Source organism: Ceratotherium simum, chromosome 21 (genome assembly GCF_057802395.1).
Source record: "Ceratotherium simum simum isolate JZ-2026a chromosome 21, ASM5780239v1, whole genome shotgun sequence".
Taxonomy (NCBI): Eukaryota; Metazoa; Chordata; class Mammalia; order Perissodactyla; family Rhinocerotidae; genus Ceratotherium; species Ceratotherium simum.
Window position 1 is genome coordinate 49077238 of NC_141920.1, and position 70226 is coordinate 49147463.

The 70226-nt window shown below is 45.9% G+C and overlaps 4 protein-coding genes across 5 annotated transcripts; 3 read left to right on the forward strand and 1 right to left on the reverse strand.

The window, feature by feature from the left end:
• The first annotated feature begins 6617 nt into the window (after positions 1–6617).
• Positions 6618–10556, forward strand: CSTL1 (cystatin like 1). Its single transcript, XM_004441938.3, has 3 exons — positions 6618–6836; positions 9668–9781; positions 10473–10556. The coding sequence occupies exons 1-3, from the start codon at positions 6618–6620 to the stop codon at positions 10554–10556; spliced, it is 417 nt and encodes a 138-aa protein (XP_004441995.1).
• Positions 10557–19633: 9077 nt separating this feature from the next.
• Positions 19634–22904, reverse strand: CST11 (cystatin 11). The gene is made up of 3 exons (XM_004441937.2): positions 22677–22904; positions 21967–22071; positions 19634–19863 (listed from the first exon to the last, which is right to left on the reverse strand). The coding sequence occupies exons 1-3, from the start codon at positions 22902–22904 to the stop codon at positions 19780–19782; spliced, it is 417 nt and encodes a 138-aa protein (XP_004441994.1). The 3' UTR covers positions 19634–19779.
• A 16333-nt stretch (positions 22905–39237) lies between these two features.
• Positions 39238–42729, forward strand: LOC101397300 (putative cystatin-16). Its single transcript, XM_004441936.3, has 3 exons — positions 39238–39439; positions 40611–40721; positions 42533–42729. Exons 1-3 carry the CDS (start codon positions 39239–39241, stop codon positions 42605–42607), a joined length of 387 nt encoding a protein of 128 aa, XP_004441993.1. The 5' UTR covers position 39238; the 3' UTR covers positions 42608–42729.
• Positions 42730–46914: 4185 nt separating this feature from the next.
• LOC101397033 (putative cystatin-15) lies at positions 46915–50922 on the forward strand. 2 transcript variants are annotated; one of them, XM_004441935.3, is made up of 3 exons: positions 46915–47156; positions 49723–49833; positions 50726–50922. In XM_004441935.3, exons 1-3 carry the CDS (start codon positions 46950–46952, stop codon positions 50798–50800), a joined length of 393 nt encoding a protein of 130 aa, XP_004441992.2. In that variant the 5' UTR covers positions 46915–46949; the 3' UTR covers positions 50801–50922. The 2 variants fall into 2 exon arrangements, with proteins under 2 accessions (XP_004441992.2, XP_087301034.1); XM_087444908.1 differs by having other exon boundaries at positions 49726–49833.
• The last annotated feature ends 19304 nt before the right edge of the window (positions 50923–70226 follow it).

Below are 70226 nucleotides of genomic sequence, written 5' to 3' on the forward strand. Positions count from 1 at the left end.
GACAAGTCTCATCCACTTGCCACCGTGACTGGCCCAGCAATGCCCTGCTGCCAGGCCCAGCCCATGAGACAGGAGGCCAGGTTTGCTGGGCTCTTGGCAGAGATGCTTTCTCTTTCCTAAGAACCAACTGCCAGCAAGGCTGTCTTCCCCTGGGTGGTGTGGCAGCAGATGAGAAGGTGGCCTGGGTGCAGGCAGGTGGGAGGGCCCACGGTGCAGTCGTTACTCTTGTCAGATTTGCCCCCATGTGGCTCTGACCAAAGGCAACCGTTTCTCACTCAGTGCCCTGGGTACCAGTCACAAAAAGGGGCACAGCAGTGGCAGGAAGGGGACCCCAGGCTGAATATCTGTTCCATAGAAAGCACTGTGCTTATTCCCACACACCCTTTATCCACCCATCTGTCCATCCATCTGTCCATCCATTCATCTGTCCACTCACCCAATCATCTGTCTGTCCATCCTTCCATCCATCATCCAACTGCTTTATTGGAGTATAATTGACATAAAACAAACTGCACATATTTAAAGTGCACAATTTGATGAGTTTTGACATATGTATCACCCATGAAATCATCACTGTAATCCATAAAATGAACACATCTATCACCCAAAGTTTCCTCACGCCCTTTTGCATTCCTTTCTTATTCCATGGACACAGCAGGCCCCCTATTTCCTGTAATTTCACGCCACAATCAGGGCTCCTACTTCCCCTTTCTTTGATTGCCAAGAACAGGGCTCCTGTTTTTCACTTTTCCCATGAACATAACCAGCCTGCCTAATGTACCCTTATTCCATGGAAATAATCAGGCTCCCTATTTTCCTCTTACCCTATGACTGTAACCAGGCAACATATTTTCCTATTATTCCATGGAAATAAATAGGTGCTCTATTTTCCTATTGTTCTGTGGTCGTGACCAGGACATATGTAGAGCCAGGGCCTCTAGTTCCCTGTTATTTCATGGAGATGACCAAGTTCCCTATTTTTCCCTTTTCCATGGAAGTATCCAGAGATCCTACTTTCCCCTAATTCTTTGGACGTGACCAGGCTCCCTGTTTCCTCCTATTCAATGGATATAATCAGGCCCCCGATTTCTTCCTTATTCCATGGAGAGAACCAAGGCCCCTATTTTCTGCTTATTCCATGAACATGGCCGTGTCTCCATTTTTCTTCTTACTCCTGGACATCTTGGGCTTCTATTTTCCCTTTATTCCATGGAAACAATCAGACCTCATACTTTTCCCTATTCCATGAACATTGTTAGGCTTAATATTTTCCTCTTCGTGCATGGACACAGCCAGGTCCTTGATTTCCCCCTCTTTCATGTACATGACCAGGGCTTTTCTCATGTTCCATGGACATGGCTGGGGTCCCTATTTCCCCCTATTATGTGGACATAGTCATGGTCTCCATTTTTCTCCTTCTCCATGGATATAATGGGTCTCCTATTTTCCTTTATTTTATTTATTTATATTTTTGTGAGGAAGATCAGCCGTGTGCTAACATCTGCCAATCCTCCTCTTTTGTTGCTGGGCTAACATCCATGCCCATCTTCCTCCACTTTGTATGGGACGCCACCACAGCATGGCTTGCCAAGCGGTGCGTCAGTGCGTGCCCAGGATCCAAACCGGCGAACCCTGGGCCACCGCAGCAGAGTGCATGCGCTTAACCGCTTGTGCCACCGGGCCGGCCCCCTCCTATTTTCCTTTAATTCTGTAGACCTGGCCAGGGCCCTCTGCTCTGTCCCTTATTCCATGGTTATAACGAGGTCCCCCCCCCCACTTTCCCCTTATCATGTGGACACATCCAGCACGCTACCCTGTTTTCTCCTCATTGCATGGAAATAATCAGGCCTAAAATTTTCCCTTTCTGTGGATCTTAACAGGTTCCATATTTTTCTCTTAATTCATGGACATAGCTAGGCCCCTTATTTTCACCATGTTCCCTGGACATGACAGGGTCCTTATTTGACCCTTGTTGCACAGACATAATGAGGTGTTTATTTTCCACTTATCCATGGACTTGATAGGGGTCCCTGGTTGCTCCTTATTTTATGGACATTAAATTGCCACCTTCCCGCACAGCATAATCCAGATATAACCAGGCCCCTTATTTTCCCTTTATCCCGTGATCTTAACCAAGCTCCCTGTTTCCCCCTATACCATGGACATTACTAGAATCCTATTTTCTCTTCATTCCATGGACATGACCAGCCTCCTATTTTCCTGTTATAATATAGACATGACTAAAACTCCCATTTTCCCGTTAATCTATGGAAATAATCTGTCTTACCTTATTTTTCCTCTGACTCGTAGATATACCACTGCTCTCTGTTATCATCTGATCCCATGTGTTATCAGGTCTCCTATTTTTCCCTTATTCCATGGACATGACCAGGACTGCTGTTTTCCCCTTGGTGCACGATCATGCCCCCATTTTATCCTTACTCCTGAAGATAACCAGAGCCCTATTTTTTCTTATTCCATGGACATAACCAGGACACCTATTTTCCTCTTAAGCATAGAATTGGTGGGGCCTCCTATTTCCCTGAATGTGTCCATTTCCCTTTTTCACTTTTCCAGGGATGTGACCAGGGTCTTTGTTCTCCCCCTATTTCATGGAAATAATCAGCCCTCCTATTTTCCCCTAATCCATGGTGTGGTAGGCTGAATAATGGCCCTCCAAAAGATAGCCACATTCTAACCCCTGGAACCTGTGAAAATTACCTTATATGGCAAAGAAGGACTTTACGTAGGTGATTAAGTTCAAGATCTTGAGATAGGCAGATCATCCTGGAATTTCCAGGTGGGCACTAAATGCAGCCCATGTATTCCTATAAGAGGGATCCAGAGGGAGATTTGATGCAGAGGAGAAGGGGGCCATGTGACCATGGAAGCAGAGATTGGAGTGATGTGGCCACATGCCAAGGGATGCCGGCAGCCAGTGGAAGCTGTAAGAGGCGAGGAAAGTGTTCTCTCTAGAACCTCTGGAGGGAGTACAGCCCTGCCGACACACTGAAAATGACTTTGGACTTCTGGCCTCCAGAACTGTTAGAGAATAAATTCCTGTTGTTTTAAGACACCAAGTTTGTGGTAATTTGTTACAGTCGCCAGGGGAAACTATACACACGTGGACACGCTTGCCCTCCCAATTTTCTTCTTATTCTGTGGACTTTTTAGTGAGTTGAATTGTGTTCCCCTGAAATATATATCCAAGTCCTAATCCCTAGTACCTGTGAATGTGAGCTTATTTAAATACAGAGTCTTTACAGATTTAGACTGTAAATGGTGCTCAGGGCAAGCTACCCCATCTTAAGATGAGATCATAGTGGATTTAGAGTAGGCCCTAAATCCAAGGACTGGTGTTCTTACAAGAGAAAGGAAAGAGATTTGAGACAAAGAGACACAGGAGCCAGTCTGTGTGAAGACGGTGGCAGAGACTAGACTTATGCTGCCACAAGCCAACGAACTCCAGGAGTGACGTGATAAGTCCTCCTTTTGTTGTTTTATTGTAGGGACATAGCCAAAATCTATATTTCCTCTTATTCCGTGGAAATTACAGGGACCCATTTTTCTCCTACTTTATGCACATAGCCAAGGCCCATATTTCTTAAGCAGACTTATTTATGTGTGTGTGAGGAAGATTAGCCCTGAGCTAACATCTGTGGCAAGCCTCCTCTTTTTGCTGAGGAAGACTGGCCCTGGGCTAACATCCGTGCCCATCTTCCTCCACTTTATATGTGGGATGCCGCCACAGCATGGTGTGATAAGCAGTGCGTAGGTCCATGCCTGGGATCTGAACCCGTGAACCCCAGCTACTGAAGTGGAGCACGCCAATTTGCTGGCCCCAAACAGACCTATTTTTTATGTATTTAGCCCCATATTCACCAGTTTCCTAATATGGCCTCTTGAATACTACTTTCCTTTCCTCAGGTCCACAGTCTGAAGGGCATATCCCAGATTTCCAGGGCTGGCTGAGCTTGTCTAGATCTGAGCACTCGCACATATTCCTCAGAATCCTGATGTATCTATCTTACAATGACACTCTGAGGCAGTTGGGATCTGACAGACCACGGGCTTCAGCATGTGGGTTCAGAGTTGTGGAAGAACCGTGCAGAGTGATGGTGCTCAGGGCAAGCTACCCCAGGAGGCACCACTCTGGTATGCGGATTATTTCAAGCTGAAGACAATAAGGACTCAGAGAATTCAGGAAGAATATTTGAGTTTCCCCTCCCAAACTGCCTAAAGAATTTAAAACAAAAGATCTGGTTCAGGAAGGAGTTATTATCATGATGGCTGTAAAGATAACGTAGGATAGAGGTTACAATAGGAAAGGCACCAAGCCCCTTTTATCAAAAACTCTCTCTCTCCCTGACCACATAGATGACCCTGAGAAGAATTGTCAGGCGAACATTTGCATTCCTATCTCCATGTGAGCTGTCTTCTTGCCCTCTGAGGTCCCAGACCACTACCCAGCCCCAACACCTTCCTCGCCTTTAGCTACAGTACTTAAGCGGGCAGCTTAGACAGAGGGGCAAGTTGCTCATTTCTGAGTTTCTCCCATGTATACATGTTATTAAACTTGGTATTATTTTCTCCTGCTAACCTGTCTTGTTGATTATTTGGCCAGCCATAAGAACCTTAAGGAAAAGGGCAGAGGGAGATTCTCCTTCTCTCCCGACAAGAGGATGTTCTTGAGCGCTGGCTGATGCCTGACCTGGGAACAGGTTCTTTGCCTGTATTCATTTAGTCTCCACCACAATCCAAGATTAGTGCTTTTTCCATTCTCATATTATAGATGAAGAAACTGAGGCTCAGGAGATTAAGTAACTCTCTCAGAGTCACCCAGCAAGGGATTTGAACCCAGGAGAGCTGGATTGCAAGGTCCACGCTTTTCCCACCAAATCATGCTGCTTCTCAAAGACCAAGGTCCTATTTATTTATTTTGGAACATTTTAACCTTTATTTTGAAATAATTTCAGACTTAAAAAAATAGCATAAATGTTCTCACACACCCTTCACCCCACTTCCCCAAATGTTAACATCTTACATAATTTTACAGTACAATGGTGAAAACTAGGAAGTTAGCATTCATACAATACTATTAACTAATCTACAGATTTTATTTACATTTCATCAGTTGTCCCACTAATGTTCTTTTTCTGGAGCAGGACCTCATTCAGGATCCCACCTTAGTGAGTATTTCAAAAATAGGGAGCTCTTATGGGTGCAGGTGATGGGGTTCAGGACACGCTACCCCAGAATATGGCCCGTTGGCATCTTGAATCTCTTAAGCTGGAGGAGTCTGAGAAAACAGCAGAAGCGGGAAGAACACTCTGACCTCCCCCCTGACCCTTGTTCTCTGAAAGTAGGAGACAAATCTCCTGTTTGAAAGGTGCCCTCCTGTACCAGGAGGGCTGAGGACACCTCGTCACCAGAGATGGGGAATTTAGGGCCGAGAAGGCTGTATAAACAAACTTGTTACTTCTTCACCATGGACTACCTACCCCTAGCCCAAACCCCTCCAACTTGTCAATTCCTCACAAATTTATTCTTTCTTTCTCTAAAAGATATAAAAGCTTCCTGCTCTGGTCACTTCTTCAAGTCTCCATTCTCTAATGAAGGCTTCCATATACATGTAAAAATTCAACAAAATTTGTATGCTTTTCTCCTGTTACTCTACCTTATGTCAGTTTAATTCTTAGGCCCAGCCAGAGACCCAAAGAAGGTAGAGGAGAATTTCCTCCCCTACACAGGCAACACCTAACCTTCAGTGGTCTGCAGGATTAATTTCCGAATAAGGCTCACAGTTTATTCCTCCCTCACAGGGAGGCTGGGATTACCTCACAAAGCTCTGCTGGGGTCTCACCAAGATAGCAAGAGTTAGCTCCAGGGCCTGCAGGCACAGTGGGATCCCGCAGGCAGATATCTGTGGTGAGTATGTAGCAGGTGAGTAAAGAGAACCTGTCCCTAGAGGAAGCACAGGGAGTAGCTGATGGCTGGGTTAGATGATTGGAACCCACAGTAGGTAAGTAGAATGTACCATACCCTGTTCCATGTCCCTGATTCCTTAGGTCTCAGTTCAAATTTTACCTTCTCCCTAAGTCTTTCCCAATTCCCACAAATGGTGATCCTCTATCCAATATACCAGCTCTTATTGCATAGTACTGTGAAGGTCTGTTCTGGGGGCTTTCTTCCTCTCAGGTCCAACCTGCCCTCAAGGTCAGATAGTAAACTATATAAGTTGGGGCAGAGTCAATAGTACATCTCAGGTGTGAAGGCAGGGAGAGGGTCTTGTCCATCTTGGCAGGTGTTTAGAAATTACACTTGCCTGAATCACCAAAGAAGTGAATGGGTGTCATAAATGTGTGGAAAATGTTCTGACCTGAGAGTGGGTTGGGCAGCCATGCAAGGAGATTTCCCTGGTGGGTCCTTTGGTCGTACTGTGGGCAGGGCCTCAGAAGGATGAGGTTCCAGTCTCAACCTCTGTTTAAATGCAGGCAGGCCATCTCCTGGAGAAGCCTGCGTTGGCGAGGGCTGCTGCTGGAAAGTGAGCGAGCCACAGCCTGGCGCCTCCCCACCCTGGAAGGTGCAGTGGAGAGGAGGTTTCTGAGGCTGCAGAGATGGGAGGTGGATGCTGGAGGAACCCTCTGCTGCTGCTGGCTGCCCTGGTCCTGGCGGCCAAGTTGGGTCACTTTCAAAGGTGGGGAGGCTTCCGAGAGAAGTCCACGAGTCAGAAAAACATGAATTCAACTCTCAAATTCTTCATTGAAACCTACAACAATGCTAGCAACGACACCTACTTATTTGGAGTTGACAAGCTACTTCGAAGCCAGATGCAGGTTTGTGCCTCAGTTTCTCCAGATGTGGGCACTACCCCCATTCTTGCCCACTCAGACACATGGGGACACGATGTGGCTCCCAGGGAGAACTAAGTGATGGTTTCACCAAGCCGGCAGTGGCTTCACTTGGAATGGGCATGCCTTAGAGCTGTTCAGGCCCCAGAGTTGCCTTAGCCACCCTTCCGAGATGCTAGTCTAAGGGCTGGAGTGAAATCCCAACTCTCTTACTCTTAGTCCCCTGAGATTCTCAGCAGCTCTTCCTTGGGAAGAATTCCTTTCATTCTGAAAGTAGGTCCTATCAGAGTGACAACAGGTTCCACGGAACAAGTGCTTTGTTGGGAAGTACTTCCTAGCCGGGTTCCACATAAACCTGGAATTCCACAGAACACCTTTCTTTTTTTAGTTTTATGTATTAAGTTTCTCTGAAATATATCAATTGAAGGGTGACAGAGGAAAGAAAAGTTGTTTGAAAATCGCTTTTGTTGGTCCAAACTGCCTTCAAGTTCAGATAGCAAACTATATAAGTTGGGGCAGAGTCAATAATACATCTTAGTTCAATTAACCAGATTTGGAAAAAATAATTGACTAGGAGAAAATTGCTCTGGCCAGAGAGACGGGCAGCGGGAACAGGAGAAACCAGCAAGGGCAGAGGCAGAGACGGGTGAGCAGTGTTAGTGTGACACAAATGGCCTCAAGTCACAGCATGAAGACATTAGCCTGTCCCTGCATCAGTCACACACTCCTGCCACAAGGTGGTGGCTCGTCAGGGCCAAGAACGTTGAGGTGACTTGGCCACAAGGTGGCAGCCAAGTTCTTGTTGAAGTTGGCTTGTTCTCCCCATCAGTCTTCCCAAGGATGAATCTGAGAACCAGAGGAGGTCTGTCCTGTGGAATCAATCCATTGTCATTAACAGTTCACTTTAAAAGAATTGTTATGAGCAAACTTTTGATGTCATGCAAATGAATGAGTGGACAGAGCGAGTGTGCCCCTTGGTAGCTGGGTGACCTAGGGCAAGGGTCCCTGGGCATCCTCACACCTGTGGCTGCAAGGTTGTGTCCATCCTAATCCCTCACAGAGGGGATCAGGAGGTGGCATGGTGTGCTGCCTGTGCCTGGGCTCCAGTTCCCCCTCCTTATCATGGGGTCTTGGTCAAGTGCTATCCATACTCCCCAGGTCTCAGTTTCCTCACCTGCAAAGTGGGCAGAATACGAGTGAAGCAGCACTTGTAAGAATATTTGTATTATTATGATTATTCCTCTTACTAACAATCAAGTCTAGTAGTGAATAAGAAGACACTTTGCACCCTGGACTGTTAGTTAAATTTATGGCCAGTGTTTTAGTGTTTTCATATGTACAGTGTGCTGAAGGTCAGTGTGACAGCGCGTGGCACTAGCCCTGCAAGATGCCATCACCTGCATGGAACTGTCCTTGGACAACGAGCAACAGAGCCCCACATCCTGAGGTTCTTCTGGCAGATGCTCAGCCCCACCAGGACCAGGAGGGCGGTACTGCCCTCAGCCCCTCCCCTCGCACTGCCTTGAGGTTTTCTGGGGGTGCTTTCCTCCTGGGGGCAGTGTGAGCACTCTCTCCCTCTATTGCCACCCTAGAGAGTGCCAAGCCTCCTCATTTGGTTTGACTACTGACATTAGGACATGGAAGCAGGGAACTTCCAGGAGCTTCTCCCCTCACCAGTGCAGAACTCTCTAGTCCACATATTTACTTGGAGAATCCAGCTCAGCTTCCAACAGGCAACAATAATCACCAAACCATTTGTTAAAGTTTCGCTTCTGGGTATGGGGCTTCCCTGCCACAAAAGGCTTTCTCGGTCTTTAACCCTGCAAGTCTTCACAGCCTCATACTTGAACATGAGTACAAGAAGACAGGAAGAGCCCTGGCGTGTGTTTTCCATGGCTTACGTGTTCATCACTCGCACACACACTAGGAAGAAAGTGACAGTATCTTCCTCATTTTATAGCTGAGGAAACTGAGACTCAGGGAGGTGGACGGAGTTGGCCAAGGTGACAGAGATGGCAGGGGATTAAGCCAGCACTTGAGCACAGTTCTTCTGTCTTTCATTCTGTTGCTCTCCCAACTCCATAGCCACTTCAGAGTAATGTTCCTGACACTTTCCTAAAAATTTAATAATTCGTAAATATTGTTATTTTATTTTGTGCGTTCAGCGAAATGCGTGCTTCCCGTTTGCCCACATAACAACTCCTTGAGCAGGCATGATTATTATCTATGCTCTGTAAGTGGAGACACTGAAGCTGCTAGGCACTTGCCCAAGGTCACAGTATTAGCAGATGTGGAACTCATGCCCCAAACTGATTTGATTCCTAAGCCCGTGTTTTCAGCTGTGTTCCTAAACTGCCTCCCATCAGGTTTGTTGGGAAGGAGAGTGGGGGGAGAGGACATGGATGAAGGGGACTGAGAGAGCTGAGGGACAAGATGTGGCTCCATGCTTTCTGAGGACCTTGTGTGCAGACTGGGGGTGTTCTGGGGTTGCAGGGCAGCCAAGCTCGTGATGTGTAGCCTCCCTCGTCCAAAGGATATGAGGGAGACAGGGGCAAAGCTGGCTGTGGCTGCGGCAGTGAAGCCAGTCCAGAGCAAGAAAATGGGTTCCGCCCACACTGGGTGCTGACCAGGGGCCACACCGTCCCTGTGCATCCTCCAGCCTGGGAGGGGAGGAGGGAGCTGTGCTTTTGGTGGATGAGCTCCGGGAACAGGGACTGTGGCTCCTGGGGCTTCACTCTCCATCCTAGTTTTTCCTGGAGAAAGTCAGCAACTGGATGCTTGGAGCCGAAACTAACAGTGCCATTGATTCTCGTTAGCTGACAACGGGAGTGGAGTACATGGTCAGCGTGAAGATTAGCCGGACCAAATGCAAGAGGAACAGCACAAAAAGTCGTTCATGTCCCGTTCAAAGCAAGAAGAACCTGAAAAAGGTGTGTTTGAAGGGACTTATGATCAAGAGGGGAAAAAGTAAAAACTTACAATGTAAGCACGAATTGGATATTGACAGCTTTTCCAGCTGTGTGGATTGGGGCAGGGTGAGGGCATAGCCCTAGGGCCACCTCACACCATCGGAGGCCCCTGGGGGTGGGAGGAAGGCAGTCTCCCCACCCTGTGCTGGCACCACCCTTGCCCCAGGCCTCCCTGTCACTGGACTCCTGCCCACCTGGCCCACTCCCAGGCCTCAGGTGGAAGTGGCGTCTACTTTCCTCGGGAACCTTGTTCTGGTCTCGGCTTACACTCTCCAGGTCCCTGAGGGTTGCCCAGTTGCCTCTTTGTCTTCCAACCTCTGCCCTCCCTTTCCTGGTCCCTCCTGGTGGCACTACCTGCAAGCTGGCAGATACGAAGGTCTCCCTGTGCCTGGGTGCAGGTGTAGGAGGACTGGGGCAGTGTGGGGAGACCTCTCCAGATGGGCGAGGGGAGCCCGGGGTGAGATTCCTGTGCAGGGCCTGGCGCCCCCTCCACCCCCACCGTGTGACAGGGAGCAGATCCTCCCGGCCCACGTGGTCAGTGCGCAGCCACGTGAGGGGTCCAGACCCCCCAGACCCGAGGGGGCAGGAGCTTTTTGTTCGCCTTCAAAAAATATTTCCCTGAAAGCTGATTGTTTTCTTTCTCCTTCCACAGAGTTTCATTTGTGATTTTTTGATATACACTGTGCCCTGGATGAACTATTATCAGCTCTGGAACAACTCTTGTCTGGAGGCCTAAGTGCATTTGTGCAAAGATCCTTAATGAAACCATAGACCTCTCCCCTGTGTGCTTTCTGTTATAGGTGTCAGAAAGGACCACATCTCCCTCATCAGGGTCTCGCTACACACCCACTCACAGACACAGACACACACACATTCACACATGCACATTTGCATACACACTCACTCATGTTCTCACACACTCACACGTGCCTGTGCACATTCACTCAAACTCACAATGCGCTCACACACATGCACACACACACACAGCATACTCTCACACGCACTCACACACTGACATGCATTCTCACATGCTCACACTCACTTGTATACATTTTCAGTGGTCTTTTGCAGCCGGTCAATTTGAGCAGAAGGTTGTTAACTCTGGGGGAACCTCAAATTTTTTTCTACTTCGGCCCATCTCTCTGAGGCTTTTCATGATCCAGGCACCTCACGACATCTGGCCTAAGCTTGGACGAGCTCTGTCTCTTCTCTGTGCACATACAACTCTGTGACTGAGGCACATCTTTGTGAGTGTGTTCCAGGTCCCCGAGACCACCCCGGGTTCAGTAACTCACTGGGAGGACTCCCAGGACTTGGCGTGTAGTCGTGCTCACGGCCGTGACTTACCGCAGTGAAAGGATATGAAGCAGAGTCAGCAGAGGGAAGAGGTGCGTGAGAAGAAGACCTAGGAAGCCAGGCACAGGTGTCCAGAGTCCTCGCCTGGCACAGTCATGCAGGACACACGTGTGAAATGTTGTCTGCCAGGGAAGCGCGGTAGAGACTCTGTGCCCCGGGTTTTCCCTGGAGCTGGGCACGCAGCAGCCTCTGCCTAGCATGTACCCAAATTTCAGGCTCCCACAAGGAAAGAAGGCATTCAGCATAAATCACGTTGTCTGTACAAACAGTGTAGACACAGGGAGGCCGTCTTATCATTTAGGGAAATGTTTATATCAGTGTAGGGAGCTGTTTATCATCCGAGTTCCCAGACTCCAGCCAAGGCCAACTTTGCAAGCAGGTCTTTCCAAGGACAGTGGTCTCGGGCTGGCTAGGAGAACTCCATTCTCCTGAGCCTCCCACGTGCTCATTGCTGGTGGAACAGGACCTGTGGTGTCTTCCCTTGTGTGACTCATGGTGGAGCAGAGAGGCGCACACTGAACCAGAAATGGGGAGCGAGTGTGGGCTGAGAGTGTACCACTGGACCAGTTGGTCTCCTCCGCAGGGACCAGTCCCACCAGCACAGTCATAATGGCAACTTGAGAGAGTATTTCCAAAGAGGAAAAGTATACACACAAGTGAGAACCTCAAATTTTCCCAGGATGCCTGAGGGAGAAGAGGGGATGGAGGTGAAGAGTTAAAGGTGGTGAAATTCTTGTTCAAAAAAGAGGGAAGCCAGAAGCACCCAGTCCTACAAATCTAACCTCACTGAGGGCTGATTAGGTCCCTGGCACTGGCCTGCTGCCCTCATTATCTTGATTGATCATCATGACAACCCAGTGAACCAGTGACTCTGACCTCCACTTTACAGGGGAGGAGCCTCCAAAGGTAACCTCTGTCCAGATCCTAATATCCTCTCTGAGTCTGGCCTGTTGGTTGAACTTTTAGAAATGGAATCATACAGTATATATTCTTTTGTTTCTGGCTTTTTTCACTCATCATATTTTTGAATTCATCCATGTTGTGTGTACTTGTAGTTCACTTTTATTATTGTGTAGAATTCCATTGTGTGAATATATCACAATCTATTTATTCATTCTACTGATAATGGGCTTTTGGGTAGTTTCTAACTTTTAGGAATAATAGCTATTAAGAATAAACAAATGTGTACAATGTCTAATGGTGGATGTGTGCACGTGTTCTGTTGGGTACATACCTAAGAGTGGAATTGGTGGATAATGTGGTGCGTCTATGTTCAGTCTTTAATTTACTCAAGATCTTTTAAGGATTTTTCTTTTTTTTGTTGAGGAAGATCAGCCCTGAGCTAACATCCGATGCCAATCCTTCTCCTTTTTGCCAAGGAAGATTGGCCCTGAGCTAACATCCGTGCCCATCTTCCTCCACTTTATATGGTACGCCGCCATAGCACGGCTTGACAAGCAGTGCATTGGTGCGCACCCGGGATCCAGACCTGCGAACCCTGCACGGCCGCAGTGGAGTGCACGCACTTAACCGCTACGCCACCGGGCTGGCCCCTAACATTTTTAATTTTTTACTTAGTGTACCACTCTAATGTTACTTAATTATTGATTTAAACCTTGTTCAACCTCTAAGTTCTTACTTCTTTGTATCTTTTTGTAATATGGCCTAATTCTTTTGTTTCTATCTTTATTTTATGTAATTTCATATTGGCCCTCAATTTTTAAATAATATTTTACCAAACTTTATGGCTTTGCTTTGAATTTTTAAAGTGAGCTCTCCCTGCCCCACCCACCTATCTTGCTTTTATAATGGGCAGCTAGGGCCGGCCCCGTGGCTTAGCAGTTAAGTGCGTGTGCTCCGCTGCTGGCGGCCCGGGTTCGGATCCCGGGCGCTCACTGACGCACCGCTTCTCCGGCCATGCTGAGGCCGTGTCCCACATACAGCAACTAGAAGGATGTGCAGCTATGACATACAACTATCTACTGGGGCTTTGGGGGGAAAATAAATAAATAAAATCTTTATAAAGGGCAGCTAGAAGGGGCAGGCCCAAGGAAGGCCTGTGTGATTGGAGTGCGAAGTCCAGGCCCTGACATCTAAAGGACCCAAGACAGGTCCTTATAAGAGACAGGCAGAGAGATTTGGCAGAGACACACAGAGGAGAAGGTGTGTGAAGATGAGGCAGAGATGGCAGTGATGCGGCCACAGCCCAGGAATGCCAGAAGCTACCAGAGGCTGGGAGAGACAGGGAACAGAGTCTCTCCTAGGCCCTCTGGAGGGAACATGGTCTTGCTAATAGCTTTCATTTCAGACTTCACGGCTCCAGAACTTTGTGAGAACAAATTTCTCAGTTTTAGGCCACCGAGCTTGTGGTAATTTGTTACATCAGCTAGAGGAAGCTGATACACTGGGTTTTCTTTTTGCTTCATATATTTCAGACTTGGGGATGAAGAAGCTGGCAACCTGGAAATGCCAATATGTGCAGAGAAAAATGCCTCAACAAAAGCCTGCTCTCTCTAGCCAAAGGGCCAGGAAAGGGGCAGCCCATCGGGACAGAAAACATTTAGACAATAACTGCTCTGCTCTAGCCAAAGAGCACAGGAAAAAAATGAAGCTCTACAACCCTCCCCCCCCAGCAAAGGCTGAGTAGGGAGCCTAGACTTTCACCCTCCTGAGGCTGTAATGAGGAGCCCAACACCGTGTTAGGATGGTGCCAGAGAAGGCCAAGTAGGGAACTGGGACTTTCATCCTCTTTGGGTGGCAACAAGCCCCCTCCTCCCTGTGATGATAGTGAAGACCGTGTGGAGAGCCTGGACTTCTTTTTCTCCACCGAGGTGGTGTCAGAAGAGGCACGTGGGGCAGCAGTGATGAGGTACTCATGTCCCTCCCAGCCAGAGTGGTATCATCAGAGGCCTGCTGGGGAGCCTGAACTCCCACCCCTGTCCAGCTGTGATGAGCATTCCCCACACTATGTCAACAGAGGACGAGGGGAGAACCTGGCTTCCATCCTCGCCTGTCAGTAATGAGGTGGCGGCCCTCTCTTCCCATCAGAACACCGTCAGAGGAGGCCTGCGAAAAGAGATACAAATAAGATTCAGAGTTACAACATGAAAACATCCAAGTTTTTGTCGAAAATCATTTGTCCTACTAAGAAACAGGAAAATTTAAACTTAAATGAGAAAAGATAATGAACAGATACTAACATAGAGATGCCACAGATTTAACGTCATTTGATAAGTACAAAGGGTTCTTGGACCCAATTCCGTGTGTGTGTATGGAGGCTTCCCCATACTGACACCAGCAGTGTGTCCAAGAATTCAACTCACTTCAGACACTACCTACTCGCAGATCAGATTCCACAGGTAAAAGGCTCAGTCTCACAGATTGGCCATCTACTTCAGATGCCAGTTGCAAGCTCAGGTTGTCACCTGTGCTTCTGACTGACCAGCTACAAACTGGAGGTTCCAATGACCCCCTCCAACTTGTACTTCTGACTGACTGGCTATAAATCAGAGGTTCCCATGACCCTCTCTTCAGTTGTGATTAGTTTTCTAGTGCAGCTTACAGAACTCAAGAAAACCTGTTTACTCACTAGATTACCGATTTGTTACAAATGACATTAAAGAATACAAAGTCACAGCCAGATGAAAAGATACATAGGGGGAGGTCCTGAACAAAGGAGCTTCTGTCCTCGTGGAGCTTGGGGCCTGGCACGGTGGCACGTGGAAGCACTCTGTTTCCTCAGTGTGAAAGCTCTCCATAAAAAGAGGCCACCAAACTGTCCTTTTGGGTTTTTATGGAGACTTCATTACACATCGTGATTGGCTAAGTCATTGGCCATTGGCAACTGACTCAACCTCAAGCACCCCCCCTCCCCAGAGATCAGGTGGAGGGACTGAAATTTCCAATGCTCTGGGCACTTGGCTGGTTCTCCTGGCAACCAGCCCCCACCCTTGGGAGGGGTCCCAAAGTCACCTTCATTAACATAAACAAGACGTCCGTTTTATCTCTATGGCCTTGAGGGGTTTTCAGGAACTGAGGACAAGAAACTGAATATTCTAACAGAAAACGCTCCCACCGCTCTTATTGCTCTGGAAATGCCAAGGGATTTGGGAGCTGTGAGCCAGGAGCTGTGGATGAAGACCAAATATATGTGAGAAACACATGTTGGTCATCTGAATGACCAAATATATATATTTCTTACAAATCGCAATAAAGATTTTAAAGCAGTCATCATAAAAATGCTGCAATGAGCAATTATTAACATGCTTTGAACAAATGAACAAATGGAAAGTCTAAGCAAAGATATAAAAAATCTCACCAAAGAAATAGAAGATATAAAGAAGAAACAAATGTAAATTTTAGAATTGAAAAATACAATAACTAAAATAAAAAATTCAGTGACGGACTCACCATGGATGGAGGGAGAACTGGAAGAGAAAACAATAGAAACTACTCATCTGAACAACAGAAAGTCAACTAAATATATGAATAGAGCCTCAGAGATTTGTGAGACTATTACGAAAGATCTAACATGCTGAAGTTCCAGAAGGAGAGGAGAGAGACGGGCTGAAAAACTATTTGAAGAAATAATGGCTGAGAAGTCCCCAAATTTGGCAAAAGACATAAACATACAGATTCAAGAAACAGAGTGAATCCTAAACAGGGTAACCCCAAAAAAATCCACACAAAGACACATCAGAGTCAAACTTCTGAAAATTAAAGACAAAGAAGAAAAACATGAAAGAGAAAAGACACCTTACCTTTAGGGGAAAAAACCTCCAACAGTTTGAATGACAGCAGATTTCTCATCAAAAACTATGGAGGCCAGAAGTAGCACAACATTTTTAAGGTCATGAAGGAAAAAAAAATCTGTCAACTCAGAATCCTATATCCATAGAAAATATCCCTCAGAGGGCCGGCCTGCTGGTATAGTGGTTGGGTTCATGCACTCCACTTTGGCAGCCCATGGTTCGTGGGCTCGGATCCTGGGCATGGGCCTATGCTCTGCTCATCAAGCCATGCTGTGGTGGCATCCCACATACAAAGTGGAGGAGGAGGAGCACAGATGTTAGCTCAGGGCTAATCTTCCTCAGCAAAAAGAGGATTGGCAAAATGGATGTTGGCTCAGAGCCAGTCTTTATCACCCACCCCCCCCAAAAATATCCCTTAGGAATGAAGGGGAAATCAAGCCATTCTCAGATGAAGGGAAACCAAGAGAATTTGCACGAGAAGACCTACCCTAAAAGAATAGTTAAAAGAATTTCTCTAAATAGAAAGGAAATTATAAAAGAAGAAATTTTAGAACATCAGAAAAGAAGAACATAAAAAGTAAAAATATGGGTAAATACAATAGGCTTTCTTTCTCTTGAGTTTTCTAAATTATGTTTCATGGTTAAAGCAAAAATTATATCATTGTCTGATGTGGTTTTCAATGTAAGTAGAAGAAATATTTAAGACATTTGTAAATGAGGAATGATAAAAAGATGTAAAAGGAGATAAACATTTTACACTTCATTCAAACTGGTAAAATATTGACACCAATAGACTGCCAAGTTATGTATATATAATTTAATATCTAGAGCAACCACTAAAAAGGCTATGCAAAGAGACACACTCAGAAACAGTATAGATACATAAAAATGGAATTCTTTAAAGAATGTTCAAGTAACTCACAGGAAGGAAGAATAAAAGAAAAAAACAGAAACAAAAAGCAGACAGAACAGAGGACAAAAAGTTAAATGACACTTAAGCCCTAACATATCATTATTTACATTAAATGGTATGTGCAAACTACAAGTAAATGGTCTAAATAAGCCAATTAAAGACAAAGATTGGTAGAGCGGATTAAAAAAAACACGACCCAACTATATGCTGTCTACAAGAAACTTACTTCAAATATAATGATATGGGTAGGTTGAAAGTAAAAGTGTGAAAAAAGTTATATTATACAAACATTAATCGAAAAAAAGTAAAAGAGGGTATACTAATATCAGGTAAAGTAGATCTCAGAGCAAATAAAATTACCTGCAATAGAGAGGGACATTATATAGTGATACATCCACTCTGGAAAATAGTTTGGCTGTTTCTTAAAAAAACTCTAAAATATACTTTACCATGTAATGCAGCAATTTCACTCCTGGGCATTTAACCCAGCGAAATGGAAACTTATGTCCAAACAAAAACCTGTACATGATTGTTCATAAAGCTTTATTTGTAATAACCCAAAACTTGAAAACAACAAACATATCCTAAAATAGGTAAATAGTTAAGAAAACTGTGGTACTGTGATAGACCATAGAATCCTACACAGTAATTAAAAGGAACAAACTACTGATACATGAAACAACTTGGATGGATCCTAAGGGCATTATGACCAATCTCAAAGGTCACTTGCTGTATGATTCCATTCATATAACATTCTCAAACTGGCACAATTATAGAGATGGAGAATAAATTAGCGGTTGCCAGGAGTTTGAGATGGTGGAGGAAAGGATGATGTGACTGTGAAGGGGTAGTAAAGAATATCTTTGTGGTGATGGGATAGTTGGTGGTGGGATTGCGGTGGTAGTCACATGAATCTACACATATGACAAAATGACACACATGCACATTGTACCAGTGTCAATTTTTTGGTTGTGATAGTTTTCTATAATTACATAAGATATAACAAGGGGGGAGGAAACTAGATGAAGGGTACAAGAGATCTCTCTGTACTGTCTTTGTAACTTCCTGTGAATCTACAATTATTTCAAGATAAAAAAAAATTTAAAACCCCCTTGGGCTGAGAAATCCAAAAGACCAATGGGCACAAATGTTCTATCTTCCCTTTAGTCTCCCCCAGGATAATAATCCCTGCCTCCAAAGTAGCCAAAGTGCCAGAAGAGAATTGATTAATATTAAACTGCTATTGCTGCTGCCAGTATTCTTACTAATTGTTGACATTTATTTGAATATCTGCTTTGTGTTAGGCACTGTGTTGAGCAATTTACATGCATTATCGTTATTAACCTTTATAACTACCCCAAGGAATAGGTACTGTTATTCTCAGTTAAAGATGAGGAAATTGTAGGTTAGCATTTTCCCAGATAGTTGGCAGAGGGGAATCCCACCTGGGTCCCACCTGAAACAGGGTCTTGTGCACTCCAGAGCTTTGGTAGGGAGAGTAGGAGGTGAAAAAAATTGTTCTTTCCAAGCTCCCAGCTATCTTCAACTTGTAGAGACTTTGTGTGGCTACCATGCATATCAGTTCACAATTCATATGTGCAAGGAGTATCCTGTTGGCACTCTGTATATATCCTGTCCCTCTTATCCTTCTGTGCACACCAGCTGGAGTTTCAAATGCCAGCACCTGTGCCCCTTTTTCTCTGCTTGCTTGCTCTGCCCTCGAGCCACCCCAGAACAGAGGTTACAGGGAACTAAAACCCCCAGGAGCTGCCCCGCTGCCAATCACTGACTGGAGCTATTGGATAAACACCCTAGCCCCCTCTCCCTTCAGTTAGGTAAATGCTGTGTGTGTGTGTGTGTGTGTGTGTGTGTGTGTTCCACAGCGTCCCTAGAATTTCCCAGTGGTATTAAACCCCAAGGCTTTTGCCTGAGCTCTTGAGGACAAGATCTTCCTCTCTCCTACTGGATGTGAATGAGGACAGATGTGACCCAGTGAGCTGCTGGCAGCCCTCTTGAGACCACACGGAGGAAGTGGAGTGGAGAGATGAGCCTGGTGACATTGTCTGAAATTCTGAATCAAGCTGTTGTGTGTGGGATGCTTAATCCTCACTGCTACTGTGCCATCCGTGAAAAGGGAGCCCCTTTAACATAGTATTCCCAGTTTCTCTCTGTCCTCAATTGTTCCTCTCCTGGAGGAGTTAATCTGATTGGTCTATTTGGGGAGAATAAACGGGGCATTGTAGCCCAGGTCATCCTCCTTCCCATAGGAGGCACAGATTTTCCTAGGTAACTCCAGGAAAGGAATCCCTCTGTGAAAACACCTGCTCTGGTCCAATGTTGCTGATGCTGGGGTGTAAGTCTAATTCTTGTGTTTGGTATTAGAAAGTACACTTGTCAGCAAAAATAAGGCACATCTCTCAACCTAGTCCTTATCAGTAACACAGGCCCTTGTCTTTTTTAACTGCTTATATTATTTCTCCATGTTTTGCACTTTAGACAAGGAAGGGGATACTCTTCATTGGACCCCCTCAGACATGCCACCATAGGCCATAATTTCAAATATCTCTTGGCTGTTCAATTAAGTAACTCAGAGCTTCTTCCCTCCTCCTTCTTCTCATCTTCTCCTTCTTGTTTTAAAATCTAAAGAATCCTACTTGATATAAGGATGGGGTTGAAGTTTTGCTATCATGCAAGTATAGGCTATAAGGCCAGGAAACATTCACGTCACCTCATTTGGATCCCAAAACTGCCCTGGCCCAGAGGACCTTCAGATTATATTATTATGAGCTGAAGAATTTGGAAAAGAAGAAAAGTGGAATCATTCACACTAAGAGCATTAAGAGGATAGGTTGACAAACATTTATTTTCTATAGTAAGAATTACTGCTTATTGCAGGATACTTTCACATATAGTGACCGCAGGTGTATGCTCCAGGACACCTAGCCATTGGTGCAGTTTTTGTTCAGAATTTTGTACTTTTCAAACCAGGGAACAACAAACACTGAGTAGAAGCACTCAATTTGCTAAAAAACAAAAAGAAAAACAATATTTAAACGAGATCATGCAAGGTAAAAATTTAAAAGGGGAAAGGAGGATATAAGACATGTGGATAGGGAAGATGACACCACTTCACCATGCCTCCAATCCAGATATGGTTTGATCTTTATTTCTATTTCCATCATTTGTTAGTATTAGGGCTGAGATCATCCCAGAAAATGTCCTTCTGTTTGTGATTAGAATTGGAGACTAGAAATAAAGTGTCTACCCTACCCACATTCACTATGGGAACTAGTGATTCTTTTTCCTCTTCATTTACTTCACACTTTTCCTTACTTGGCCTCTACTGGCTCCATCCATCCATCCATCCATCCATCCATCCACCCACCCTCCCACCCTCTCATCCATCTCAATTGCATCCTTCTTTCCATCCATCTATCCCTCCTTCCTTTCACCTTCCTTTTACCCAACGGATCAATCTTTCCTTCCTTCCATCTTTCCTTCATTTGTCCATCTATCCACCTACCCATTCATCCACGCACCCTCTCATCCATCTCCATCATCTTTCCTTCCTTTCTTTGTCCATCCATCATATCCTCTCTCTCATTCCCTGTCCTCATTCTCTCCCAAGTTTTCCTTTTTATTTTTCGCCTCCCGCTTCTCCCGTAATGAGAAATCAATAAACATATTTTGCATATTATTAATTATCATTTCTTATTGTAATGCTGTTTTCCTGCTCTTCATTTGAAAGCCAAGGGTGGGGTGGTGGGGTGGGGTGGGAGGCTTAAACATTTACATTTCTCCTAAAATAGAAATAAGAATACTAACTCCACCAATTCAATCTCACACGTCAATAAGATCCTCTATTTTTTTTTTCTTGAGGAAGCATTGCCCTGAGCTATCATCTGTTGCCAATCTTCCTCCTTTTGTATGTGAGCCACTGCCACAGCATGGCCACCGACAGACAAGTGGTGTAGGTCTGTGCCTGTGAACTGAATCGGGACCACTGAAGTGGAGTGCTCTGAACTTAACCACTAGGCCACTGGGGCTGGCCCAAGATTTTTTTTTTTACTATTTTTATTTTATTTATTTATTTAATTCTATTTTTACTTTACTGTTATCTTCAGTTATTCTTTTCACAGATTTCATCATCTCCCCCAGGGAAGAACCAAAAAAGCCTACCTTTCTAGCTTTTGAAGAATTACTGCGTAAAAAGTGAAGAGAGATCCCATGGATGGACACGTTTCTGTGTTGAGAATATCCAGGCCTTATAACTAGGGTGACTATATAATTTATGAACCAAGATACTTTGTAAGCAAACGGGGATGCTACTAATGATTACACTAAGAAGCTAGGCATAAATCCGGACTATTCCAGGCGAGGTGGGACGTATGATCATCCTCACTTTAATTCATTTGGGTAAAGAGAAGTGATTTGCAGGGCCTGTAGGATTTGAGACCTTCAAGGCCCCTGTGCACGTGGGCCCACCCTATGACACTGCAGTGATGATGGTCTGGCCAGCCTCCCTCGGTTGTGACAGTACTGGATGGGGATGAAGCATGAGGGGACCAAGCCACTGTTGGGGGTGGTGGCTCCTCAGCAGATCACACACATGCAGATTTGTCCCCTCTCCCCCCGACCCACTCCTACTACCAATTGAACTATTTCTGAACTCATTTTCTCGTCTCTTTCTCCTCTTTGCCCAAACACTGCTGTAGGAAAGGAACAGAGGCTGGTAGCCTAGTGATTGCACGTTCTCGTCAGGCCGATGTTCAGATATTCAGCTGGGTACACCAGCAAGGTCCCACTGGCTGCTAAAATAGTATTCATAATTAACTACTTCCCTTGGCTCCAGAGTGTCCCCCTGCAGCTCAGCCACTTGGCTTCCCTCTCTCTGGACACCTCCAACCTCCTCACAATTTTTTCAGCAACAAAGGAGCAGTCCCTGCCAGGCAGGAGCTGGTCAGTGTCACCTTCACTTTCTCACTTTGAGAAAGGAGGTGTCATCCATGCGTTCTTTTCAAGCAAGCTTGAATATATCCCCAATAATTCTACCCCCCATCTTAAAACCATGGAAAACCCCATTGAAAAATGAGTTCTTTCTGAGTGAACGCGCCTTCACCCAGTACCTTGTAAAGCTCCCCTTCCTGTAAGGTGCAGTTTTCAGTCTGCAGCTTTTGACAGGTGGTCCGCCGCATCTCCAAGTTCACGTGATACTCCATATGGTCAGTAACCTGTGGGAAGCAGGTGGCAAGGAGATAAAAGGACTTTATTTCCCTAGTCTGTAGCTTCTGGTGGTGGGAAATCCTTTACGTGGTGCCTAAGGTCGAGGACCCCGTCCTGGACAGATTGGGGAGCTCCTCTCTCCCCTTCCTATCTGGCTCCCATGGCTCCTTGTGTCCTTCGAGGAGAATTCACCAGAAACCACTTGGTGGGTAAAGTTGCCCCTGGATAATCCAAATGATGCTAATTATTTTTGGGCAAGGCTCTGTAAATTTTGTCTGCAAGGGGCCAGATAGTAAAGTACTCAACTCTGCCACTGTAGCCCTGAAAGCAGCCCTAGAGGACGTGAACACACGTGATGCAGCTGGGTGCCCATAAAACTACTTACAACAGTAGGCAGCAGGCAGATTTGGCTCTTGGACTGTAATGTGCTGACCTCTGGTCCTGGCTATCATTTAAGTGACGACTTCATCCACCCAGTGAATTTACATTTTTCTTAAAGTGCCCACTTCACACTAAATGAGGCTGAATTTCACTTGAGTGGACTTCCCCCAGAACTCCCGCAGTGCCCTGGCCTAGGGGCGTGGTGAGGAGAGAGGAGAGGAGCCACGCTGACCCGCTTCTGGACCTTCAGGACTCGCACAATCCGGAAACTGTACTTGTCGTCACTCTCCTTGTTGAACTCGTTGGTCACAAACCGCATGGTGGCTATCACGTAGGGTTCTGACACAGGCACTTCTTGGACACTCATAAAGGTTTTCCTCCTTGTTTGGAAGGTGAAGGCCACCAAGGCTGCCAGAATGGCCAGCAGGAGCCGTGGGGCCTGCCAGGATCCGGCCATCATCCCTCAGCTGGGGGGGAATAGGAAGAGCTCCCTCCCAGGCAGGCTGGAGGCTGGTTGGTTCCCACTGACTCCATCCAGCCTGGCAGGATTTAAGCCAGACTGTGGTGGACGCCCACAGCTCTCCTCCCCTCCCTCTTCCTCTGCAGCTGGACTTGGTGTGAGAGCAGGGGAGACTTTGCAACGGTTGGCAAGCCCACTCCCACTTGCTCTCATTCTTCTCGCATAGGTTTGTATCTCACACACATATACTCATGCAAACACCCATCTCTTCTCTTTTGGGGGGCTGCTCTCTCAGCAACACACGCCTCCTGCTGCCCTAGCAGTATCTGGGTGGAAGCCAGGCCAGGGGCCTCTGCCACTGAGCTCACCTCTGCCAGGGCCGTGGGAGGTCTGGAGCAACAGGAAGCGATGGAGACACAGGGGACGCTGGATCCCAGGGCAGTGGAGCATGAACAAGTAAGCCGGGCAAACACCATATCCTTCCTGTCTTCTTGACCTTCCCTCTGATTCTGCCTGTCATCCCCTCCCACTTCCCTGGCTGGCGGGAATACACGCTCTCCCTCAAGCCCAAACCTTGGCCTCCTCCTCCTCCTTGTTAACAGTTCTTAACCTTGGGAGGTGCATGGTCCCTCTCGGAGAAGTCGACGCCCTGCAGAAAATAGAGGCTGTGCAGCATGTGGGGAGCAGGCTCCACTTGTGGGTATAGTCATGCTCTGGCTTTATTTTCACTTTCCACTGTCCCTTTGGATGGATTAGCCATGCTCTTTGTCCCCTGAAACCTTTTGTGGCACTCTCAGACAATACACACAGCCTCAATCCAGTAGTTAAGTTGTCGGTCTCTCCGGATGGTCAGAGCTTTGAATGTGGTCTGAAGCTGTGCTTCTCCCTCCTGGAGGCCTGCATGTGGCAAGGAGGAGGGAGTGCTTCTCTTTCTTTCCCCCCATCTACTCCACCTCCCCCTTCTCACCAAGCACAGGTCTTAGGACCTTTCTAGTGCTGGGACTAGGGGAAGAGGCTGGGGTGGGGGGACTGGAAAGTTCCTACTTGGCTCCAGCTGCAGTGCTCCTGGACTTGGTGGAATTTTAAAGCTGCCTGTTCTGCGGGTCCCTTCCTGGCTGCCCCCCAGCCTCTGCTGCTGGGAACCTCTCCTCTGCAGCTCTCTGGCAGCTGTGTTAGATTCCTATGGCTGCTGCAACAAGGTACCACCAACAGGGGTAAAACAACAAGAATGAACTATCTCACAGTTCTGGAGATCAGAAGTCCTAAAATCAAGGTGTTGGCAGGGCTGCCTTCCTTCTGGAGACTCTAGGGAAGATCCCCTTTCCTTGCCTTTTCCAGCCTCTGGAGGCTGCCTGTGTTGCTCAGCCCATGCCCCTTCCTCCATCGTCAAAGCCAGCAGTGCAGCATCTTGCATCCTCTCCCTGACTCTCACAAGGACCCTTGTGATTACGTCCAACCCACTCAGACAACTGAGGACAATCTCTCCATCTCAAAATCCTTAACTTAGTCACATCTGCAAAGTCCCCTTTTTCCTTTACGGCAGCCTATTCACAGGTTCCAGGGGTTAGGACAGGGACATCTTTGGGACATTATTCTCCTGGCCATAACAGCACAGTGTCTCTCTCCTGTGGCTGCCTGTTTGCTCTCTCCTCAGCCCTGGGCATCCTCTGGTTTCCTTTGGCTGAGGGTGGAATGCTCTTGGCGTCGCTCCCACCTCAGCGGTCTCTTTTGGTGGCCTGGCCGGGGAGCAGTGAGTTGGTCGCTGCTCACAGTTTTGGCGAGGGTCAGACACAAGACCACCTCACTTAAAGCTTCCCCTCTGCTCTCCAACTCCTGACCATTTCATTTTCTCACACTGGTAAGTTATTTATGTGTCTTCACCTACTACGAGAAATTTTGCATTCTTTTCTGGCACGTCTCTTTGAAGTCTGTCTCAATCAAAAATCCCATTTTAGTGTTCGGTAACATTTATATAAAATGTTGCATATAACTTTAGGGGGTTATAGATCCCTAAATCACACCCCCTGGCATGGGCCCTGAATTAAGAACCCCTTTTCTACACTCAAAGCTACTAAGAATTTGGCTATGTTCAATGCTTCCATGGAGGTCCTTCCATATATTTGCCTTTATTCCACATCCCTATTTTGAGGTCTGATCCTATATTTCTACCCGGTTTCTGCAAATTTCTTTGAAAATCCCATTGTGAACTGAAACTCCTCAAACCAAGCATCAGCTCATTGTCTTCACTCCCCTAGGCTGCCACTCCAGGGTTCCCATTCTGTCTCTTGGAAGCCCCAAAGTCAGTCACCAAGGTCCACCCAGTCCTCATTCATTGTTTCTGTTTCACCTCCTGCATGGATCCTTCATGGGTGACATGGACCATTGGGTTTATTGCTAAGAGACATGCATCTGTGGGTGTACCCTCTAGCATATTTATCTTATAAAAAAATCTGTTCTTCCTGGCAGCAGGCTTTCCACATCCCACTGACAGTTGGTTTAGATGCTGAGATTGAAAGCAGAAGGGATGGTAATTGACAGTTGTCAGAAAGGCTTCCTGATCAACCTTGGACAGAACACTTAGCCTCAAGTTTACATGGATTTGCCTAATGTGCTTGTGGCCACGGGCTTGGACTTGCTCTGCTGGAAGATGTTATCTGATCACCAAACTGTTATCTCAGATTGATGGACACGCTGAGGAAGTTTGACTGGCGGTTTCTAAAACTCCTCACGCACTCTGCAACTCCAGAGATTTTCTAAGTTCTCTGGCTGCAATCCATGAATGTTCCTGCCCTGCTAACGCCTCTTCATGGTTCCCTGTAGTTCAGGTGGATACATCTCCTCACCAGTTGATTCATCCTCATGTCCCATAAACATGGCCTCTCCAGCCAACAGAACAGCTCACTGGATTCAGAGCAGATGGACATGGGGAATCAGCCAAGTGGCTGCCCAGGGTGCCAGTCTTCTGGGAGCATGAGCATATCCCTGCATTATGGTGGGAGTGAGAAGTCACATTTATCCGGACTCTTCTCAGAAGGGATGGTCCTAAACCCTTGGAGGCTCCAGTACCCTTTGGGACTTTGATTTGGCTAGGTCTCATTTTGTGGGTCTGGGGGCAGGCTGGAATGGCTGAGCCACAGAGGAGAGGCTGACTGTCAGGCAGAGATTCCCCTTGTCCACCTTCCCTAAAGCATGCAGCCTCCTGCCCAGGTCTCCCACGTACCTGCCTTAGCTCAGTCCCGGGGCAAACCCTCTGGTGAATATGCTTACCTTTTCTTCACTTTGTTAACATCTACTCATCTTCCTGGACTCTGCTCAAGTGTCATCTCCTCCAGGAAGTTTCTTTGACTGCTTGGCCCTCCCCTCTGCCCAGGCTGCTATGGATGCCACTTCTTTGGGCATCCTTCCATCAAAGCATGCAAGGCTGTCCTCCCTTCTTGCTTTTCCTGTCTACATCTGGCACCTGACTTTAAGCCCCTCAGGACAGCAAAGCCAAATTGTTTGAATGCACATCTGGCTTCATCATTTACCACTTGGGTGACTGTGGGCAAGTTAGAGTCATTTGATGTGCCTCAGTCTTCTCGTCTGGAAAGTGGGTATAAAATAGTTCCCATCTATGTAGTTGTTCTGGTAATTAAATGAGGTAATTCAGGCAAAGAGCCTATAACGGTGTCAGCTATTATGATTATGGCTGTTGTTATGGTCATCATTATTATCACCATCCTTGACACCTAGTGCAGTTCTTGACGTGTGAGTGGCTGGCAGTGTTCACACTCACATGCACACACACACACACACATTCACAAGGGTTAAGCCTTGCTTCTCTCCTCTTGTGCATCCTTTGTGCTGCCCAGTCAGTCATCAGGTCCCACTGGGTCATTCTTCAGAATACCTCTCAAAGATCCCTAGCATGGAAGTGCCACAGAGCAGGACTTTGTTTTATTCACGGCTATATCCCCAGGGCCTGGTATAGAGTCATTGCTCAAAAATATATTGAATGAATGAATGCATGAACACATGAATGAATTAATGAATGAAAGAATGAAATCCTGTCCCTCCAGACTGCATTCCCATGCCTGGCTACCTCCCAGCCTGTTCTTTATTGCTTCTGTTTGGACTCTTGTAATGTCCTACCTGCTCGTGCAGCGGCCACTCTGGCCTCTCTCTGCACACGCAGTCAGCTTTGCCATGACTGCAGCTTGCTCCCACATCTCCAGAGGTCCCTGCGGCCTAGCAAAGGAGGGACAAACTCAAGAGACAGCTGTGTTGACAGCATCACTTCTGCTACTTCCCTGGTTCACACTTCTGCCAACAGTGTATGGGAATGCCCTTTCCACAAAACCTGCTGGTCTCCCAAACCCATTGTAAGCACCTCAAATGCATTTATACTTATCAGAGAATGAACATAAAAAAAGTTTTGCTTCACAGCTTAGGAGGCACATGGTAGCTCCCTATTGGAAGATCTGAGCCCCCCCCAATGCCCACACTAACAGAAGTCCAGCCCCCTCTCTCAATATAGCCAAGCTTCCCCAGTGCCTCATTAGGGCTTACTCTGCCCTTTTGTGCAGGACGGCCATCAGTGCCAGGGAGTCGATGCCCCTGGAGCATCTGGGGAGTGGGTGTATAAATACTCCTGCTCCCTCATGCCTCTTGGCGGCTGATTCAGAGTTATGTGTTCTGCAGTTTTCCATGGTCCCCAGCAGGACTGAGCCCCAGGTGACCACTGTGGTCACCTGCTCATTAACACACTTGTACTGCCTGCCTTCCTGTCCTGTCTCACTCCTCGATCCCCTCCCCATGCTTGGTGGGACTACCTCCAAAATAATCCATGTGCACTCAAGTCCTGTCCTCAGGGAAACAAAAACTAAGAGAGCAGGTATTTCAATAAGCATGTTCACTTATTTTTTAAAATAGGAAAACACACTGGGCAGCCTAAATATGTGCCAAGATGGGAATGTTTAAGTACATTACGGTATTGGAGGGGAGGAAAAAAAAATTTCCTCTACCCATCTTAGCATAGGCCCTGCAAGTTAGACTGACAAAAGACAGAATAACAAGAGAAAAACAAATGGAAATTTATTAAAGTGTGCATCACACATACACATGGGAGCACCCAGTGATGAGTAACTCAAAGGGATGGTTAGAACTTTGGCTTTGATAGCATCTTAACAAAACAATGATAAATTTGTAGAGAAGTGACAAGACAAAGATTCGGGACTTTGAGCTTCTGGGGGGCAAACTGTGAGAAGGTAAATATATGGGGAGACTAGTGATAGATAAGAACTAGTCAGTAGGGTTTGTTATGTAGATTCTCTGATAGTGTCACTCGTCTGATAAGGTCTAGAGTTGTCTCTGGAGATTAATGTCTCTTTTTTTCCTTTAAGGGAACTTGGCTCATGGTTAAAAACAATTCAGTAAGAGAAATCAGCACAATGGCTGAGTCTACACAAAAGCCACATCTTCAACAACTAGTTAGAAAATACAATGGAATATCCTATTTGCAATGACAGAAAAGTAAAACTACTTAGGAAATAAAAAGAAATAAGAAAAATATATGTGAAGAAATATTTTAAAGGCTCCTGAGAGATATAAAAAAAGAACTAAGTATATAACGCTCAATATTATAAATATTCAATTTTCTCCAAATTGATATGTTTAATGTAATCTCAATGAAAAATATTAACAGGATGTTTTAGGAAGTAGGCAAACCAATTTCAAAATCCGTGTAGAAAAATAAACATGAAAGAAGAGCCAGTAAATTTCTGAAGAGCAGAAGTGAGAGTGAAATTTCCAAGAGCTACTACCAGTTGTGGAGATTGGCAGGGCCACTGGCTGCACAGCTGCCTGGGTGTCACTGCCAGGAGTCCAGGGTCAGGGACAGGGAGGCTGCGTAATAGATCGCAGTGGGAGTTACACAGCCTGGCACCCTGACCAGCACAGCCACAGGGTGGAACAGACCTGGGGCCAGGGAGAGAGCCAGATACTCTGGGAATCTAGCATTTGATTGAGGTGGGATTTCAAGTTAGTGGGGAAAAAATGATTATTCAACAAATGAGGCTGATAAAACCAGACACTCGTATGCTAAAAAAATAACAGTTCAGACACTACAACATGGTATATGTTGAAATGTAACTTTTGATGATGTTCAATTTATCATTTTTTACAGAAAGGATCATGCTTTTGGTGTTTTGTCTAAACCTCAGGCCATTAACAATCATATTGTATGCGAATAGGGAGAACATATAGCTGGGTCGTATATTTATTCATTTTGACAATCTCTTTGAATTTAGATTACTTACAGTTAATGTAATTATTGGTATGTTTGGATTTAGCCTACTGTTTTATTATTTGTTTTTGTTTGTTTCCTCTGTTTTCATTCTCTCATTTTGCTTTTCTGCCTTCTTTTGGGCTATTTGAACTTTTCTTTTTGGTATTTTATTTCAATTTATCTATTGTGCTTTTGCCTATATCTTTTTTGTATGGTTTTTCGTTGGTTGCTCTAGAGATTGGAATATACATTTAAAACCTTTAAAAGACAACTTAGCATCACTATTCACTACATTAGGTGGAATGTAGAAATCCTACCACAATATATGATCCCTTTATCCTCCTCCTTTTATGTTAGAGTTGCCTTACCTATTATATTATATACACCAAAAATTCCATAAAAATGTTTAAGTTTTGCTTTCAACTGTCATATATTTTAAAGAACTCAAGAAGAGAATAACTGTTTATTATATTTACCCAAATATTTACATTATGGTGTTTTCCTGTATTCCTTGTGCTCCAAGTTAACTTTTGGGATCATTTGCTGTCTGTTGACAAATTTCCTTTAGCCCCTTTTTTATAGCAGGTCTACTGGCAATGAAATATCTTAACTTTTCTTCATCTGATAGCATCTTTATATCACCATTATTTCTAAAATATATTTTCTCTGCATATAGGATTCTGGTTTGGCAGTTCTTATCTTTCAGCATTCAAAATCTTGTTCTACTTCCTTCTAGCTTCTATGATTTTTGGTGAGAAATTTGCAGTCATTTAAATCTAGGTACATGGACAGAATAGTCAAGAAATAGAACTGTTGATAGCCTACTGATTTATGACATTGGTATAAAGGCAATTCAATGTAGAAAGAACAGTCTTTTCGACAAATGGTGTTGGAACAATTGACCTTCCTTATGCAGTAGAAATGAATCTCAAACTCAACCTCGTATGTTACACAAAAATTAACTCAAAATGGAACAGTTGATAAAAATGTAAAAATTGTAAAAGTTTTAGAGAAAAATATTCATGGCTTGAGGTTAGAGATATTTCCTTTCTGGAAAAAGATGTGTTAGGGCTACAAGTTTCATTTAGTTCTTTGGGTTTATTAGTTCTTTATTGCCTCATTTTTCTACACTTAAAAAGTTGACCCCATCTCGAACTTACTTTGGTGGAAGGAAGGAGCTGGGGATTGATCTTACTTATCATTTTTGTTATTATCTTTATTCTTCTACAAATAATATTTTCTCCAGTGGCTTTCAAGGTTTTTTCTTTATCTTTAGTTTTCAGAAGTTTGATTATGATGTGCCTTGATGTGGATTTCTTGGGATTTATCTGTTTTGGGATTCACCAAGGTTCTTAAATCTGTGTCTGACAAATTTTGGAAAGTTTCAGCCATTATCTTTTCCATTTTTTTTTTTTTTTTGGTGCTACATTCTTTCTCTTCTATTTCTGGGAGTCCAATGATGTGAATGTTAGACCTTTAGATATTGTCCCACAGGCACCTGAAGCTCTAGTCATTCTTCTCAATCTTTTTTTCCTCTTTGTTGTTCATAATGGATGATTTCTGTTGATCTATCTTCAAGTTCACAGACTCTTTCTTCTGACGTCTTCAAACTGCTATTGAGTTCATCCAAGGAGTTTTTTATTTTTATTTTTGTATTTTTCAGGAAGTCAGTAAAATTTCCATTTAGTTTTTATTTATAGTTTTTACTTCTTGCTGATATTTCCTGACTTTCCATTCAAGAGTACTCACCCTTACTTCGTAAAATATTTTGATAATAGCTGCTTTAAAGTCTTTGTCAGATATTTTCAACATCTGAGTTATCTCAGCATTAGTATCTTTTGATTGTTTTTTCCCACGGGAGTTGACATTTTCTTGGTTCTTCACATGCTGAGTAATTTTGGATTGCATCCTGGACATTTTGAAAGTTATGTTATGAGACTCTATATTTTATTTAAGTGCTATGGGGAATGTTGATATTTTTGTTTCAGCAGGCACTTGACCCACGTGAGTTCAGGTTGCAAATTCTGACCAGCCTTCTATGGATTGTGGTCTCAATGTCAGTTCTGTGTCAAAGCCTCCACGGTGCTGTTTGGATCTGTGTTGAGTGTGTGTCTTCCAGTGGCCAGTCTGGCTAGGTGACGGTCTCTCTACAAGTCCTTGGTGTGCTGTTTAGGATTAGATCCACCCTTATGCAGTTCAGGGTTCAGGGCAGCGGTTGCTTTCCTGAGCTTTTCACTCCCCATGATCTCTCCAGTACTTTCTGGTTTCCTGGACCTCCCCTCCCCTGCAGGCCCACAACTACACCCAACTATGAGGCTACATAGCAGGACAGAAAAAGGGAAAAGGCAACTAGGATTAACCCTACTTTCTTGGATTCACAGCTGCTCTGATCAGAGAGGAAGGCTTCCCTTCCTCAGCATTTTATGTGTCTGTAGGCTCCACAGCCACTGCTGTGCTGTCACTGCTGCCACCGTGGGACTTCCTGGAGGCTGGGGCAAGAGAGAACTCAGAAAAGGAAAAACAGGAACTTCTCCCACTGTCTCTGTGCTTATGAGTCCCCTTTCCTGCTTCTCAAGCAGGACTAGAGGGCTTCTCCCAGGGCTCTCTTTCTCTGCACCCTGATGCCCACTTCTGGGTTTCTGGCTTCTTGAGTCCAGGCTGGGGGATACCAGAGGAAAAGGAATGGTAACCCTACTTCGTTCTGTGGTGTTTCACATTCTTATGTTCTTCTCCAGTCTGTCTGCTGCTATTTATGTTCCAGAGTGCCCAGGTGCTGCTCCATGTGGTCTGTCCAGGTTTCACTGTTGATTCTTTGGGAGAGTCAGGGTGTCATGTGTTTACCTTGCCTTATCTGGAACCAGAACATCCCCTGTCCTTTTGTAAAAAGTCTCTTTTTTACTAAACACTCTATGTCTAAAAGGCCTCTATCCTGGGACTTCAGGCTGGTCTTCCTTGCTTTGGATACTGACTACTCTGAAGAGAGTGTATAAGACTCCTTCCCTTCTCTTCCCACTCAATATCTTCAGGAAAAAGCAGAATTGTGACTTGACTTAGGGACTTGCTCCTTCCCTTGTCTCTAGCCATGTGCATAGGAAGGACTGAGCCTACCCGCCACCAGGGACGGTCTCTGATTGAACCAGGCTGATCAGTGCAGATCACAGCCCTGCCTGTATATATACAGGGACAAACACGCATTCCCCAGCACCAGCCAACGATGGAGGCTCAGGAGATGTGTGTTGGGCCTCCCAGAGCAAGGAAGCTCTTCTCCCTCTTCCACAGTCACTTCTCAAAGATCCCTCATTTCTCCCTTTGTACTGGGTGGAGCAAGGAGATGAGGCTGAGTCAGTGCAGCTATCCAGGGCATTGCTGGCCATAGGACAGGGCCAACCCCGAGGGGAACAGAGAGGAGAGGACTCTGGACATGCCTTCCAGCAGAATCGGCCAGACTTGGTCCTCTTCTGCTCACATTCCCCATTTAGGGGAGTATGGCAGATGCCATGGGTGGACCATAGGCCTTCCACTGCGTGCCCTGTGGCTTTGCCTGAGGCTTTCTCTGGCTACAGGGCACGTCTGCCCAAGATGGAAGAGGCCAAAAGCAGCAGGCAATTTATGCACTCGGGAGCAGCCTCTACATGTGACAGACAGGAGCTGGGGACTCAATACCCCAGCTTGTTTGCCCCTCAGGTGGGCAGCTTCTGAGGCACGTGCTCCGTACTGTCTCCCAGATGTCCCCAATGGAACGGAGCCCAAGTTGCCCTCAGCAGTCACTGCTTATTAGCACCCCCTGAACTGGCTTCCTTCCCTGCCTCTCTCACTGTGCTTCCTGGCACCAACAGCACCTGCTATGTGCTTGCCCTGTGCCACAGTTCCGATAGACCATGGGGCCTTCACATGCGTGAGAAAGGACAGCCTGAAGCCCCGTGTAAGTCTCCCTTCTGATGGCCCCAGGGTACTTTGGCTAAGCCCTTGCCCGCGGAGCAAGGGCAATTAGGAGCCCCATCTCTGCAGCTTGAGAAAGCTGCTCAGCATCTCAGCTCTCTCATCTCCACAGGGACGGTCTTGGTCTGTATTTAAAACACCTTCAACAGCAATAACGTGCGATTCTTTCTCAGAGGCAACAAAGTATTTTCCTGTTGCTGAATCTGGATAGATGTGTCACAGTATTACACTGGGACACACCCATCACTGCAGTTTGTGTCTCCCCATGCTGGGACAATGCTCTGTCCTCCTGAGCTCATCTCCTCCCTTCTCTCACCCATCTCCATGTGCTGAGGGGACTGCTGTGTCCCAGTCCTGAGGAGTTTTAAAACATAAGTTTTGTTTCAAAAGAATCTTAAACTGACAGAAACACTTTTCCCCTGAAAGATTTGAGAGGAAGTTGCCAACATGATGCTTCTTCACCCCTAATATGTTAGTGAGCAATTCCTACAATCAGATGCGTTCTCCTGCCTAACCTCAATGCAACTGTGGAACGCAGGGAATGAACACAGAGCCATCCCTCCTGCCTGGTCCTGACCCAGTCAAGTGTCAAGAGATGTGCACACCTCCCCCAGCCTCAGCCAATGACAGAGCACCAGGACATGTGTGCTGGGCCTCCCCAGGACAAGGAAACTTTTCTTCTCCCAAGTGCCCCATAACAAAAGGATGCAGAATCACAGGTTGTGTTTGATCTTCTTCCATCTGGAACGGTATCTCAGTCTTTCCTTGACTTTCAAGACCTTGACACTTTTGAAGGGTCGTGATATTGTAGAATTTCCCTAAATTTGTATTTGTCTAATGTGCACACTAGCATGGCATCCTGGTCAGTGTTCTCCCAGTGCAGAAGCCTGTCGGTAGATCTCTCCTGGTCTGTGCCTGTCAGCCTCAGTGAATGCACCTCCCACATCCACTCCAGGCCCTGGCTCAGGCCTCATCCCCCGAGAAAGGGGAGCTCTGTTCTTTCAGTGGGTGCCTTGCCAGCTGTCGTGGTTGCTCCTGACTTCTGAAATAGTAACAAGGAGACCCTTTGAGAGATAAGGAATAGGAACGTCTCTGTAGCAAGCATGTTTATTCACTGGTTTATCATCCCAGGGACAAGGTCAGAGGTGTGGGACGAGGCAGGAGAGCAGAGGCCTCTCAGTCTTGTTCTGGGTTCCTTGGGCATTTGAGCAGCGTTAGCCGGCATCTTTCTCTTTTCCTGCACCCACATTCCCTTCCAGCAAGGTTCCCTAAGACACCCACAAAAGGGCTTTGCCAGATGCTGGGAAGAAAATGCCCATCATTTTTCAAATGATGAAATAATGGCACTGATGCTTGATCCTGATTCTGATTTGTGGCTGAACGATTGGGAAAAAGGCCTTTTCTTTGCACCATTTAAAAAAAAATTGCTAACTAGACCTGCTTTTCAGAGCTCTCAAGAGGATAAAGTATTCTGATAACAGGTGGTAACTCTGCTGTGTTCTGTTGTTTCAATGGTTCCTTGGGGATGACCAGTCTCAAAGATGACAAAGAACTGGTGCCCTGGGCAGGCATCAGATGTTCTGAGACACGTGACACAGCTCCACGAGTGGCCAACATTAGCCCCTATGCTCTTGGGCAACACTAACGCTTTAGAAAGAGGTGGCAACACTCTGGCCAGCTGGGAGACCAGAGGAGACCGAGCGGATCAAAGTTGGGGTTGGGTTTGGGGAGGGGGCTGTCTTCCCTTCCAATCTCCCTGCTGACAGACGGGCACTAGAGGGTAGTGCCAGCGGGCATGATGGGAGCAACTTGCCCTTCAAAACCATATGCTTTTCTCTTTTGTGATTCTGAACTCTCCTGAGCCCCTGATTTTTTTTTTATTGTGGTAAAATATACAAAACACACATTTTACCATTTTAATCATTTTTAAGTGTGCAGTTCAGTGGCATTAAGTACATTCACATTACTGTGCAACCATCACCACCATCCATCTCCAGAACTTTCTCATCTTCCCAAACTGAAACTCTGCACCCGTTAAACAATAACACCTTATCCCCCCTCCCCAGAGCCCCTGGCAACTACTGTTCTACTTTCTGCCTGTATGGATTTGACTCTTCTACATATTTCATATAAGTGGAATCATACAGTATTTGTCCTTCTGTGACTGGCTTATTTCATTTAAGATAATGTCCTCAAGGTTAATCCATGTTATAGCGCATGACAGGATTTCCTTCCTATTTTTTTTGGTGAGGAGGATTAGCCCTGAGCTAACATCTGTTGCCAATCCTCCTCTTTTTGTTGAGAAAGATTGGCCCTGGGCTAACATCGGTGCCCATCTTTCTCTACTTTATATGTGGGACACCACCACAGCATGGCTTGACGAGCGGTGCGTAGGTCTGTGCCCAGGATCCAAACCTGTGAACCCTGGGCCGCTGAAGCAGAGTGCATGAACTTAACCACTATGCCACCAGGCCAGCACCTCTTTCCTTTTTTAAGGCTAAATAGTATTCCATTGTATGTATATATAATATTTTGTTTATCCGTGTGTCCGTTGATGGACACGAATTGCTTCTGCCTTTTGGCTTCTATGACTAATGCCACTGTGAACATGGGTGTGAATGTATTTGTTCAGTCCTAAGCCCCACCCTGGGGCAGTAACTGCTGGGCTCCAGCAGAACTCCCAGGGGCCCTGACCACCCGGGTAGCTCTTTGCTTTGTCCATGAGCCTCCAGTGGTTATAACCACACGGCCCTGTCTCTGGGGGCCTGACCTCCACAGGGAAGAGGGGAAATGGCCCTGCTGACTCTTCCAGGGGCAGTGCTGGACCATGGACCAGAGGTCATGGACAGACTGAAGAATGCTTTAAGGCAGAGCCAGGTCGCAAAATTCAATGCTGTTTCAAGTGGAACCCAAATTTTCTTCCTTTCAACATAAAGCTCCTGAAATTCAAAGATTGCAGAAGAGTTTCTCAGGAAGCAAGGAACATGTCACTTTTGCTTCAGGCTCAGGCCACTGAGCTCACAGGACCCAGGTCTCCTCTAGATGGGCAACACCCAGGCCTGAGAGGATGGAGAGGGTGGCCAAGGGTAGTTCTGTCCATCTGTAGATATCCACCGGGGGCACTACACAGGAGGCCACTGGATTGAAAGAAACCCTTCACCAAGACTGCAGATGATCTCAGAAGGCCCCAACTCAACTCAGCATGTCCCTACCTGCTCCTTGATGCTTAAATTCCCCCACGTGGACCCAGCTCAGTCTCCATGGTGAGGACTTGGGCTGCGGGCACTACTCACTGCCCCTGGGAGAGATGTATGGGGATGGACACTCACCTGGTGTGGAACTGTCTCATCCCCATCCTGCCTGACTCAGAGCAAGACCCAGAGGGGATAGAGGAGAGAGTGAGAGGGCACTGGTGGTGTGATGGAGGAGTGAGAGGAGGTGACATTCATTACCACTGGAGAAAAGGCATTTTCTTTGCTCCAACTCGGGGGACAAACACTGGCATTCAGCATCTGCCAAGAAGAAGGGCTGTGGTAAATATCCCAGGATGTCAGTTGAGACCATGAAGGGCTACATCCATGAGTAAAAGTCACCTGGAAACAGACCACTTTCAGAAGCTCTGCTTCAAATCTTCAAAGAACTGAAATAAAATAATTAACAACCTAGTATTCTATAACTAGCAAAAATATTCTTCAAAAATGAAGGCAAAATAAAAATATTTTCAAACAATCAAAAAGGAGAGAACTCTCATAAATTTCAAAAAATTAAAATGGTTCAGAGTATGTTCTCTGTTCATGGTAGATGACTGCAACAAAAATTTAATTTGAAAACATCTAGCTGCCTGTAAATTTAATAGTATATTTCCAAATAATCTAAGATCAAAGAAGAAATCATATAGGAAATAAGAAAATACTTTGAATTAAAAGCTAATTAACATATGATGTAGCAAAACTTCTGAGATGCAGCCAAAGCAGGGCTTTAGAGAAAAATTCATAGTCTTAAATCCATATGTTAGAATGATTGCAGAACACTGAGAGGAGAGAGGATGGAGACTTGGCTGAACCCCTAGGACAGGCGCACCCATGGAAGTAGAACTGTTTAGTAAGCAGGCAGTTTTTTAAAAAAAACTAAAAGAAGTATCAACAAGATCCAGCCCAAAATAAATCCTTAAGAGAGTTCTTTAGGGGGAAGGGAAATGATCCCAGTGGAAACAAGGTAGTGTTGAAGGAATGATGCCCAGCAGAAGGGTAAGTATGTTGCTAAATTCAAACGAATAATGAAAGTATAAAACAGCAATCATATTGTTTTATGGGCTTTCAAATATGTAGAATTTAACACATGACAACAATAACACCCAGGCAGAGGGGGGTTAGGAGTAATAGTGTTCTAAGGTCTTCCCATCATCCTTGAAATGGTAATGGTACTAATTTACTGTAGACTCAATTAAGTCAATGATGTTCGTTACAATCACTAGAATTACCACTAAAAGAAGAGTAAAAGGAATGGTAAATAAAGCCATTGAGAGGAAGAAACGGAATAGTAAAAGATCTTGAATAATCCAAAAGATTGCAAGAAAGGAGAAAAGAAGGAACAGAGACAAATGAAATGAATAGAAAACAAATAGTAATACAGTGGATTTGAACACTGACATACCAGTTATGGTAATACTAATTATCAGTGATCAGTAATATGAGTCTTTGTAAATGGAATAAATACTTCAAGTGAAAGACTGTTAGATTGATTTAAAACACTATTTGGTGCTTCAAAGCCATCTGAATTAGTAAGCTACCATCTGCAGGTAAAAAGATGGATGAAGATGTCTCATGAGAACAAAGCTGATGCAGCTAGTCTGACATTGGACAAAGTGGACTTTAGAGCAAGAAGCATTCCTTGGGATAGAAAGGTACAACTCATAATGGTAAAATGGTTGACCACCAAAAAGGTGTAACAGTTCTATTCGTATAAGCACTTAATGACAGAGTCTCAAAATACATAAAGCAAGAATTGTGAGAAAAAAAGGAACAGGCAAATTCACAATCATAATCATAGTAAAAGATTTTAACACATCTCCCAGTAACTGACAGAGAATAAGACCCAAACCCAACCAAACCAAATTTGATAAAACAAAAATAGTAAAAAGAGTAAATACGTGGAGGATTTGAACAAAATGGTGTACTGAGATACGTAGACATCTAACTCTGCACCTAAAAATGCGGAATACACATTCTTTTCAAGAACATATAGAATATTGGCCATATTCTGGGCAATAGAAGAAATCTCAACAAATTTCAAAGAAGACAAATAATAGAAAAGATGTTCTCTGACCATAGTGGACCTGAGCGGGTAGTCAATAAGGGAAAAAATAATTAGAAAATTGGCTATGGTTAGAAATTAAACAATACAGCTATAATAGCCCACAGGTCAAGAATGAAGTCACAGTGGAAAAGAGAGCATGTTTTAAAGTGAGGGAAACTAATAATAGGCAAGTCAGACTGGGAGGATGAGGCCAGATGTACCTTCTGGCAGAGGAGGGTCAGGGCGATGGTGAATTGGATAGCCATCCCTGCTGCCGCATTGCTGGCCACACACCTTGTACTCCCCTGGGCCCGGCTGGGGCTGTGGGCTCCAGCCAAGGTCACAGTCAGGCTCGGCCGTGGCCTCCACTTCCCAGGCACAGGCTCACCAGCGTTCCCAGGAATTGGTGTGATTCTGGCAGTCCTTGCCTACACTGTCATGAGGGCAAGCGAGGGGTTCGCAAGGCCCTGCAGGAGTGGGGCTGCAGCAGCGGGAGGGAACCCCTCCGGATGAAGCTCAGGCAAGCAGCCCTGGAAATGTGCAGGGAACAGAGCATGTTGCATGCATTACCTTGAGTCCAAGATTTTTGTGACAAGAGGGTGGAAAATGTGACCCCCCCTGTACTGCCTTCTGTTTGGTGATAATGGAAGGGACAAGGCAGGGTGATGGAGAGGAGGGGCTGGACAGAGGCACCAGTCTAAGACGAGAGGTCAGCAGCTGAGGGCTTCCGCGGGGCAGGGCTGTGTGGGATGTGGAGCCTTGGAGGGCGTCCCAGCAGCAGCTACCGCCCCCTTCCCCCGCGCGTGGCCAGCCCTCTGTGCCGACGCTGGACAGCATGCTCCTGAAGGTGCTGCTGCTTCTAGGGCTCGCTGTGCTGGGCACTCATGTCTGGACGATTCAAAAGGAATTTGTAAATGTTAATAAGAACCACGATTATTTTGTGGCATCTGTGGAGTTTGCCGTGGCTCGGTTCAATGACGACAATATGGAAGAGAATGCATACAGGTTGCTGGAGGTCGGGCGAGCCCAGCAGAAGGTAAGTGGCAGTAATTCTGTCCATGCCCGGATTCTGGTCCCGGGATGAACAGCCCTGAGGCAGGTGTGATGTCAGCAGGGCTCTGATGTGGGGGGTCCCACCTCTGCACCACACTCCTGAGGAGACTGGAGGATCACCCCCTCTCTGCACACAGCGCACCAGCTTCCTTCAGGCTTCCCTGTTTCCTGACCCTCTGCCTCTTCCTTGGGCTGCATCTCAGCCCTGGACCCGGGGAGGTCCCAGGAGACCCTCGAGCACTGATGCTACTGCTGCTGCCCTAGCCCCTGAGCCCCCGTCCTAGCTGCAGGGGAGCTGGGCGTGTGTGAGTGTGTGTGTGTGTGTGTTGGGGCACGAGTGGGTATCAGGTGTCAGCTGCAGGAATTCCTGAGTCCCAAATGAAATCAGCTTTCTAGACAATTCCAGGTCAGTCCAGTAGAGGTGGGTTCCTCCTCATGGTGATTTCTCTCCATGTTTGAGTTCTTCCCAAATTTTTATGAACTTCTATTTAGGGAAACGAAATCACACCTTTTAATAACTTCTTATAGAAGCCTAATGAGCACCCAGAACAGCACCTGATTCATAAATCTGCGCCTCAGTGAACGTCTGCAAGAGGAGCCCTTGAGTGCAGCCGTTTCCCACGCGAAGAGACCGAGTGCTCCCAGCCCCCGGGACCCCCTGTATCCCCACGTAGATGCTTCCCCTGAAAGGGATAGCCCAGGTCTGGGGGCTAATCAGTGGCCAACCCACTCGTTATCCTCTTCTCTATAGAAGGCGTCGTTCTGCGTGCGCGCTGTGTCTGGCTGATGCTGCTCAAGCGTCGACTGAGAGACTGGGCATGCTGTCAGGTGTTGCTGCAGTGTGTGTGGGCTCACTGCTGTGGAGCTGAAATCCTGTGAACGTGCCACCCTGTGTGTTCATGGCACTGTCCCTGTGACCGCCAGGTGTAGGCCACGGGAGGAGAGTGGAAAGGAAGATTCCAGTGCATGCTCTAGGTGCATGTAGGGACACCTTTCTGTTGATTATGTGCTTATAGAGAAATTGCACATGATTTGTACATCCTATTTATACGCATGTTCTAGTCTTTTGCCCACTTTTCTACTTGATTTTCTGCCTGTTTCTCATTCATGAAAAGCAAATATTTAGCAGCTGTTTTATAATTTCTTCTTGACAGAGGTGGACAATGATATTTTTAATGGACTTGGAGATCGGCCGCACAATTTGTAAGAAACACAGTAAAGACATTGACAACTGCCCCTTCAAAGAAGGCCCAGAGGAGAAACAGGTTTGAGAATAAAATCAACCCAAAGCATCACGAATCTTCTGGGAATGAAATATAATATCAAGGAAGGTGTCTTAGAAAAACCTACAGTCTTCGTGTGTGTCTCCTTTACTCCTCATACAGGACACTTTGCGTCTCCAAATACGTGGGGTTTTTCCCCCACCAAGTCATTATCTGTGACACCAGCTCTCTACCTGGAGATAGCGTCAGATCCCACAGGTTAAGGGGTCAGTCCCACAAAACTCGCCCCCCGCATTCAGATACCAATCTCAAGTAGCGGATCCCCAGGTTACCCACAACATCTGTCTAATTTGGCTACAAAACAGAGGTTCCCATGACCCCACGTCAGGTTCGATTAATTTGTGAGAGCAGCTCACAGAACTCAGGGAAACATTTATAATGTTTACCAGTTTATTAAAGGCTGTGATAAAGGAGACCAATGAACGACCAGATGAAGAGATACAAAGGGCGAGGTCTGGGAGGGCACCAGGCACAGGGGCTTCTGTTCCTATGCAGCTGGGGGTGTGTCACCCTCGCTGTGTGGATGTGTTCACCCACCTGGAAGCTCCCTGAAACCCCCGCTATTGGGATTTTTATGGAGGCTTCCTCATGTAGGCATGATCAATTATTAACTCCATTTCTAGCCCCTCTCCTCTCTCTGGAGGATGAGAGGGGAGGCCGAAAATTCCAAGTTCTAATCTTGGCTTAGTCTTTCTGGTGACCAGCCCCCATCCAGGAGCCACCCAGGAACCCACCCAGAGTCACCTCATTAGAACAAGACATGCTCCTAGTGTGCTTATTACTTGGGATTTACAAGGGTTTTAGGAGCTCTGTGCCAGGAACTGGGGGCAGAGACCAATGTATATATTTTTTATATTCTCACATCAGGCCTAAGGGAGGAGGCTAGGAGAGTCATCAGGGATGTTCCTGGGGCAAAATGAAGGTCCTGGCCACTCTCCCACCAGGTCCCAGGCTCCCTGCTGGAGGGAGAAGGAGGTCATTCTAAGCAGAGAGAGCTGCTTCTAGCAGAGCAGTGAGCTGAGCCTGTGCTCACAGCGCAGCTGGTCAACCAGAGATACCCTGCAGACACCCACATGACCTTCCTGCCTGGATGGTGCCCTCCCCCAGGTCCCAGCCTTGAAGCTTCCTGAGAGCTCAGGGCTCAGGCAGAGGATGATTTCCCTGTGGTCCGCACTCATCCTTTCCTCCTGCATTTTGGGTTGGGAGGACTGTTTAGTTTGTCTGGACATCCCACCTCTCCCTCTAGTCTCCTGGGCTGCAAAGTCATGTCCCTGTCAGTTCGAGTTCTCGTGTCACATCCTATGAGCTGACATCTGGTCCACAGGACTGGCAACATGGAATGGGCCTTAGTCAGGGAGACACCCTCAGTGGGATTGGTCTCCCCACAAGCCCAGACTTGGGGCAGCCTCCCTTTGGGTGGGTTTGCAGCTGTCGTTGAGTGGGGGGCTGCCCAGCTGGACCATCTCCTGGGCAGTGTGCGGGCTCCCTCAGCGCTCACAGTGCGGGGACTATCCATGCAGTATCTTGCACACTGGGAAGGACCCTGAGGGTCGGGTGATGGCCCCACTAGGCGCCCTCTCAGGAGCCCCTGTCCTAGGTGGGTAGATCCAGTCACCCCTGCCCATCATCCTGGTGGAGACTTGAGCTTCTCAACCCTGCCCCAGATGACTGTTTTTGCTTTTCTTTCCTCTTGTAGCTTTTAATGCATCTCAAGCTCTGGTCAGTTCTTCATACTAAGTGCTCTCACTGTATTGTACTGTCCTGATTTATGTCCTGTGATTACTGTTTTTCAGGTGGACTGCACTTTTATTGTGGATGCTCGACCCTGGTTTTCCCAGTTCACCCTCCTGAACAGCACCTGTGTGTAGAAATAGACGGGGCAGGAGCTGTGGCTTCTCACAGCAGAAGTTCCTTTTCTGCTAGAGGGTGAGAGTCGGCCTGCAGTCACAGGTCTGTGCAGCAGCAAGGGAAATAAAGGCATCTCAGAGCACTTTCTGTGTCCCTGTCGGTTTTGCACTCTCCTGGATTGTTTATTTTCCATGAATGTCGCTGCCAGTGACAAGTGGTGGAGAATTTGTCATTATAGCTCTTACCTGGGCTGCAGGTGCAGAGCGCTGAGTACCAATCTCCCCAGTTCATGCGAGCCTGCCCCTACTGGTTCTGGTAGGGCCCCGCTGGATGGTTTGTGGACTCATTCCTTCATTCACTCTTCCATTTGTTCATTCATTCATTCTGCAATCCCTCCCTGCCCCTCATCCATTCCATTCAAAAAGAATGCAGACACTTTTGCCAGGCAGCAGCCATCTGCCTCCCCTCTGCTCCCATCTCCGGGGCCTGGCTCACAGAGGGGGTGCTTCTGCAGCTGGGCCATGCTTGGACACAGGGGTGGGAGGGGGGTGACTGAAGCTGTTGGAGGCTCTGCCCTCCTTGGATGCCCATCAGGGGCATCTGTACCAGGAGCTGCCTGACTGATGAGATTGTCTTCTCCAGGGTCTCTGGGGATGGCTCAGGATGTGGCAGCTCCAGTCACCATGTCCCCACATGCTCCCTGAGGTCTTTATTCGCCCATTAGGGCCAGCCTGGCCTCCATGGCTGTCAACACCGATCACTCCTCCTGGGACAGGCACCGTGGAGACAGACACCCACCCTGATGAGCAAGTCTCTCTTGTAGGGTCCTGGTGAGGAGCAGCCCTGGAGGGACAGAGGGATGGAGGGCGTGGAGGGTACAGGGGCATGACTGGGAGAGAGAGGCAGTGGCAATGCCATCTGGGGGAACACTTCAGAATGGAGGGCTGAGGGGTCTTCCCTCTTCCCCACTGGGTTACTGGGGACCTGATTTGAGTGTCCCTGGTTGAAAGTCTGCCCCTTTCCTGGCTGATATATTCCCATGATGTTGCTGTAAGCATTAATGCAATAGATTTCTCTACACAGCTGTGGGCAACCCCTTTGGGCCCAGCACAGAGATGGTGGCCTGAGCCAGCTTTGGTCCTTTGACGGACCTGTGAATAGGATTTCTAACATCTCCCCACAATTTGATAGGGGCATATACAAACTTACAAGGGTAGGTGTGTTGTCAGCAAAGCTGGCCTATTTCCTGCCCTTGACTTGAGAACACTTGAGCTCAGTGGGGTCAAGCCATTGTTCACGGATCCCATGCTAGCCAAGGACAGCCAGACCCTCCCTGAGTGCTAGTCCGTGCTGCTCACAGGTGGACACCTATACTTCAACTCCCACTTCCATCGGGAAGGCCTGGGGTCTTACTCTTTCCAATTTGTCATGGTTTGAGCTCAGATGTACCTTAAGTGCACCAGGGGTCTTTACAAATGTTCCCTGCATTCGCGCCGTGACTCTCAGCGTTAGGACCCAGACGCTGGATGATTTGAAATCCTCCACTGCTGATCCCAGGGAGCCTCCTGTTGGGCACCAGGGTATGAATGAAGGTGCCAGATTCTGACAGTGGTCTGTCACTGGTTGCAGCTCTCAACAAATGTGGCATTAGAAACATAGCCTTTTGTGAACTGAAGGCCACGGCTTTGCTTTTTTATGAAAGTTACAATAGTTCTACTCACGGTGCCCCCTCTTCTCATGGTGTCAAGATAAGGGGAACAACACTTCCCAGGGCCTGCGGGAGAGCAGTCAAAGCCCTGACCCTGGGGGAGCTTAGAGCAGGAGTCAGTAACTGATAGACCCTGCAGGTAAAAATGAGAAGATACACACAGTAGTTAGGAGTCCATTTAACAAATTTGATTTTTGGTTACCGTCAGGAGTTGAGCTAAGCTACTCCATGGTCTTGCTGCCTCAGCAACCACCTGGTGTGGCCAAGTGGCCCGCAGCAGCCTGAAACTGACACAGGCCCCTCGTACAAGCATGTGCCCTGGAAAGCAGCCGGCAGTCACAGCAAATGTAAGTTCCTGTATGGCTTCCCAGCAGCCCTGTGATCAGCAGCCTCCCGGGGCTTCCCTTTGTGACAGTAGAAAAGGGAGCTTATCATTGTTGTGGAGCTTATCACAGCCTGCTCTGCCTTTTTGGTTTGAATTGACCAATCTGGCCTTAACCTGGGAACCCCACCCACGGACACTCATAAAGGCGTGGGCCTCAGGTCCTGCCTCTCCCTGTCTGCACTGTGTCTTGACTTTCCCGTGTGGCTCCTGGAGGTGTGCCATGTACTTCCTCCAGGGCCTGTGAGCAACAACCTTCTCTATTTCAGTTTCTCCTGTGGTCCATTGTTGAACCCAGACTCACCATCAGGCACTCTGTGCCACTTAACAAGCGTTAATTTGACAAATTCATAAGAGCTAAATAGAACATTTACCAAAACTGCACAACATGCATTCTTTTGAGCTGATAGAACATTTATCCAAATTGAGTATATTCTGATCCATAAGGCAAATCTCAACGAATTCCAAAGAACTGATATCACATAGAACAGGTTCTCCAGCCACAGTGAAGTTTAGGTAGAAATTAAGGAGACAAATGTTTGAAAACTCAGCCACACACCTCTAAATAACAAGTGGGCTGGAGAAGCAATCTCAGTGCAGATTAGGGTATATTTTTAAAGTAAATCATTAAAATCTTATGGTGTAACAAACACATGAGATATGGCTGACGTCCAGCTCCGAGGGCTGCACACGTGCCTGGACACTCACGTGCCTGAGGAGGGACAGGATGATGACCCATAATCTAAGTCTCTCCTTTCAAGAATGGAAGGAAATTATAACAAAAAAAGTGTAAATGAGTGAAAGAGGAAACAGAAGTTGATAGAGGATCAAGAAATCCAACAGTTGATCCTTTAGAAAGTCTAATAAAATAGCTAACCCCTGGAAAGAGAGTTCTAGAAATGGAGAAGGTAGTCATAGCCCACATCAGGAATGAAAAAGGAGCCTCATTACAGGTCCTGCAGATCTGGAAAGATGACAGTGAACACCATAGCCCAGCTGCTGCCGGCCCAGTGAAGAGCAGCAAGCCCTGGGCGCCTGCAGCCTCTGGGGTGGGAGCAAACACCTAGGCTGCGACACACTTTGAAGCAGGTTGCCGCGTCCTCATGGTGATCGCCCTGAAGGGGTCCACTGTGTTCCTTAGACCCCACACCACTGCCATCCATTGATGTGTGACCGCGAAGGTGGTCACAAGGGTGTCCTCTATTCGGTCTACACTCCCTTCTCTTCCTGTGCTAGCCCCAGTCCTGTCCTTCCCCACCACCGTGGCCCAGGCTCTGTACTCTTTCTGGGACCTCCATCAAAGTACAGGTGTCCGTTTTCCCCAGGCTGGAGGCAGGAAAACTGTTGCAGAGTAGAGTGCCCTCACGCACGTGGGTGACATGTCAGGCTTTCCCGGCCCACTGGCTCCCCTTGCCTTGTTCATGAACCAGGCAGGGCACGCATCGGTACCACGGTCCCTCTGAGGAGAACTTGACATGGCGACATGGCAAAGGCCATGGGAGCACAAAGTGACAGAGCTGCGTGAGAATGCATGACAGCTGGGCTAGGCAGGGCTGCCCTTCCCCTGCCCTGACACCTTCTCATGCCCGTGGCTGCCATTCACCTCCATTCCAGCAGAGTCTTGCCCCAGACTAGCTTCCCTTTGGTCCTGGACGTTCTCTCTGCCCACCTCAGGATGTTAGAAACCCCTCTCCCCTCTGCCAAGCACAGCCAGGCCTCATGACAAGTAGGTCAGCAGGTGCCAGAGGTGGTAGATGATGCCCGCCCCCCCTCGCCCTGGTACCCTCCTGATGCTGCTGAGGTTGTGGGTTGCAGCCAAGGTCAGAGGTAGACCTGGTTTTTACCTCAACTGCTCAGGACTCAGGGCTCACCAGTGTTCCTAAGAATTTCTGCGGCTCTGCCAGTCTTGGGATGCACTGCCACGAGGGCAAGCAAATGGGCTCAAGACCCCCAGACAGGCCCCATCAGGGTTGGGCTGGGGCACGAGGAGGCAGCCCTGGAAATGTGCAAGGAACAGCGTGTGTTGCTTGCATGTCCCTGGGTCCAAGGCTTATGTGACAAGGGGGTGGAAAATGTGAGTCATGTTCTGCCTTCCGTTTGGTGATGATGGGAGGGACAAGGCAGGGAGTGGAGAGGAGGAGCTGGTCAGAGGCGCAGGTCAGCAGCTCCAAGCCTCTGCGGGGCAGGGCGGCGTGAGACGTGGAGCAGTGGAGGGCAGCCCAGCAGCAGCCGCCACCCCCGCCTGCCCTTGTGCTGCTGGCCTCTGGGGCTGATGCTGGACACCATGCTCCTGCAGGTGCCTCTGCTCCTGGGGCTCATTGTGCTGGGGCCTCATGTCAACAGCTGGGGCTTTGTGGACATCAGCAAGAGCACAGATTTCTTCCGCATGTGTGTGGAGTTTGCTAAGTTTCAGTTCAACCAAGCCCAGCCGGATGAGTATGCCTACAAGCTGCTGTGGGTGCGGCGAAGCCAGCGCAAGGTGAGTGGCTCATCTCCCCTCCCTAGGCTCCACGTTCACGCCAAAACCAGGCCTGGGGGGGTCAAATCCTTGGTCTGCAGGAAATAACAGTGGATGTTCTAACTTGGTAAATATTTTTTAAGAATACAAGATATCATCAGATGTGTTCCAAGTTTCCTTTTGTTTCCTTAATGTGTGGAGTCCTTGAAAAACAGGGTAGAGAGGAAGGCAGGTCAGCAGAAAGGAAAGCATTCAAGTCAGAGATTCAGGTGTGGTGTGTGGGGAGAAAAACAGCGCCCCTTATGAGATGGTGGAGAGAACGAGAACAGAGAGAGAGACCGGTAACGAGAAAGACAGAGAAGCGGTAGCCGAAACAGAAACCCGAGGAGGAAAGGCATCCCAGAGGATAGCTGACCACAGCCCTCCGCGGGGCTCCAGGGAGCCTTGTGGGGCCCATCAGCGAAGCCTGATGCTGAGGTGATGCTCCTGCATGAAGCTGTTGGCTTTGGCTGCGCAGCCACTGTGGGTCCGGGCCTGGGTGGGAGGTGGCAGAGACGACAGATGTGTTCTCGTGGGATTGTTTTGCTGGTGACAAGAGGCAAACAGACCCCAAGTTCATGAGTGAAATAGTGTAAGGCAGGGACAACAGCAGTCAGTGAAGGGACCCAGGGCTGAGAGGAGGTGAGGAACATGGGGAGTGGTCACAGAAGGCCTCTGTATGACAGACACTCCTGGAAGGACCCAGCCACATGGAGGTTTGGGGAGGAGAAGGACAGGCAGCCACAGAGAGGCCCCTGGACCAGGAAAGCCACAAGTGCCCAGGAGGATGGCCTGAAAGTCTTAGAGTGATGGGGATCAATGGGGGGAAGTCACTCAGGTGCTTTAGCAAGCATCTCTCTGGACCCTGTGGGCTCAGTGGGCTCCACAACCTCCCGGCAAGCTGAGGCCAGGGTGCAGGGGATGGTCCCCTGGTCATCAGGAGGTATAAGAAATGCTGGCTTCTGAGTCTGCTTGGAGGTCGATGTGGGGTGCACTGATGTGGGGTGCACTGATGTGGGGTGTGAGAGAAGAGCAGAGTCACGGACGGGCCACAGGTGTTTGCCCCGAGCACATGGGTGAATGGTGACTCTATCAACTGAAAAGACAATAGAGTAAGGGGGGGACATGAAAGGATCTGGGCAGGCCACACCACATTTAGGATTCCTGAAACAGCCATGGTCCAGAAGGCAGTGGGTTATAGAGTCATAAGAGTAGAGAAGAGACTGGGCCTGATGTAAATGTAGGTGTCGTTATCATCTGGTTATGCCAACCTTTCCCACTGATGCTTATTCTGACCACTTCCTGCTTCCCTTGAATGGAATAAAGACTATTGACCACGAGTCATTCTGTCCGTGCCTGGATTCTGGTCCTGGGATGAACAGCCCTGAGGCAGGTGTGATGTCAGCAGGGCTCTGATGTGGGGGGTCCCACCTCTGCACCACACTCCTGAGGAGACTGGAGGATCACCGCCTCTCTGCACACAGCACACCAGCTTCCTTCAGGCTTTCCTGTTTCCTGACCCTCTGCCTCTTCCTTGGGCTGCATCTCAGCCCTGGACCCGGGGAGGTCCCAGGAGACCCTCAAGCACTGATGCTACTGCTGCTGCCCCAGCTCCTGAGCCCCCGTCCTAGCTGCAGGGGAGCTGGGCGTGTGTGAGTGTGTGTGTGTGTGTGTTGGGGCACGAGTGGGTATCAGGTGTCAGCTGCAGGAATTCCTGAGTCCCAAATGAAATCAGCTTTCTAGACAATTCCAGGTCAGTCCAGTAGAGGTGGGTTCCTCCTCATGGTGATTTCTCTCCATGTTTGAGTTCTTCCCAAATTTTTATGAACTTCTATTTAGGGAAACGAAATCACACCTTTTAATAACTTCTTATAGAAGCCTAATGAGCACCCAGAACAGCACCTGATTCATAAATCTGCGCCTCAGTGAACGTCTGCAAGAGGAGCCCTTGAGTGCAGCCGTTTCCCACGCGAAGAGACCGAGTGCTCCCAGCCCCCGGGACCCCCTGTATCCCCACGTAGATGCTTCCCCTGAAAGGGATAGCCCAGGTCTGGGGGCTAATCAGTGGCCAACCCACTCGTTATCCTCTTCTCTATAGAAGGCGTCGTTCTGCGTGCGCGCTGTGTCTGGCTGATGCTGCTCAAGCGTCGACTGAGAGACTGGGCATGCTGTCAGGTGTTGCTGCAGTGTGTGTGGGCTCACTGCTGTGGAGCTGAAATCCTGTGAACGTGCCACCCTGTGTGTTCATGGCACTGTCCCTGTGACCGCCAGGTGTAGGCCACGGGAGGAGAGTGGAAAGGAAGATTCCAGTGCATGCTCTAGGTGCACATATGGACATGGTTTTGTAAGAGAAATGGAGAATTAAGAGGAAAAAGCAAAATAATAAATCAATTAACAAATATAAACAAGAGAAATTGCATATATGTTTATCCCTATTTATATGCATATGCACATTCACATATTTTGCCCACTTTTCTATTTGGTTCTCTGTCTTTTTCTCATTATTGCAAAGTATTTCCCAGTAATTTCTCCAATTTCTTCTCGACAGCAGTATTCTTGGATATATTTAATGGAATTGGAGATGGGCCGCACAGTCTGTAAAAAACACGATGAAGACATCGACAACTGCCCCTTGCAAGAAGGCCCAGGAGAGAAACAGGTTGGAGAATAAAATCAACCCAAAGCATCACAAATATTCTGGGAATGAAAAATAATATCAAGGAGCATCTGTCGGGGGACACTAGGAGAGTCATCAGGGATGCTCCTGGGGCAGAATGAAGGTCCTGGCCACTCTCCCACCAGGTCCCAGGCTCCCCGCTGGAGGGAGAAGGAGGTCATTCTAAGCAGACAGAGCTGCTTCTAGCAGAGCAGTGAGCTGAGCCTGTGCTCACAGCCCAGGTGGTCAACCAGAGATATCCTGCAGACACCCACATGACCTTCCTGCCTGGATGGTGCCCTCCCCCAGGTCCCAGCCTCGAAGCTTCCTGAGAGCTCAGGGCTCAGGCAGAGGATGCTCTCTGTCTCTCAAGGTCATGTCCCTGTCAGTCTGAGTTCTCCTGTCACATCCTATGAGCTGACATCTGGTCCACAGGACTGGCAACGTGGGATGGGCCTGAGACACCCTCAGTGGGACTGGTCTCCCCACAAGCCCAGCCTTGGGGCAGCCTCCCTTTGGGTGGGTTTGCAGCTGTCGTTGAGTGGGGGGTGCCCAGCTGGACCATCTCCTGGGCAGTGTGCTGGCTCCTTCAGCACTCAGAGTGCGGGGACTATCCATGCAGTATCTTGCACACTGGGGAGGACCCTGAGGGGCAGGTGATGGCTCCACCAGGCACCCTCTCAGGAGCCCCCATCCTAGGTGGGCGGATCCAGCCACCCCTGCCCATCATCCTGGTGGAGACGTGAGCTTCTCAAGCCTGCCCCAGATGACTGTTTTTGCTTTTCTTTCCTCTTGTAGCTTTTAATGCATCTCAAGCTCTGGTCAGTTCTTCATGCTAAGTGCTCTCACTGTGTTTTATTGTCCTGATTTATGTCCTGTGATTACTATTTTTCAGGTGGACTGCACCTTTGTTGTGGATACTCGACCCTGGTTTTCCCAGTTCACCCTCCTGAACAGCACCTGTGTGTAGAAATAGACGGGGCAGGAGCTGTGGCTTCTCACAGCAGAAGTTCCTTTTCTGCTAGAGGGTGAGAGTCGGCCTGCAGTCACAGGTCTGTGCAGCAGCAAGGGAAATAAAGGCATCTCAGAGCACTTTCTGTGTCCCTGTCGGTTTTGCACTCTCCCGGATCGTTTATTTTCCATGAATGTCGCTGCCAGTGACAAGTGGTGGAGAATTTGTCATTATAGCTCTTACCTGGGCTGCAGGTGCAGAGCGCTGAGTACCAATCTCCCCAGTTCATGCGAGCCTGCCCCTACTGGTTCTGGTAGGGCCCCCGCTGGATGGTTTGTGGACTCATTCCTTCATTCACTCTTCCATTTGTTCATTCATTCATTCTGCAATCCCTCCCTGCCCCTCATCCATTCCACTCAAAAGGAATGCAGACACTTTTGCCAGGCAGCAGCCACCTGCCTCCCCTCTGCTCCCATCTCCGGGGCCTGGCTCACAGAGGGGGTGCTTCTGCAGCTGGGCCATGCTTGGACACAGGGGTGGGAGGGGGGTGACTGAAACTGATGGAGGCTCTGCCCTCTTTGGATGCCCATCAGGGGCATCTGTACCAGGAGCTGCCTGACTGATGAGATTGTCTTCTCCAGGGTCTCTGGGGATGGCTCAGGATGTGGCAGCTCCAGTCACCATGTCCCCACATGCTCCCTGAGGTCTTTATTCGCCCATCAGGGCCAGCCTGGCCTCCATGGCTGTCAACATCAATCACTCCCCTTGTGACAGGCACCCTGGAGACAGACACCCACCCTGATGAGCAAGTCTCTCTTGTAGGGTCCTGGTGAGGAGCAGCCCTGGAGGGACAGAGGGATGGAGGGCGTGGAGGGTACAGGGGCATGACTGGGAGAGAGAGGCAGTGGCAATGCCATCTAGGGGTACACTTCAGAATGGAGGGCTGAGGGGTCTTCCCTCTTCCCCAATGGGTTACTGGGGACCTGATTTGAGTATCCCTGGTTGAAAGTCTGCCCCTTTCCTGATCAACCCGTTCTCATGAAGTGGTCATATGCTCTGATGGGACAGGGTTTCCCAAGACAGCTGGGGACAGCTCCATTGGGCACTGCAGAAAGACAGTGGCCTGGATCAGCTTTGGTTCTTTTGACCGACCTGTGTGTAGAGTTTGTAACAACTCCCCACACATTGATAGGGGCGTGTATAAACTTACAAGGGTTTGTCTGTGTGGTCAGCAAAGCCGGCCTATTGCCCACCTTGGCTATGAGAGCACTCAGGTTCCAAAGGGTCGAGCCATTGTTCATGGGTCAACGACAGCCAGCTCTCCCTGAGCACTAGGTGGTATTCCTCGCAGGTGGCAGCACTGTCACTGCCACCTCCCATTTCACATCAGGAAGGCTGGAGGTCCTGCTCTTTTCACCATATGTCAGTTGTTGTCTACCTTCATCCACTTGAAACCTTATTGCTGTTATTTTACAAATCTAGAGATCAGGCCCTACCTGACAGCATCTCTATTACAGAAGAATCTCCGTGACCCAATGTCAGAAATGCGTGAAGTCCCGGATGATTAGCACTTGTAGCCACAGTTTGGAAATGGTTCTCTAGGGAGCTCCAATATTTAGAAATGGTGTAAATTGCAGTTAGTGTATTTTGTTTGTGGCCTGTGTCTTTCCTCTGGTTCCTGCTCTCACAGAATATGGGATTAAAAACACGGCCCATTCACTGAGTTGATGCTCACAGGGCATGGGCTGTGTAAGGGTCTTCGGTAGGGTTGGTAAATTTTGTGCCTGCCACTATTGTCATTGATGAACCCACATTAGCAGTTTTTGAACGATGCATCACTCTCTAAAGGCAGTCAGAACCAAGAGCAGCCTGTCCTGTGTCATTGTGTTCTAGAGAGATCTCTCCAGATTAACCCCGTCACTAGTTGTCCCAAGTCAGTAGGGAGTGAAAATATACTTGAAAGTTATAATACAATCACACAATAGAAAAACTGACACGTATTTCAGGAATCATTGATTTCCACGAAACCTAGAATGTTTTATGGGATTACTTGGTTTGAAGGAGCAAGATTCTTTGGAATATATTTGCTGAGACCCCTCCTGAAATGGGGGCTTAACCCAAATCTCAGCGCTGGGCTCCTCAGGAGAAGCCTCAAAGGGGGAGGGAAGAAGGTGGAGGAGGAAGAGGAGAGCCGTGCTCCCTGCGGGGTGTCTGTGGTAAAACCGTTGTGATGCGATTATCTCTGCCAATCCTCACCACCAGCTCCCTTTCCCATTTCCATGTCAGGGCACTGGCAGCTAAGTCTCAGGGTTCCTTACTGTGATTTTCTGGAAGTGAGCTCAAAGATCTAGTCCAGCACCCCATCACCCATTTCCCTTTAACTCTTTGGTTTCCAAACACAAAAGTCCACAGGCATTAGCAAAGAAACGAAGGCTAAGAAACACTTGTAACCGGCCACTTGTTATTTCTGTGGTGCTTTCCAAACATCATTTTCAGAGCAGAATCAGCTGCCACAGAAACTGCTGTTGTTCATCGGCTTCCCTGTCCTCTCTTCTGAGGCCACGTTGTCCGCCCAGGAACAGCATCAGCGGGTCAAAACCAACAAGCCAGTGTCCCAAGCCATCACATTCATCAGGACGAGCCCCTCACCTCTGTCTCCAAGTGCCCCACACTAGGGCGCCGTCCCTCAGCATCGGCCCAGTCTCTCCCCGCACCCCACAGACCCTGTACAATTTCCTCTCCTTCCTCTCCTAGTCTCTTTGCTGCACCTCACTTTCAGACTCTGCTTTTCTTTAAATGATGACACCTGTGATCTCCGAAATGGTCTATATTTTATGAGGCTCTTTCCTGTGGCTTCCAGCCTGTGCAGAGCTGTCAGATAAATATAAAATATTATCCAATCATGCAAAGCCTCAAATCAGTTCTATGTTTTTAAAACACAGAATGTTCAGCACTCAATCAGAAACAGTCAGAAAAAAAGACAAGATTTGATGGATAAATCAAGAGCAAAAATAGACAATAGAAACAAATATCAAAAAATATTTAGACACTGTAGTAATTAGATATGGACTTTAACGTACTCAGGATGAATAGAGTCAAAGAATTAAAAGATAGATAATACTGGCAAAGGAGTAGAGACTATCAAAAAGGGGCCGGCCCTGTGGCTTGGTGGTTGAGTGCGCGCGCTGCGATGCTGGTGGCCCGGGTTCGGATCCCGGGTGCGCATCGAGGCACCACTTCTCCGTTCATCCTGAGGCCGAGTCCCGCATACAGCAACTAGAAGGATGTGCAGCTACGACATACAACTATCCACTGGGGCTTTGGGGGGAAAAAATAAAAAAATAAATAAAATCTTTAAAAAAAAAAAAAAACTATCAAAAAAGAATGAAAAGAAAGTCCTAGGACTGAAAAATACGGTAAATGAAATGAAAAATGCGACAGGCAGGTTGGCCTCAGGTTAGGGACAGCTGAGGGGAGAATGGGACGCCGGGAGGCAGTCCAGAGGAGATGGTGCGGGAGGGAAAGCGTCAGAAGAGCACCGCGAGATCTGCCTGGAGGGGCAAGAGGGAGAGAATGGGGCAGAAGCAGGGTTTGAAAATGTAAAGCCTGAGTTTTCTAGAACTAACCAAAGACATCAAGCCATTGATTTAAGCAGTGTCACAAACTACAGGCTGGATATAATAAAAGAGACCCACAGCTGAGCGTGAAAGAGTTCAAAATCAAATTTTAGGATAAAAATCTTGAAATCAGCCAGAGATAAAAAGATATTTTATCTTCAAATAAGCAACCATCAAGCTTTCAGCCGAGCTCAGGTGGGACAGAAGGAACGTCAGAAGGTACTGTTGTGCATCTTCTAAGAGCTGAAGGAAATTAACCACGGACCTAGACTTCCTCGGGTAGCAAAACTCTCTCTCAAATACGCGTACAAACCAAAGTTATTTTAAACAAACAAAATGGGATGTTTTTGTTGCCAGTATAATCGTTCTAAAATAAATGCTAAAGGGAATTCTCTGGGCAGAAGGGAAAAAATCCCAGATGGAAAAATAGTATGGTAGGAAGACAGAAAGAACACCCCAAAGGGTAAATATGTAGATAAACCTAGATGATACATTGACTGTAAAAAATGATATTGTGTTGAAGATTGTAAAGTATATATGGAATTAGTATAGATGAAAATAACAGCACAAAGCTGGGAGAGGAGTAAACGTAGCTAGAATGATATAAATGGACTGAATGCTCTAATTAAAAGACAAATTTAGTTGACTGGTGGAAAAGTAAAAGAACACACACAAAAAAGGAAACACATGTTAGATACAAGAACATAGAGATTTTGGAAAAATAAGGCTGGATTAAGGTATACTATGCCAACGCTAACCAAAAAATGTCAGTGGAGCAGTATAATATCCAATAAAGTAAACTCAGACAAGAGGCACTGCCTGAAATAAAGATGGGTATTTTACTCATGAAAATGTCCATCTACTAAGAACATATAACAACTCTAAGTGTGTAGACACCGGTCTCGAAATAGTTAAAGCACAAAAGAAAGAATAAAAAGGAGAAATAATGAAATCCACAATCATAGGGAGAGACTAAAACACAACTCCACAGACTGAAAAAATGAACCCGACACAACAAATCAGTCAAGTTCCAAAATTCTGATAGAGAAGTTCTGAATGACACAATATCAAATTGTCCTTTTTGACTGATATGGAACATCACTGAAACACTGAACGCAAACACGTGCTCTTTTCAAGTGCACAGGAAACATTTTCAGAATTGATCAATTGTGTACCAAAAAATAATTCTCAACAAAATTCACAGACCTGATACCATGCAGACTGTTCTATAGCCACAGTGAAATTAAGCTAGAAATCAATAATAAAATGTTAGAGACTTCCTGAGCTCAGAAGAGGCTTCCCTCATTCGTTCCTGCAGAGCTTTTCCATCCCTGGAGTTGGCTCCCTCCTTGCAGGGAGCCCAAGATTAAGCGGGGTGGAGTTGGAGGATGTGCTGCTAAGAGAGAGATACTGTTGAGGGCTCTCTCCTGCTCCAGGGCAAAATCTCATGTGTAAACTTTCAGGCCTGACCACGGGTAAAAACAAAGGCTCTGCCTGGCCGGCTTCATGGGCGAAGCTACCCCCCACATGAGACTTGTGCACACATTTTGCATCCTCTGGAGAGGGCTGCCAGCACGGACTCACGCACCCTTCCCTCTCATGGGGCAGGTGCTCCACGGAGACACTGCTTAGGGGGGACCTTCTAAGGAGGAGGGGCACTCGGAGACACTTTTCTCCACTCGGACTCAGTTCTCAGTACTTTCTCACTCCCCCTCCCCCTCGTCCTCCCCAGGGCCCCGGGGTCCTCTCTGGTTTATTTGCTTCCCATTCATTCATTCATTCATTCTCTTTTTCAGACTCCAGTCTTCTTAGACAACCATTCTTATGCCTTTTATGTGTAGCTTTATGTCGGTGCTCTTGAAGAATGGGTAGTGTTATTTTGCGTGCATGATATTTATGTAATTATGTCATGTTATGTCTCTTAAATTTTACTTTTTCCAGCTAACATTATCTTTTAAAAGATCCCTTCTTGTTTCTCTGTGTCCATCCAGTCTAGCTTCGAACTCCTGCACAGCGCTCTGTGGGGGAGTGCCTGCCCATTTTACCCACCATTTCTTCCATCCACAAATTGTTTCTGACTCTCTGTCGCCAAATTTGCTGCAGTGAACTTTTTTCTTTAGGTCCCTTATGGATGTCTGGAGAAATTCTTGGGACTGGTACTCAGGAATGGACTTGTTGTGTCTCGGGGTTTGCAAACCCTCAATTTGCCCTCCAGAATGGGGGCACCGGTCCTCATCCCCACTAGCAGCACAGGCTTCCCAAGCCCCATGGCCAGTCTCATTGAGCTTTCTCATTTTTAATAGTCTAGTAGGTGAAAAGGAGTAGCCTATCACTGATGATGCCTATTTGCACTTTGGTTACTAAGGCGTGTGAACATCTTTTGATGTGCTCGGTCTCTTATGTGCCCCCTCCAAGAATTCCTGGCTTATAACGTTAATTCCTTTTTTCAGATTGCTCTTTTTCTTCTGATAATGTCTTTGCCTTTCTTAAGTTTTCTAAGCGACTGCTATCAAAGTATGGTCTGTGGACTGGTGCCCACCTGTTTGTTACCAGCCTGCTCTGAGATAAGTACAGGAATAATGATAATAATTAAAAAAAGAACTGGTCCTTCACAACAGAGATTTTGAGAAGCACAGGAAGTTCTATTGATGATTAGGTTCATCTCCACATTGATTTTCTGTTCTAGATATTAATTCCTTATTAGTTTCAGACATGGCAAATGTCTTCATCTATATTGCAATCTCTCTATCGACTTTTGTTAACGGTGTCTTTTGTTGAACAGACGTCCTTGGATTTGTGAGTGTTAATGTTGGGTGTGGCATTTATACTGGAGATTGTCAGTGTGCTCGTCAGGACTTTGCATCTCTCCTTGCTTTTTGGCTTCTTGATCTATCAAGTTTTGGCTTCAGATCTATCAGATAAAAACTAACCACTTCTCTATTTTCCCCTGTAATCCTCTCATTTCTTGCTAGTGTGTGTTAGGCTGCAGTGCTAGGCCTATAAATATTTTGATGACTGTATCTTCTTGTCTTATTTTTCCTTTTGTCTATTTTCATTCCTATATTAGTTTTCTGTGCTACATAACAAATAACCACAAATTTAGCAGCTTAAAACAACACCCATTTATTATCTCACAGTGTCTGTGGTTCAGACCTATCTGGGTCCTTTGACTAGGGTCTCTCCAGGCTGCAATCAAAGTGTTGGCCAAGACTGGGGACTCATCTGAGGCTGAGGTCCTCATCTGAGCTCATGTAGTAGTTGGCAGGATTCAGTTCCTGTGGTTGCAGGACTGAGGCTCTCAGCCCCTAGAGGCCAGCTGCTGTTCCCTGCCACAGGGCCTTCTGTGCAACATGGCGCTTGCTTCTTCAAGGCCAACTAGCAAGTGTCTCTGCTGCTTCTTGTCCCTTGCTTCTAGACCATCCTTTTTTTAACAAAACAGTTTTATTGAGATACAATTTACATACCATTCAATTCACCTATTTAACACGTACAATTCAATGGCTTTCCCTATATTCACAAAGTTGTGTATCTATCACCAGAATAAATCTCAGAACATTTTCATTATCTCAAAAAGAAATGCAACACCTTTTAGCTATCACTCTTTAATTCCCTATCTCTCCCTGCCCCAGTCCTACAAGCAAATAACTTTCTGTCATACAGATTTGCCTATTGTGGACATTTCATATAAATGGAATCATACAATGTTAATGACAGCATCTTTCAATCAGCATAATGCTTCCAAGGTTCATTCATGCTGTCACATGTATCAGGATTTCACTCCTTCTCATTGCCCAATAATATTCTACTGTATGGATATACCACATTATAGTTATCCATTCCTCAGTTGATGGACATGTGGGTTGGGTCCCCTTTTCAGCAATTATAAATTATTTATAATTTATAATTATAAATGCTGTGAACATTTGTGTATAGGTTTTTGTGTGGACACAATTTTTCATTTCTCTTGGGTATACACTTTAGGAGTGATATGGCTGGAACATATGGTAATTCTATGTTTAACCACTTCAAGAACTACCAGACTGTTTTCCAGAGTGTGCAACCACTTTCTATTCCCACTAGGGGTGTACGAGAGTTCCAATTTCTCCACATGTTTGCCAACACTTGTTATAATTCATCTTTTTGATTCTAGTCATCCTAGTGGTATGAAGTGGTAGCTCATTGTGTTTTTTTTTTTTTTTTCTGCGAGGAAGACTCACCCTGAGCTAACATCTGTGCCAATCTTCCTATATTTTGTATGTGGGTCGCTGCCTCATGGCTGACAATTGGCATAGGTCTGCACCTGGGATCCAAACCTGGGCTGCAGAGGTGGAGCGCGCCAAACTTCAGCACTACGTGACGGGGCTGGCCGCTCATTGTAATGTGATTTGCATTTCCCTGACGACTAATGAAGGTGAACATCTTTCCATGTGTTTATTGGCCATTTGCATATCTTCTTTGAAGAAAGGTCCCTTCAGATATTTTGCCCGTCTTTTAACTGGGTTATTTGTCTTTTTATTATTGAATTATAACAGTTTTTTATATATTCTAGATTCAAATCCCATGAGTCATATACAGTTTTCAAAAATTTTCTACCATTATGTGGGTTATCTATTCACTTTCTTGATAGCGTCCCCTGAAACACAAAAGTTTTTCATTTTGATTATGCCCAGTTCATCTATGTTTTCTTTGGCTGCTTATGCTTTTGGTATTGTACTCCAGAAAGCATTGCCTAATTGAAGCTCACAAAGATTTACGCCTATGTTTTCTTCTGAGAGTTTTATTGTTTTAGCTCCTACATTTAGGTCTTTAGTCCATTTTGAGTTAAATTTTATATATGGTGTGAAGTAGGTGTCCAACTTCATTATTTGTCATTGATGTTGTGTTGCCCCATCACCACTTATTGAAATAACTCTTCTTTCCCTATTGAATTACCTTGGGGCCCTTGTCAAAAGTCAGTTGACTATAAATATGTGAGTTTATTTCTGGACTCTCAATTCTATTCCACTGATCTATATATCTATGCTTATGTCAGTACCGCACTGTTATGGTTACTGTGGAGTAATTTTGTATGTATTTTGGAATAAATGTTGAAATTAGAAAGTGTGAGTTCTCCAACTTTGTTCTTCTTTTGCAAGATTGTTTTGGCTAGTCTGGGTTCCTTGCATTTCCTTGGTAAATGGGCCCTTGGAGCTCCTCACTTTGCCGTCTTGGCACTGAAACTCTTCTCTAGACCTTCTTTTAAAGGACTCTTTTGATTAGGTCCGGTCTACCCAGGATAATTTCCCTTTACATTATTTCAAAGTTTGCTGATTAGGGACCTTAATTACTTCTGCAAAATATTTTCCTCTTTGCCTTATAACCCAACCATATCAGGATAATAATATCCCATCGTGTTCCCATGTCCCACCCGCAACCTATGGGAGGGGATGATACAGCGTGTGTATGCCAGGGGGTATATCTTGGGGTTCATGTTAGAATTCTGCCCACCATAGTTCCTTATGACTTTTTTTGCCTTAAACCTTATTTTGTCATCTATTATGATTGATGCTCCAATTTTCTTTCTGTTTCATATTTACCTAAATATTTTTCCATCCTTTTATTTTTATCTTCTTTGTGTCTTTTTGTTTTCAGTGTATCTTTCATAGACACCTTGCTGTAGGTCTTTTTAAAAAATCTACTCTGTGTCTCAACATTTTATTTAGTGAGTTACTTTTATTACTGTTATACTAGATGTCTTCTCTGCCATTTTCAGGACTTCTCATTTCCTGTGTTTTCTCATTTTATGTTTTTGCCCTCCTAATCTGCTTTTCAATGGGTAAACTGAAGTTTCTTCCCTGGCTCCATTCTGTATCTGTTCTGTGGGTTATTGTTCCTTTAACTTGAGAGCCATTTTCATGCTTAATCACCCATGGGGCTCCCAGTTCCTGTCAAGATGGTGAATTAGCATAGGCTGCTGGCTCCCTCCCAGGACCAGTGCTAGAGAGACTATAGAAAGGAGAGAGAAGCTTAAATTCCAGTAACCAGCAAAGTATAACAAGACAAAAACCATATGAGTCTCCTGGGGTGTCTCTTGTTTTGTGGCAATTATTATTTACCTTTTCATCTCAGAAACTGGCAGCAACCTCCAAGGCTCTAGGTACCAGGGCCCTGGGGTAGTAACAGGGCAGTGCAAAATTCCTTCCAGCAAGAGGAGTTGATGAAAACCAGTGGGATCAAGGATCTACTTTCAGGCAGCTACATAGCCCACCCAAATCTCCTGGTATGGTGGTGTAATGGGTTGAGACTATTGGGAATGTTGAGGTGGGGTGAACGCATTTTGCATGTAGGACTTTGCAAATGTGATTGAGGATCTTGAAATGGGGAAATTATCCTGGGTTATCTGGGTAGGTCCAATGTAACCACAAAGGTCCTTATAAGGATGAGGCAGGAGGGTCAGAATCAGAGTCAGAGACAGAGATGTGATGATGGAAGCAGCAGAGGGGAGATAGATTGAGAGAGAGAGGGAGAGAGAGAGATTTGAAGATGCTTCATGTCTTGCTTTGAAGATGGAGGAAGGGACAATGAGCCAAGGAATTTAGGCAGCCTCTAAAAGCTGGAAAAGGCAAGGAAAGGCATGAACAAAAGAAAGGATGACATTTAAGTCAAACTCTGGGAAACTAGTGTTTACAAGAAAAGAAAAAAGTAAGCAAGCAAAAGACTCAAATGCACCCTATAGTCAGAGAAAGTCCAGCAGGTGTTTTGATCTTGGTAGTTAACTAGGAAAGGACTAAGGGGCCGGTGGTGGAGTTACTCCAGCAGTCTGGACTCGGTGGGCCCCGGGGTGGTGGGACTGCTGGCACTGAAGACCCTCTGAAGTGGGCTCTGTGTCTGCTGGGCTGTGTCTTGGGGCTTGTCCTTGATGACCCTCTTGGCCTGAGGGACAATGAATGGCACTTGTATAACAGAGCCCAGTGAGGGCCTCAAGTCGTATCCCAACCTACATGAGGCTCCCCACTCATCCCCATTTCGCTGAGTCATGGGAACCATTGGGGGTAGGAGAAGGCTTGTCTCCATTTTACAGATATGGATGCTGGCTCTCCAAGAGATTAGGTCCCTGGCCTAAGGGCCACCCTCAGCTATGATAGAATCGGAACAGGGCTCTAGATGCTCTGATCTCTGTGGCAACACAGGCCCCACGGAAGAGGCTGCTGCAGTCTCTAGAGCTTGATGTGCTCCCAGGAAGCAGCGTCTCCCCTGAGTCAGGCATTGTGTGGATGGTGCCTGAGGCATCCTGACCCCAGGGGCAGAAGGGGTGGGAGGAAAAGGGACAGAGGAGCCCATGCGGCTGACTCTGTACAGGTGACAAATGATCAAAGTAATGTGCAGCCCATATACGGCCCTCACACCCCGGGCTCCTCCTCAACCTTCTGTCTTAAGCACATGAACTGCTCTTTAATGTAACCCCGTTTTTATTTACATACCATCATATCCATGCTAAGGTTATTTTTCCCTAATTATTGAAGTAATGCATATAAAATATAGAAAATTTGAAAAAATATAAATATAAAGAAAAATCAGAAATTAATATTTTTTTCTTTCATCAAGGCAAAACCATTGTTCATTCACTCAACAAATGTTAACATATACTCCATGCTTGGCCTTGTTCCAGGCTCTGGTGGCATAGTGATGAGCAATTGAAAGATTCCCTGTCCTTAGAAAGCCCATTTTATTTCTTGAGGGGAAAGACATACAATAAAGAAATTCGTGAATAAATGACTGTAGATGGTGATAAATGATATGGAGGGAATAAACAAGGAGATGAAAACAAGAGGAGCTGGGAGGCAGAGTCAAGACGGTGGCGTAAGCAGACTCGGAACTCACCTCCTCCCGTGGACACAGCCAATTTACAACTACTCGTGGAAAAATTACCCCTGAGACAGAACTGAAAACTGGGTAAGAGGAACTCCTGCAACAACGGACAATCCTAACTGAGGTGGAAGAGGCAGAGACTCCCTTCCGGAGAGGAAAAACGCCACCTTCACAAGCCGCCAGCGTCACGGCCGCCGGGAGCAGCTCACAGGTACGCAGCCTCCCTGGAGACGCGGGGCCCTGAGCCGGGGAGCGCCCCCGCAGCGGGCATTTTGTGGACCCAGCACAATCGAGACCAGCGGCATAATACCTGACTCTGCCTGCTACTAAAGCATTGGGGAGTACCCCCAGAAAACCCGGTTCACAAAGAAACTAAAACTGGCTCTTAAAGGGCCCGTGCGCAAACTCACCCGTTTCAGAAAGCATCCTAAAATCACCAGACAGAAAGGTGCACAGTGCTTTGGTGACAAGAGACTCACCTAATAGGCCCTGAGTGCATCTCGGTGAGGGGTGAGACCTCTCCAGGGACGGGGACATTGGCGGTGGCCATTGTTGTGGCCCGGTGTGGGCGTGCTGACACAGACGCCATTGGAGTTCTCCCTGAGGCCTGCTAGCCCAGGGTCTGCCCCACCCGCTAGAGCACCGATTTAATCCAGCTCAGCCAGGGCAGGCAGCCCACCCTAGAGACTGGCCCCACCCAACAACAAGCCCTCAGGCAACGTGTGGGCCTGCATAGATTGGTGACTGGATTCTCTGCAGCCTGGCAACTAAGCCGACTTGAGCAGGGCAGGGTGTGCACAAGGAGCGGGTGGAGAGTGTGGGGCGGTGGCGGAGTGTGTAGGGCTCCCACCGTGGAGAGACTGGATCCTCTTGGGGAGGTCAGGGCACTCACACGGGGCAGGACTGTGTTGACTGTGTGTGTGGACCTGAGGGCGGCAGGGCTTGTCAGCTGCAGAAGACTTGTGCTTCTCAAAGACCCACATAGGAGGTTTGCCCCACCTTCCAAAGCATGAAACAATTGGGTGCTCCTGTGCCTGAGGCCAGCCCCACCTAGCTGCAATCCTCAGAGAGCTGAAAAGGAGACCTAATAGACTAGAGGCTTACAGCAATTGTAAGGCGCTAAGCCTAACAACCTGCCACGCTGGGGGCCTACTCACTTAAAAGAAATACTGCAACACATTTGTGTTGGTATTAGAACTTGCAGCCAATTGTGCTGGGGCTCCCCACACCTGATAAAGAGACTGAAGGGCCCACAACAACTACAAGCAGCTGAACATTACAACAGCTGGCCAGGAGCATAACTCAGCCTCCCTGGGCGCCTATAGGGAGAGCTAACAGACCACAACAGAAGAACACACGTAGCCCATATAGGGGTCAACCCTGGAACATTGAGAACTGAGGGAAGCACACTGGAAGCCTCCTAAGGCATCACTTACATAAGGTCACCTATCCAAGAGCAAGAGATGTAGCTGACCTACCTAATATGTAGACACAAGCACAGGGAAAGAGGCAACATGAGGAGGCAAAAGAATACATTCCAAGTAAGGGAACAGGACAAAACCCCAGAAAAGGAACTAAGTGAAACAGAAATGAGCAACCTACCCGACAGAGAGTTCAAACTAAGAGTGTTAAGGATGCTCACTGATCTGGGGAGAAGAATAGATGAACTCAGTGAGAATGTCAACAAAGAAATGGAAGATATAAAAAAGAACCAATCAGAAATGAAGAATACAATACTGGAAATGAAAAATTCATTAGAGGGACTCAAAAGCAGAGTAGAGGATACAGAAGAATGGATCTGTGAGCTGGACGAAAGACTAGAAGAAATTACCCAAGGTGAACAGGTAAAAGAGAAAAGAATTAAAAAGAGTGAGGACAGTCTAAGGGACCTCTGGGACAACATCAAGCACACTAACATCCGTGATATATGTGTCCCGGAAGGAGAAGAGCGAGAGAGGGGGCAGAGAAGCTATTTCAAGAAATAATAGATGAAAACTTCCCTAACCTAAGGAAGGAAACAGACATCTGGGTACAGGAAGCACAGAGAGCCCCAAACAAGATAAACCCAAAGAGGCCCACACCAAGACACATCATAATCAAAATGTCCAGAATTAAAGATAAAGAGAGAATCCTAAAAGCCGCAAGAGAATGTCAAGTTACATACAAAGGAAACCCCATAAGGCTATCAGCTGACTTCTCAGCAGAAACCTTACAGGCTAGAAGAGAATGGCACGATATATTTAAAGTGCTAAAAGGAAAAAACTTACAGCCAAGAATACTCTACCCAGCAAGGTTATCATTCAAAATGGAAGGAGAGATCAAAATTTTCCCAGATAAGCAAAAATTAAAGGAGTTTGTCACCAAGAAACCAGTGCTACAAGAAATGTTCACGGGACTGATTTAAGGTGAAAAGGGAAGACCACAAATAGGAAAAATTACCTATTTCCATGATAAGAGGGTAATGGATACAAATGCACAAAAAAGAGGTTAGATATGATATCAAAAACATAAAAGGAGGGAGGAGGGGAGTTAAAGAGTAGAGCTTTCAGACAGAGGTCAAACTAAAGAGATCATCAATTCTGTGTAGAAGAAGAAAGGAACAGAGAAGGACTACTAAAACACTGAGAAAAAAAAAAGTTAAAAAATGGCAGTAAGTACATGCTTATCAATAGCTACTTTAAATGTCAATGGACTAAATGCTCCAATTAAAAGGCATAGGGTGGCTGACTGGATAAAAAAACAAGACACATATATATGCTGCATACAAGAGGCACACTTCAGACCTAAAGACACTCACAAACTGAAAGTGAAGGGATGGAAAAAGATACTCCACGCAAATGGCAATGAAAAGAAAGCTGGGGTAGCAGTCCTCATATCAGACAAAATAGACTTTAAAACAAAAACTGTAAAAAGAGACAAAGAAGGGCATTACATAATGATCAAGGGAACAATCCAATAAGAGGATATAACACTTGTAAATATCTACGCACCCAATGTAGGTGCACCTAAATATATAAAGCAATTATTAACAGACATAAAAACAGAAATAGACAGTAACACAATAATAGTAGGGGACGTTGACACTCCACTTACACCAACGGATAGATCATCCAAACAGAAGATCAATAAGGAAAGATTGGCCTTAAACGACACACTAGAACAGATGGACCTAGTAGATATATACAGAGCATTCCATCCAAAAACCAAAGAATACACGTTCTTTTCAAATGCACATGCAACATTCTCCAGGATTGATCACATATTAGGCCACAAAACAAGTCTCCATAAATTTAAGAAGATTGAAATAATACCAAGCATCTTTTCTGACCACAACGGTATGAGACTAGAAATCAACTACAGGAAGAAAATCAGAAAAGCCACAAATACGTGGAGATTAAACAAAATGCTACTGAACAACAACTGGGTTAATGAAGAAATCAAAGAAGAAATCAAAAAATACCTGGAGACAAATGAAAATGAAAATACGACACACCAGAATTTATGGGATACAGCAAAAGTGGTTCTAAGAGGGAAGTTTATAGTGATACAGGCCTATCTCAACAAACAAGAAAAATCTCAAATAAACAATCTAACATGCACCTAAAGGAACTGGAAAAAGAAGAACAAACAAAGCCCAAAATCAGTAGAAGAAGGGAAATAATAAAAATCAGAGCAGAAATAAATGAAATAGAGACCAAAAAAACAATAGAAAAAATTAATAAAACCAAGAGCTGGTTCTTTGAAAAGATAAATAAAATTGACAAACCTTTAGCTAGACTCACCAAGAAAAAAAGAGAGAAGGCACAAATAAGTAAAATCAGAAATGAAAGAGGAGAAATTACAATGGACACCTCAGAAATACAAAAGATTATAAGAGAATACTATGAAAAGCTATATGCCAACCAATTCGACAATCGGGAAGAAATGGATAAATTCTTAGAATCATACAACCTTCCAAAACTGGATCAAGAAGAAGTAGAGAATTTGAATAGACCAATCACCAGTAAGGAGATCGAAACAGTAATCACAAACCTCCCCAAAAATAAAAGTCCAGGACCAGATGGCTTCCCTGGTGAATTCTACCAAACATTCAAAGAAGACGTAATACCTATACTTCTCAAACTCTTCCAAAAAATTGAGGAGGTGGGGAAGCTCCCTAACTCATTCTATGAAGCTGACATTACCCTGATACCAAAACCAGACAAGGACAACACACAAAAAGAAAATTACAGGCCAATATCACTGATGAACATCAATGCAAAAATCCTCAACAAAATACTAGCAAATCGCATACAACAATACGTTAAAAAGATTATACACCATGATCAAGTGGGATTTATTCCAGGTGTGCAGGGATGGTTTAACATTCGCAAATCAATCAACGTAATACACCACATTAATAAAATGAAGAATAAAAATCACATGATCATCTCAATAGATGCCCGGAAAGCGTTTGACAAGATACAGCATCCATTTATGATAAAAACTCTGAATAAAATGGGTATAGAAGGAAAGTACCTCAACATAATAAAGACCATATATGACAAACCCACAGCTAATATCATCCTCAATGGTGAAAAACTGAAAGCTATCCCTCTAAGAACAGGAACCAGACAAGGATGCCCACTGTCACCACTCCTATTTAACATAGTACTGGAAGTCCTAGCCAGAGCAATCAGGCAAGAAAAAGAAATAAAAGGGATCCAAATTGGAAAGGAAGAAGTGAAACTGTCACTATTTGCAGATGACATGATTTTATGTATAGAAAACCCTAAAGAATCCACCAGAAAACTTTTAGAAGTAATAAACGAACATGGTAAAGTTGCAGGATACAAAATCAACATACAAAAATCAGTTGCATTTCTGTACACTAACAACGAAGTAGCAGAAAGAGAAATTAAGAATACCATCCCACTTACAATTGCAACAAAAAGAATAAAATACCTAGGAATAAACTTAACCAAAGAGGTGAAAGATCTGTACACTGAAAACTGTAAAACATTTCTGAAAGAAATCGAAGAAGACACAAAGAAATGGAAAGATATTCCGTGCTCTTGGATTGGAAGAATTAACATAGTTAAGATGTCCATACTTCCTAAAGCCATCTATAGATTCAATGCAATCCCTATCAAAGTTCCAACAACATTTTTCACAGAAATAGAACAAAGAATCCTAAAATTTATATGGAACAACAAAAGACCCCGAATAGCTAAAGGAATCCTGAGAAAAAAGAACAAAGCTGGAGGTATCACACTCCCCGATTTCAAAATATGCTACAAAGCTATAGTAACCAAAACAGCATGTAAGTATAGTAAGTATAGTAAGCCAAAATGGCACAAAACAGACACACAGATCAATGGAATAGAATCGAAAGCCCAGAAATAAACCCACACATCTATGGACAGCTAATCTTTGACAAAGGAGCCAAGAACATACAATGGAGAAAAGAAAGTCTCTTCAACAAATGGTGTTGGGAAAACTGGATAGCCATAGGCAAAAAAATGAAAGTAGACCCTTACCTTACACCATACACAAAAATTAACTCCAAATGGATTAAAGACTTGAATGTAAGACCTGAAACTGTGAAACTTCTAGAAGAAAACATAGGCAGTACACTCTTTGACATCAGTCTTAGCAACATCTTTTCAAACACCACGTCTGACCAGGCAAGAGAAACAATAGAAAAAATAAACAAATGGGACTACATCAAACTAAAAACCTTCTGCACAGCAAAGGAAACCATCAACAAAACGAAAAGACAACCTAACAATTGGGAGAAGATATTTGCAAACCATACTTCTGATAAGGGCTTAGTCTCCAAAATATATAAAGAACTCATGCATCTCACCAACAAAAAAACTACCAACCCAATTAAAAAATGGGCAAAAGACCTGAACAGACATTTCTCCAAAGAAGATATACAGATGGCCAACAGACACATGAAAAGATGTTCAAAATCACTATCAGGGAAATGCAAATCAAAACTGCAATGAGATATCACCTCACGCCCATCAGAATGGCTATAATTAACAAGACAGGAAACAACATGTGTTGGAGAGGATGTGGAGAGAAGGGAACACTCATACACTGCTGGTGGGAGTGCAAACTGGTGCAGCCACTATGGAAAACAGTATGGAGATTCCTCAAAAAATCAAGGATAGAACTACCATATGATCCAGCTATTCCACTGCTGGGTATTTATCCAAAGAACTTGAAAACACCAATTTGTAAAGGTACATGCACCCCTGTGTTCATTGCAGCATTATTCACAATAGCCAAGACTTGGAAGCAACCTAAGTGCCCATCAAGGGATGAATGGATAAAGAAGATGTGGTATATATACACAATGGAATACTACTCAGCCATAAGAAATGATGAAATCCAGCCATTTGTGACAACATGGATGGACATTGAGGGTATAATGCAAAGTGAAATAAGTCAGAGGGAGAAGGTCAAATACCGTATGATTTCCTTCATTAAGTAGTAGATAATAACAACAATAAACAAACACATAGGGACAGAGATTGGATTGGTGGTTACCAGAGGGGAAGGGGGGAGGGAGGAAGGTGAAAGGGATAATTCGGTACATGTGTGTGGTGATGGGTTGTAATTAGTATTTTGGTGGTGAACATGATGTAATCTATGCAGAAATAGAAGTACAATGATGTACACCTGAAATTTTTACAATGTTATAAACCAATGTTACTGCAATAAACAAAAAATTAAAAAAAAAAAAGAATAAATAAGATAAAAAAAAAAAAAGAGGAGCTGGGGCAGTAGCTGGAAGAGTAGCTGGGAGAGGCATTTTAGATTTGGGTTGGGGGTGGGTCTGTGGAAATGACATTTGTGTTGAGACTTACCTGGTGAGATGAACTGCTGCGTGGAGATGAGGGAGGAACATCCAGCAGAGGCAACATGCAGCCCCCGAGAGGAGGCCAGGCCTGGTGGGGGAGGCAAGGCCCTGGTTTGGTGCTCAGTGGAGTGGGAGAGGCTGCTAGAGACATGCACACACAATCAAAGTATGATCAAGATTCCCCTGCATTGTTTTTTTTTTTTTTTTTTGGTGAGGAAGATTAGCCCTGAGCTAACATCTGTTGCCAATCCTCCTCTTTTTGCTGAGGAAGGTTGGCCCTGGGCTAACATCCATGCCCATCTTCCTCTACTTTATATGTGGGATGCCTGCCACAGCATGGCTTGATGAGCGGTGCAAAGGTCCGTGCGGGGGATTTGAATCTATGAACCCCAGGCCACCGAAGCGGAGCACATGAACTTAACCACTACACCACCAGGCCAGCCCCCTCCTGCATTTTTTCATAAAATACTTTTATTTATTAAAAATTGGATCATATTTAGTGTTTTGCACCCTGTGCATAACTTATTTTTTCATGAGAATTTTTCCAACACCACTGAGAATTCTTCAAATACACACTTCTTAAGTAAATGTAAGAGGCTCCCTTTAGTCACACTGTAACTCATTTATATTCACTAAAGGTGGATATTTAAACGTTAACACGTTTTAGGTCTTTTATGTAAGGCTGTGGTAAACATCTTTCAATGAAAAAATTTAACTTCACTTCTACTATAGCTTTAAGATAACTTAAAGTGCATTACTGGGTCAAACAACATGGCTAATTTTAAGAGTTTTAATATATTTTGTCAACTTGCTTTCCAAAAAGATAGTACCAATTTACACTCTGATCAGGAGTATGTGAGGGGTATTTGATTATTTTACAAATTATGAAAATATAAATAAAATAAACAGATTAATTTTTTTAAGTCAAGAATGCTTTCTTAAAATAAAAGTTATCATAAAGGCTAGAAGCTATGAAGGAAAAGGTGGATAAATTTATCTACATAAAAATTCAAAATTCTTTTACGGAAAATATTAAAAACAAAAATCAAATATGAATAAATTCCAAATATGGAAGCTAAATTGGGAAAAAGTTTTGCTGCACATAAGTAAAACAAAATATTAGTTT

What these genes read in the sequence shown, in the direction of transcription:
- CSTL1 (XM_004441938.3), top strand. Translation starts at nt 6,618, where the DNA reads ATGGGAGGTGGATGCTGGAGGAACCCTCTGCTGCTGCTGGCTGCCCTG. An exon ending in TACTTCGAAGCCAGATGCAG is followed by an intron (nt 6,837 to 9,667) that starts GTTTGTGCCTCA and finishes GATTCTCGTTAG; the next exon opens with CTGACAACGGGAGTGGAGTA. An exon ending in GCAAGAAGAACCTGAAAAAG is followed by an intron (nt 9,782 to 10,472) that starts GTGTGTTTGAAG and finishes CTCCTTCCACAG; the next exon opens with AGTTTCATTTGTGATTTTTT.
- LOC101397300 (XM_004441936.3), top strand. Translation starts at nt 39,239, where the DNA reads ATGCTCCTGAAGGTGCTGCTGCTTCTAGGGCTCGCTGTGCTGGGCACT. An exon ending in TCGGGCGAGCCCAGCAGAAG is followed by an intron (nt 39,440 to 40,610) that starts GTAAGTGGCAGT and finishes TCTTCTTGACAG; the next exon opens with AGGTGGACAATGATATTTTT. An exon ending in AAGGCCCAGAGGAGAAACAG is followed by an intron (nt 40,722 to 42,532) that starts GTTTGAGAATAA and finishes ACTGTTTTTCAG; the next exon opens with GTGGACTGCACTTTTATTGT.
- LOC101397033 (XM_004441935.3), top strand. Translation starts at nt 46,950, where the DNA reads ATGCTGGACACCATGCTCCTGCAGGTGCCTCTGCTCCTGGGGCTCATT. An exon ending in TGCGGCGAAGCCAGCGCAAG is followed by an intron (nt 47,157 to 49,722) that starts GTGAGTGGCTCA and finishes TCTTCTCGACAG; the next exon opens with CAGTATTCTTGGATATATTT. An exon ending in AAGGCCCAGGAGAGAAACAG is followed by an intron (nt 49,834 to 50,725) that starts GTTGGAGAATAA and finishes ACTATTTTTCAG; the next exon opens with GTGGACTGCACCTTTGTTGT.
- CST11 (XM_004441937.2), bottom strand. Translation starts at nt 22,904, where the DNA reads ATGATGGCCGGATCCTGGCAGGCCCCACGGCTCCTGCTGGCCATTCTG. An exon ending in TCCTGAAGGTCCAGAAGCGG is followed by an intron (nt 22,072 to 22,676) that starts GTCAGCGTGGCT and finishes TGCTTCCCACAG; the next exon opens with GTTACTGACCATATGGAGTA. An exon ending in AGGAAGGGGAGCTTTACAAG is followed by an intron (nt 19,864 to 21,966) that starts GTACTGGGTGAA and finishes TTTGTTTTTTAG; the next exon opens with CAAATTGAGTGCTTCTACTC.